The 71,436-nt window shown below is 47.3% G+C and overlaps 2 protein-coding genes across 2 annotated transcripts; one reads left to right on the forward strand and one right to left on the reverse strand.

Moving 5' to 3' along the window:
* Positions 1-15,419: 15,419 nt before the first annotated feature.
* Positions 15,420-36,488, reverse strand: LOC144098875 (tRNA-uridine aminocarboxypropyltransferase 1). Its single transcript, XM_077631795.1, has 6 exons — positions 36,017-36,488; positions 35,258-35,395; positions 32,758-32,909; positions 23,167-23,213; positions 19,230-19,435; positions 15,420-15,627 (listed from the first exon to the last, which is right to left on the reverse strand). The coding sequence occupies exons 1-6, from the start codon at positions 36,275-36,277 to the stop codon at positions 15,607-15,609; spliced, it is 825 nt and encodes a 274-aa protein (XP_077487921.1). The 5' UTR covers positions 36,278-36,488; the 3' UTR covers positions 15,420-15,606.
* Positions 36,489-36,735: 247 nt separating this feature from the next.
* CCT1 (chaperonin containing TCP1 subunit 1) lies at positions 36,736-57,456 on the forward strand. Its single transcript, XM_077631796.1, has 12 exons — positions 36,736-36,903; positions 37,593-37,678; positions 37,860-37,988; positions 43,055-43,152; positions 43,576-43,686; positions 48,280-48,461; positions 50,272-50,398; positions 53,451-53,626; positions 54,707-54,830; positions 55,517-55,709; positions 56,178-56,341; positions 57,072-57,456. Exons 1-12 carry the CDS (start codon positions 36,834-36,836, stop codon positions 57,259-57,261), a joined length of 1,650 nt encoding a protein of 549 aa, XP_077487922.1. The 5' UTR covers positions 36,736-36,833; the 3' UTR covers positions 57,262-57,456.
* Positions 57,457-71,436: the final 13,980 nt, after the last annotated feature.

The raw sequence follows: 71,436 nt of genomic DNA on the forward strand, positions 1-71,436 counted from the left end.
ATATAGGTATATGTAGAGCACTTCTATATGCCAAAAGGCACGCTCTTGTAATGAAATAAAAGTACGAGCTCGCCGTAACGCAACCCGGTTACGCAAACTCGGCTCGTGTACCATTCGCTGTAAGTACAGGGGGCGGCCGTGGTCGCAACGAATGCTGACGTCGCGCAGTACGAGCGCGGGCCAGTAACGAATGCAGCTCACGGCGGCTCCAGCGGTCGACGAATGCGGACGCGAGAGGGCGCTGGCGGGAGCGTGTGCTGCAACGGCGACGTCAGGAGGGGACAAATTGCCGCGTAACAAGAGAGAAGCGACCGGTGGAACTGCAGCAAGGAACTTCGAAGGGCGGGCTTGCGAGCGGAGGCTAAAGGCGAGGAATGGGCTTAGTCCAGTGAAGGCCTATTGCCGCTAAAGGTGCTGTATTGCGTGACGCGACGTGACAAAAATCCCCGCTCACGCGCACGTCCGGGTCCGCCACGTGATCGGTATTAAGCGAAACAGTAGCGACGGAACAGCTGGCAGTTACTTCTGGTTAGAGGGGTGCGCCTAGCTTTTCTGTTAGCAATTACGACTGGCCGTTCAATGGCGCGAGAAGTGTCGATTAATCTATTATAAGGTATATAAACCACCTCTCCTAAACTATATCGCTATAATGTTTGGTTGTTTGTTTACGGTGTTTAACGTCCCAAAGCTACCCAGGCTGTGAGGGGCGCCGTAGTGGAGGGCTCCGGATAATTCCTACCACCTGGAGTTCTTTCACGTGCACTAAGATCGCACAGCATGCAGGCCTCTAGAATTTCGCCTCCATCGAAATTCGACCGCCGCAGTCGGGACCGAACCCGCGTCTTTCGGGTCAGCAGCCGAGAACAATAACCACTCAGCCACCGTGGCAGCTATTCCGCAATAAAGTAATCCAATACACGCAACGAGCCTTTCCTTATCAAAGCAACACCGTGGGTTTCACGAAAGTGCCGTAGTGCTACACTTCCGGTAGTTCCGACTTCGAGTCCATTCACCGGATTTAACGTGCACCCGTGTGTTCTGTAGTCGCCCTGAATTCCGGACTTTGGGGATGAGGATGATGACTATTATTATGGTATATTGATTATGATAATGATGGTTATGATTATGATGGTCACCATAGTGACGACGGCGACTACTATAATAATCATAATGAAAAAAGACTCAATATAAGGCCGTTGTCTTTTCTTTTCAATTATTATTTCCCTTGCACTGAAATGCGGCTACAGCGGTCGGGATACAACACCACGGAAACCGAGTCACTGCGGCCGGCCATTTTGACTAAAAGGATTTGTTTAAGAGGCGCGGATCGAGACAAAGCATAGAAAAAATAAAAATGATGTCATTACGATGTGACTGAATCAGATGCCTAGCAAGAGTGTCTGCCAGGAGAACAGTTCGTCTAATAATGGAAATACTGTGGTGCAAAACACTTTTAACTATTCACAGTGGCTCTGGTAATGGTTTTAGCATCTCTACAGCGTTGAATGATTACCTGATGGAGCGCAGCCATTTTTTGGTGTCGGCGATTTTGACGCCGCCTAATATTCCACAAAACGATTCCGTCGTGAACTAGCAGTTGGTAGGCAGCCTCAAAATTCTTTATTCAGCGTAGATGTCTTTCAGCGCGGGTTTTGGCTTAAATTCTGAGTGTGCGTCTAGGTAACCGGTGGGTTGTGGGAGGTTGCAGCGCTCCAGATTTGTTGTTTCCGTTACCTTAACCGCCCAGTTACATTGTCTAGAAATGAATAACTGGTACCACACTATCGCCAAGCATTATAACCGTCAAATGCGTCTAATTAAAATGTCGAGAGTCAAAGTTCAGCTAGCTGAAATGACTTTGTTCGATGCGCGGCAGTTGCTTTACATGGTCGTGTTGAAACCTGGAATGTCATTGCCGTACGTTTTTTTTTTTTTTTGACAGTCGATTTCCTCCTCGCTAGGAAATAAAGTGCCCAAATATAGGGACACTGAAAACAGCGCAAGTGCTGACTCTTTAACCTATTTACTTCTCTTTTTGTTCTGGAATATTTTTTTTCTGCTAATGGAGCGAACGACGCAATTTTTCATGAACGTACAAGATTTAAAGATTTCAGCAGGCGTGAAAGGTAAACTAAAGAGAGCACATTGGGAGAAGGTAGTGCAGACTCAAAGTCAACCACAAAAGCACTTCAGCAACCTACTATCTGTAGGTGAAAAGACAGAAGAAAATTAAGTGCATGATAGTGAACACGAACTTATTTTCAGTTTCAGGTTCTAAGATGTGCCGATTAGCCACCATTACGTAACAGAAAATACATAGACGAGGGTCCTAGCCTCAACGACTGCAAGGAGACATTCGATTAGGTATCACAAAAAGGAAACTGCAGGCGAAGAAAGGGCAGCAAACCTGCAACATGAAACGTAAGCGACAAAGAGCAAACGCCCATTATATATATACTTACTAAAAATTAGAGTGCGACAGGAAGAGACGCATTACACGTGTTAAACATAAGATTACGTAAAAAAATAGCACACAATATAGAATGAATAAGCAGCTTTGGGAGCTACATATAAAATACCGCAGTAATATAACAAAACAATCACCGATAAAGGTAATCTCCCGTGTCTGTGTTTTCTCCCAACATTCTTCCCCTTAAAGGGAAACTAAATACAAATTGAAATGGACCTTTATCGATAGGGTACCATATTCTTGAAACAATGCGCTCACTCTCACCGAAAACTGATAATTTATAAGCTAGAAAATAGTAGAAAAACGAAATACAGGTGCTGCCACCACCGGCTGATCCCGCAAGTAAAATCCATGCGTCAACAAGTTTTTCGCCGCGAATCCCAGAGGCTACGCAAAACCGCCATTCTCTTCAGAACGTCGGCAAACTGTCCTTTTCGGTAAGGACGTCGTGAGTTTGAATCGACTGGCGGGAAAAGTTTTGAACCCAATTTTCTCACCGATAAATTCGTCTTTTGTTTCCGGACAAATGTCAACATAGCGAGGAAGAGCCAGAGGATCACTTTTTACTAATAACAATATTTGGATGGACATGGCCTCAATGCCTCTTTAATAACAAACGAACTTTACAAGCGGCAGCGAGTCTTTAAAAATAATGGCAGTGGCCTAACTTGACTAGCCCTGGAATTCAGCGAAAAGCAAGCACGCTTGCTAAGCGTCTGAGGCTCGTCTATGTCAGCTCCGCTGAATTCTCGCGAGAGCCGTTTTAGATATACCCACACAACCACGTGGCTATGACGTGGTATCACATGGTCTTACGACACCCCCATCGGATGTCATCACTTGGTTTCACATCAACCCATCGGATGTTCCTAAAGTCAAAGGCCACCCAAAGGTCACTCAATGTCAAAGGTCAACTAAAGGTCATGGGTCAAGGTCAGGGGTCAAGGGTTCCACACCATAACTGCACCACATATGATCATACACGGCTATTCTTGGTTGGGCTGAAGGTCGTTCAAGGTCATTGTGCTGCCTACTCGAAGACTGCTTTACCTAGCGTAGTGAAGCTTTTCGCTTCAAAAGCAGGTGGAACGAAAGAATGGTAAGGTGGCATTAGAGTACGGAAAACCGATGACTCAGGTCATTATATTCTGGTCGCCCACTGCGTTGGTGGCACGGGACGCTGCCGTGAGGCGATGAGTTACTAGGCGTCGTGGGCTGGCTGGCAGCGACAACACACATGCATGTTTTTGTTTTGCTTTTTCTCTTCACCACCTATGTGGGTCACCCACGCATTCCACAGAGTGCGAGCGCAATAAACCTATCGTGTTGGCCATGAACACGGAGCTATACACACAACAGTGTCTTCTTCCGTTTACGACAATCTTCTTCCCTCGCATGTTACACCTGTTCTCTTAGCGAATCTTCGCGTAAGATCTAACCTATGTTCTAACGTAAGTCTTCCTTCTTCAGGGCCGTCCAAACAACAACACTGCTAACGAATGTGGCATGCATGTCCTTTGGAAATGCCACCTGCGCACTGCTCTGTGACGCCGGGCGACGGTCTGTCAATGCATCTCTTCCGATACCGAGTAGGCCGGAAGTGGCAGGGTACGTATCTGCGGGGGACAGATTATTAATACTCTTGACGTTGATATGTGCCAGGCTCCTCTCTGTAGACCCGAATAGGCTCCTGCCGCCTGCAAAACCCAGAAAACTGGGAGAGTTGGTTTAAGATTCGTCGTTCGCAGCAGACGTCGGTAGATTATTTGCGGCACCCGCTGCCAAAGTCCGAACTCTAAGACCACCATGACGCCTTCTGCGAGTTTCCCGCGGTCTTCGCAGTCATGTATTAGTCCTTCCGAGTTATTTCGGGTTTCTCAGCTCTGAAGAGAATGATGGCGGACTTCTTGCACACATGCGCCAAAAGAGACTTTCGTCTGCATTCTTTGTTGCCGAACCGAAGACCTGAGCCAGCCTCTGCAGTCTTAAAGCTAGCCATGCAACCTCCCTTCTGTGCAGCTGCGGAAACTCTTCCATGTTCGAGGAGACACAGAAGAAAGCTTAAGCACAAATGAGGGTACGGGGGACTGTCGTCGTCTTCCGTAAGTCAATCTTGGCCCCGTGCCCGTTCTAAGAGCACTTTGACAACTAGTAATACGATGGTGGCAACAATAAAAATAGACTAACTAATAAAGTACTGTTAGAAGTTGCTTGAATATCGAATTCGCTTTCGTGCAGCCCTGAATAACCTGCTCCAGAGTTGGGACTCACCCCGGGTGCTTCGCCGAGCAAAATATACTGATAGCTTCGCAATGAATAATGCATGCACTTTCTAGTACTGGAATGATAAACACCCTGCGATGAGCTTGATTTCCGCGTAAATGGGATCAGGCGAAGTGAACACTTGTCCATTGAACAGTCAGCGTTTGTTGTATAGCCTTTCCGGGGAATCTGCTAAAATGAACAAGCCAGTCGGCAGGTAGAACTAGTGAATAAATCACCCGCGTGTACGTCATGGACGGAACGTTCTCTGCGTTCTGCGTTCGCTCCAAGTGCTCGAAGAGAAAAGCCAAAAAGGGGACTTCAACCCCTTTTCGTAACACACTGATGTCGATGACAATGCCGTTATCCTGTTTTGTATCGCGTCGCCACCATTTCAGTTACGCGGAGGGCCTTAGTCAGAGTCCACAGGAAGGGCGCCAGGATTACCAATACAGCAGAAAGACAGGTGGCTGAACAACCCTGCCTAAACTCGAATATTCCAGGGCTGGAACGCGTGAGCCGCCAGTTCACCCACTTCTGTACCTGGCGAGGGTCAGGATTTAGCCCTAAAGTCTGCAGAGGCCTATATAGTATTTAGGTCTGCTGACAGAGCCATTGGGAAAGCTCGCTTGGTCTTCATCTTAGCCGACAATTCGGCAACTGGATCCAAAGAAAAACGAGTAAGTTGCGCAGGATTTAGCACACTACAGGAAGCTGTCGGAAGTGCGTCGATGGACCGGGAAGACGTGAAGTTTTCTAAAGTTTTCGTCATCGTTTCGGTGCACCACCTGTAATCTTCTGCTTATTTACTGGAGCAATCATCAAGCAAAAAAAGAAACAGCCTTAACAAGAAAGGCTCGAGCATAAAATTATTTGCTTGTTCCAATAGTTCTTTCAGGAGGTCTCTCGTACGCAGTATGTGCATTTTCTCTGCTTGCAAAGAAAGGTAAAGCGCGCGTATATGTAGGCCACAGTGCCGCGTCAATTCTTCGTCGCGTGCGCTGCTTAAAGAAGCAAGAAGACGGTAGCGAACAACACAAGAAAGTTGAAGGACTTTCTCCATGGTGACAAAGAGTCGGCTCTTTAATATTAGCTAGGAAATAAAAATACATTCACGTTCCAGAACAAACGAACTGGGGCGGGAAGCAGAGGCACGAAAGAAGCAAAAATGATGGGGAAAAAATCGACTGGGTCCTGAAGCTTATTTCTATAGTTGCCTCTTTATTCTTCTCCTTATTTCTCGCTCGAAACCCGAGCTCGGTTCCATACGAGTTCCTTTGAAGCACCGCCGCACGCTGAAGTCAAACTCTGCTCTCCCGGGATTCGGATCCGACTCCAGGGAGCCGTGCGGCGCGTCCATACATATCTACGTGACAGGACTCGGAGAGCCGCGACGACCCTGGTGTAGCGCGCTCTTAATTATTCATTACGTAGAGATATGCGCCATAGAGCGACGCAGCCACCGGAGCGGCCGGGTGGGCATGCGTTGTTCCCTCGGGAAGCGTTATCAATATACACGTATATGCGATCGCAGCTCCGTCGTTCGCTCACAAATACTCGAATGCGCGCGACAAAGAGTGGAAGCTGTTGGAGCGTCTCCGACAAAGAGCCGTTGGCATGGAAACCCTCGACCCGTAGGGAGAATGAGCCAAGAACGTGCGCTGGCCAGGGCAGCGGTGTTCGCGGAGCGAGAGACCGGCGTGCGCTGCGAAGCCGCCTTTCCTGGAGTCTCCTATACGCTGCGCGCCATAGCTACTGGCGAGATTCATTCATATGCGAAAGACAAATTTCTGTCGCCGTCTTTAGTTCGTGATGTCTGTCCATTTGCGTGGGCACTGCGCTGCGCTTGAGTTGGTGAGGAAATAAAAAAAAATATGAATCGTGTACTTCCCTACTCACTCGCCGCGGTGCGTGAGAAGCTCGATTAAACTTTCCCCTTCGGCGCGGGCTGTTGTCATTTGCATGTTCAAGTGGAGCGCGGAAGTGGAGCATTTCTTGTGTCCCCTGCAAAGAGGTATCCGCTTGCGACACTTGCGGATAGGGAACTCTGAAGACGAGCTTTTACATCCGGGGTCTTCTTATCTTCGTTTTTTGTTTCCCTACTCAGACATATTTCCTCCGTTCGTTTAGGGGAAAACTTGCGCGATTAGGGCGAGCTAGGTGCAGTTCCAAGATTACCCTTTTTAAGAACTCATTTTTTCTTCATCTCCTCCAGTCTTTTTTGTTTTCTTTCTCTTACTTTCCTTGTTTTTTCTTCTTCTATCTTTCTTTGTTTCTTTTCTCTTTCTTTCCTTTTTTTTCTTCTTTTCTATCTTTCTTCGTTTCTTTTCTATTTCTTTCCTTCTTTTTCTTCCTTTCTATCTTTCGTTATTCCGTTCTTCTTAATTTTCTTCTTTCTTCCTCTCTTTCTTTCCTTTTTCTCTCGTCCTTACTCCTTTATTTTCTTCTTTTTTAGTTCCTTCTTTCCTTTCTTCGTCTTCCAAGCGTGTTTTCTGCCTTCATTCACAACTTTTCTTGTTCCTTCTTGGTTGAAACGTACGCTGTACGACGTTGATGGAAGTTTCTGTGAGAAAACCTAAAGTGAAAAGAGTCCGCAGCATATCTGTAAACTTTGTTATTTCGTTCGTCTTCTCTTCGACCTTGTAGACAGATCTCTTTGACCAAAAAGAAATGCCCATAAGGGACGTACGAAGAGCGAGACCTGAGCGCTCAACTTATGCCCCTTCCTTCCTTCCTTCCTTCCTTCCTTCCTTCCTTCCTTCCTTCCTTCCTTCCTTCCTTCCTTCCTTCCTTCCTTCCTTCCTTCCTTCCTTCCTTCCTTCCTTCCTTCCTTCCTTTGTTTTCCTTTGTTTTGTTGTCTAACGTGATCTCGCACCCAACTAGGCCAACTGCTACTTGCCACGAAGAGCCAGTTCTTGTTCAGACTTGCAGTGTTCCACATTAACTGACTCCCACTGAGGCGCGCAGACGACTGTGTGCCAGTCACTACTTTGAGTACGTGCCACGCACCGTGAACTCAAGCGGTCACAACGCCAAAGAATCTAAACAAACGGTTTTAGTTTCCGCGGCCGCCACCAGGTGTCGCATGGCGCTACGACTTTTAAGCAGGAAATTTCCAAAGAAAACATCTATGATAATTGTGGGGGAGCTTTATGTTGTTTGAGGCCCGGACGGGAGCTTTGCGGACTAAGACATACAGAGTCAGGTACCTTGAGATAGACACCTTGTGCGTTGCGTGCAGAGAGGAGGACGAAACGGCTGAACACTTGATACTTTTCTGTAAAGGGCTTCACCCTACAGTGGAAAGCAGCGGGGCTGATTTATCCAAAGCATTGGGGTTTAAGGACAGTGAAGGAAAAGTAGATTTTAGGCGGGTAGAAGTAACCAAGCGAAGGTTATCTGATGGGTGGCTAAAATCAAGACAAGAGTAAAATTTCACAAGTCATGGCTTGGTGGCTTGAACCACCGCCCGATTTAGAGGGTTCAGCCTTATCCATCCATACATCCTTACTGCGGGAATTTCGAATGTTCGTCAACCGAAACAAGTCACTGTGAGAACAGGAACCATTTTACAAGTCATACTTTGCAGGGCGTCTAAAGAGTAGGTCATGGTTAAGAACATGTTCGCAGGGATCTCGCTGCACTCTGTACTTTTCTAACAACAATAACAAGGGAAAATATCCCCACTTACTCGCGCGGCGTTCACCACTGGCGATCAACAGATGGCGCAGATGGTGTTCCCGTGCGCGATCCTTCGTGCAGCGTCCAGTTCAGCCTATGTAAGATTTCCCAACAGGGGCCAAATTCTCGCGGGGCTGACCGTCCCAATCAGTTGGCTCCTGCTCTCGCGATTGTTCATCGCGCCGGCTCGATGACGACAGCCGGCGCCAGCCCTTCGCGCGAACCGATGTTAACATGTTGGGTAAACCAACCACGCGATAATCCGGCCTTTGTTGGTGGCTTTTAGTAGACGTCCACTCCCGCGTATTCCGCAAAGTCCCTGGCGCGCTTATTGCAGCAAGCACTCTTCGTTATTTTTTTTTTCCATTCGTAATGCGAGGGCACAGCTTAGCAAGCATGGACGGCGCTGAAAACACCATAGGTTTCCAGTGCCTGTACGCCATTTTAATCTGGTGCGATGCCTAATGCACATACGGCATCACACCCGGTTTCACTCTATTCTCAGTCCTTTAGTCGCGCTTTGCCTACCGCAAATGAAATGAAAATTGGTTTTGGGGGAAAGGAAATGGCGCCGTATCTGTCTCACATATCGTTGGACACCTGAACCGCGCCCTAAAGGAAGGGATAAAGGAAGGAGTGAAAGAAGAAAGGAAAAGACTCGCCGTAATGGAGGGCTAATTTGATTTTAATGGCGAAGGGCAGCTTGGCGGAAGACAACCATGGTGCTGCGTGTTTCTGACCAACACTAGGCGGGCTCAAAGATCTATGTCCCAAGTATTTCCCCGCAAGGAAGGTGAGTGCCAGGTAAGGCGAGCGTTAGTACTTACTGGGAAACCGGTGGGTACCTGGCGCAAGCGGCGCATCCAACCCTTTCTTCCGCATACGAGGTTGCAGTAGTTTGAGTTATTTTTTATCTCGTGCAGTGTGCTTTCATCAGCTGCCTTCCCGACAGGGGAAACTGGCAGAACAAGAATGCCCATCTGGTTAGTAGCGTTTTTCTGCACTCTGTGTGGACGTGACTTCATGAAAGCAAACCGTAGACTAGAGCGACAACCCTTCGTTAACAGTTCGAACTGTGCTGAATTGTAAAATAGCCGATATTCCTCGACTCTAAGGTAGTGGAGGACTGCCCATCTACACCAGGCACTTACGGATCGGGAAAATACAAGCAGAAATTTAAGGCTTGATTATGGGTTTATGCCGGACGTTATGTAAGACTGATGTGGTGGCAAGAAACACTCGAAAGCGAGAAACTGTGTAAGGGGCACTTGTATCACATTCCTCCATGTCGACCAACGTGAACAGATTTCCATTTTGAGGAGATGGTTCGCGACTGATGACCTGACGACACTCGAAAGAAAGCAGATGATAGCAGGTGGTTCAAAGTTTTGTTCATTGATTCATTCCGTGCCTTGTCTCGAAAGCTCTTCGTCATCTTTAAATCGAGCACAACCGAGAGCGGACGTGATTATTTTCTTCGACAACCGCCGAGCACGCTTTTGCTATCGCCGCCGCCGAGCTGTTGAGTTCTTTGTAGGCGCAAGTAAGCCTAATAGTTTCTTTTTGAAACTATTAACTGTCTCTCTGAGTGCTGGACTGTTGTTATCACTGCGTCACAACACAGTTATTGCCCTCGACGCAACGCGAAACAAGGTCATTGGCTTCCTGACAGGGTCCTGATCTAAAAATATCGCATGGCTTCCTGACTGCGTCTAGATCTACAAATATATCTCCTGACTGACAATCTCCTGATATTCTTACTGAAGCTTAGTCTACAGACATTGATCTACAAAGAAAAGAAAAAGTTTTGCAAAACGTTCAAGTGTGTGCCACAATGGCCCCAAGCAAGAAGTGCGGGCGACTTCGGTGCCCCTGTGAGAACTTCAGTGAACACACACGGGGGCGGAGACTGCGGGAAGAATACTAACGAGCCAAACTTTTACCGGATCAAGGGTTAAGTAACGCGTCGACAGTGTTTGACACACTTGAGGGCCGAAGAACAAGACGGTATAGGACTTGGAGAAACTCGTGAGGCGACGTTTTGGACGGGCAGTCTGTCTTGCTCGAAGAGGAAGGAGGAGTAGTTTGACAACAGAAGAACGACGAAGTTTTCAGCATTCCACTCGCGGCGAACAAACGCTCCAAACTGCGTCACCGGGACAGCAGCGTCCGACTACGTATAGGGCAAACAAATCGATGCCGCCCCTCGCATCGGACTCGCCGGGATGAGATCTTTCACTCCGTGTTACTCAAAGTGGGTGAACGAAAAAAAAAATCAGGAAAATACATCTACGAAGCGCGAGCCTGCTGAGATCACTCGTTGTACGTGAGGAGAAGACGGGAGGTTGCAGATTGGTGAAAAGAAAAATCAGTTCGCGATCCACCTTGTCCGAAAAGCGGCTGGTTTTGAGAAGATGCGGTGTGTGAGAAAAAGGTTGTCAGAAGGAGCGATGTATCGAAGACAAGATAAATGAGAAAGAAGTCCTCCCACGCGCGCATCACATACAACGCCCCCACGCGGTGGGGGCTGTCACTTATCTCCAAATGGTATTTCCTGCTTCGCAGAAGAAAAGCCTGCATGATGTGCGCCGGAGAACTTGTCGTGAATCCCGTACACACCAACACTGGAAGAGATGAGGCTGCGCTCATCCGGCCTCGGGCGTAACTCGGATGCTGCAACGCGGGAAATTTGATTTCCGTCCGCGGAATTCTGACCGTGTACGCCCGCCTGTCTGCTCTGCTGAATCTTCCGAGATCTTGGGTGTGCCCACAGCGGACTTGTCTCGTAAGCACATTCGATGGCTGGGGTAAGGGCAGTTACTCTTTAGAGCCAGTCGGGTGGGACCACCGTTGAGCATGACGGTAACAAACAAAAAATCGCTCATCGAACTTTTAAACACTCCGGTTTTCAAAATGCTTGAGGGTAAGCGCTAAGCTCATTAAGGCCCCCTCTGATTTGATTCTTGAGAACTCAAGTAGGAAGTCACGAGGTAAGCTTCTGTCATCTTTGTTCTCACGTGATTACTGAATATATCTGTCTTTTGTCTCTATATCTCCCTTCCTCTCTTCATCAATCCCTTCTCTCTCTCTCTCTCTCGCTCTCTCTCTCTCTCTCTCTAACTTTGGCCGTAGTTGCGTACGGTTCCAAAATGCAGTGCGCATCCACTCCTCTTTTAATTCGCATTTAACCCGCTCATTTAAATTAAATTTAACCCACGTTTTACCAACCCTGACGTAACAGCCTAAACCAGAAAGCAGCGAAGCTTAGCACTGCCTTATTTGGAATTTGTATCGAATATCCGAGTCCGTTCGAATAGTCAAAGTATATAGGAGATGTAACTTTCAAATCGAATACGAGTTATGAATGTATAAGACGATTCTTATTCGAAAGGTTCGATTTTTCGCATACCCCTACTAATTCAGGTTGTTCTAAATGCTTTCACAAGGCAAACAATTCGTTTATTTTCTTACAGTACATAGCAAATAATTGATGTTCACTGTCCACGTCAAAACTTCGTGGTTGGCGTGTTAAGTACATTTTTCGTCTTTATTTCAAACTGTCCCCTTTTCTACATGGCTCCAGAGGAGACCTACGCCGTACGCGAACATAAATTTAAAAAAAAATTAAAACCATTTCCATCACGATCTTGATTACACAATGGATTTATCATGATAGAATGCCATTGCTATTAACCCTAAAATCCGTTATTGTAATTTATTCACATGGGTGAAACCTTCGAGACTCGAAAATAAACCCTGTCACCGCTGACCAGCGCTCAATGAAGTCGTCGCTTTCAAATATATAGCGTCCTTTATCAGAGTCCGTCTTATTTGCGCAACTCCTAGGGTTGACCAGCTGTCCACGGTAGTCTTGAATGAAAACCACAGGGCCCCGCTAATTTCCATGCATACGAGGTCAGTTCCACCACAGTTCGTTCTCATTCGCTTTCCTGCGCTTCAGATGTGTGCTTTTTTTCGTTCCTGGACACAGAATAACGGGAAGAGGCGACTGAGGAAGACGTTAAGATACCTCCTCCTTTGCAGATCAAAGCGGTCGCGCTTACGTTTTTAAGGACGGTTGCATTTGAAACAAGAAAGCTACGGCAGCCAGTATATGAAATACAGCGCCACAAAGCGGAGAGGCGGGGAAACAAGAAAACCAAAGGTCGCGCTGGAATTCACGGCGGATTGATTGTCAGTTCGTCCAGCTTTCTATTCTTTTGTTGCGCGGGTTGCGAGAAAGTAAGAAATGAATGGGAGTGCGAACAGCGTAGTACGGGTACAAATATTCGACTCACTTTTCCCGACTTCAGGGAATATGTATCAGTGAAGTATCAAGTTTCTTTGCACATGCTCTCGTTGTTTTGTTTTTATTTTTTATAAGGCTGCAATGAATGCCACAACACATCAAAAACTGACCAGCAGTCGTTCACATCACCTGCTCACTTTGGAGATACACGCCACCGTCGAAGCTCTCAAATACGATAGGAGAATATGAGGTGTGGTTCAAAAATTTTATAGTGCTAGCCTTTCCAAAGCTAGTTGGTCGTCCCGTTGGTGCGACACCAGCCATACACGCCTGGATGGAGCAGGAGGGTTTTGGGAAGGGCCGCAGATCAGAGCAGCCTCCCCGGTCCCGATGGTTTAAAATAGTGCGATTTTCCATTTTCATCTATTTCCACCTTCAGGCGTCCTAAATTTTGTTATCGCCCTCCCATGTGCCTTTTCAGTTATGATTACCTTAAAGCGTGCGGTACGTCTGTGGTACACACTGAAGGTTTGTCACTTGGTTATTTTTACTTAACCTCACCCACAATGTCTTCCTGTCCCCCACATATGCTCGACTACGTACGAGCAATGAGGTATGTCCTGCCGAGCCCGCATCTATTGAAAAGTAGTGCATATAAACTGAAGTACACAGATGCAACGTCTTTACCTTCAAGATCGCCGAGACCCACACCATGCCACTTAATGAGCGGGTAAGCTACAGTGCGGCCACTACACCGTTATGCGACTTCATTGTCGCAGGAGCGCGATCGTGCTGTACAAAGTTTACTTTGTGTGTTCTCCGTCGTGCGCACGTGTAGAGAGCTTCCTACACGAGAGGAAAGCACAAAGCGGCGGCGGAGCCTCAGGCCGAGACCGTTCAGTCTTGCAGTCGCGACGGGGTGAAAGTTCGAGCTCACCAACCTCCGGCCTGTGTTTCCGCAGCAAAGCATGATGTGCACGAAAGGCTCGCGCCGCTCAAGTTTGCTTATGTAAAGGAGGTGTAACTGGGGCAGCGTTGCCTGGAGCAATATTATCTTTCCCCTTCGGACGCCTCCTTTGAAGCGATGCTCATTCAGGCGAGCGGCTCTCCGGAGCAGTGGCAAAGTGGTCGAAAGCGGTGACGGTGATGGCGTAGCGATATTACCGTGTACCCTTTGAAGCGGCAGACTATGATATACTGGATCTGTCCCCAAAATAGCACCACCCCAAGCTAGCTGCCAGAGTTCACCGGCCCAAGGTCGCTAGTGTGTCGATATTTGATTGATTGATTGATTGATTGATTGATTGATTGATTGATTGATTGATTGATTGATTGATTGATTGATTGATTGATTGTTGTAATATCGTGCGGCTGATAACATAGAAAAAAGGTCAACTGCGTAAGAGTCGAGCACTCAGTCTGTCCTCGGCACAAAACCTGTTTTATACGCGAGGGCACCGATATACAAAGTGGAATCTGACTAGACTAAATTTGTATGGCGTGCGCGCTGCCCCATCAACGCCGGTGGTGGCGCTGCAGTCGCTGGCCAAGCTTGCCCTGCTTTGAGTATCATGAATCGCAAACACTCGCCGCAGGAGGAGTCCCGTCAAAGAAGGTTCGGTTTCTGTGGCCGTGGTAACCATAAAAGTATGCAGCTTCTCGACTTCGTCATGTGTAACGGACATACATGCGTATATGCACTTTCTTTCGGTTATTTTTATTTCTTTAATCAAGGTAACCCCTGAATCCCTTGCGGGAAGGCATTAAGTGGGTCCAAGGACGAGAAGTAAGTGGGGGGGGGGGGGGGGGAGACAAGAACGGAATAAAATGCACGTTTTCTGAAATGATGAGCCCTTATGAAATGACAGCAAAAGGTGTGCACAGAGGTTTTTTTCTTCGTAACGCAGAAGCCATGCAAAAGCCTAACGCTGCCTGGAGGCGTCGCTTAACATTGAGGAGCGCACTGTACGAAAAATGCACAGGCATGTGCAGTCACACCCTTCAATTCCTGGCTGCATACCCGGACAACTAATAGCGTATTTATAGTGGCTTTCGTGTTCCGGAAACTTTTGGCGCCATCTGTGCGTGATGAAAAGTAGTTCGAAAGAGGAACAGGGGGAAAAAATAAACGAAGAGCCACATCATAAAAATTCTGACAGTAGTATCTCTGCTACATATTACTCATTATTTATTTATTTATTTACACATCCTGCTGCACTGTGAAGGCATAATTGCAGGGGGGATACACATATACAAAACTCGAACATATATTATTAAGCTGCGTTGAACAAACGACAGGCCTTACGAAATATGCAAGGACACTTTTGCAGCTGTGACTACGAAGCCGTTTCGCATGCAACGTTTCGCAAGAGCCCGTCACACGTGACTCTGCAACGCGAGCAATCGCAGCAGCTCCCCTCAGAGGGCGATATTTTTTACAATATAAGCTCCTCCAACGGGTTGCGTAACCTTCTGGGAACTCAATAACCAGTAAGTTCATACTTCTCCTAATCTGATCATAACTTCAGTGGTGGCGTCGGGTCAAGCCAGCTACGTTGCCTATCGTACGCTAGAGCCCTTTTGATTTAATCAAGTCACGTCACAGTTTTTCGCATACAGACAATATCTCAGCTTTTCTTCCCGCTTTTAATCTGCCATGCTCCTTGCGACAATGGACTTCGCTGTCAATAAAAAAAAATGTCCGAAGCAGCAGGCACACTCAAACACTCAACAATGAGGAAACAAGAAACACGAGACTGCAGACCAAGAGCACGAAGCTCGGTTTATTGCCTCGCTACCAAGTGGTTCTTTCTTTCACCCACTTTTCCGACCCCGTAGTGTCATCAACTGTGGCTGCTTTCCCACTCTGCTAGCGCCAGCAAAGACGCCTTCAACCAATTTCATCGCATGTCTTCGCCCCACCGGAGATCACCTGTACTCGTCTTCACTCCGACACTGCCAAGTCCTGGAAAGATAGCAGAGAGGCATAAAAATTCAAAACAATGCACAAACAAGCAAAGCAAGTTTGCAGCCATTTTCGTTACTATAACACCGACACCGTTAGAACGCAGTGAGCTGCTCCGTTCAGTTCTGTCTGCCCTTCGCTAGGCTCAAGCAAAAGGTCTTTAATCGTACCAGTTTCGACACAACCCGTAGTCTCGAGGTTTCAAGACATGGTGCAAAACGTGGACACCTGCAAGCTGTCGCGCCACCTGCAGGCGATCGATAAAGTTAAACGGTGCACATCTGACTAAGATAAAGCGACGATTCCTGTATTGTTTCTATCTCGTAAGGGGGCGCAGGCATCAGACAACGCCCCCAGACAGCGGCCACATGACAAGGCGAGATCTTCGAGCGGGAATTTTGCAACTGGTATGAGTGAAGGACTTTCGGTACTCGACATTTCTTTTCTCTTTCCCGCTGTTCTTTTGAATTTTTGTTTCTACTTCCACTCTAGCCCCGCCCACCCCCCGCTTTGTGTCCATCGAATGAGTTGATCGCAGGCAAGTGCAGCGCCACCGTCGGCTTCTTGACGCGGCAACCAATCATCGCAGCGAAGCCCCGACATCTCGCCCCTCGTCGTCGTCACGGCGGGCCGCTCATCTTCCTACACCGCGTACACACACCGAGGGGGTTGCTATCTCTTCATACACCTTCCCTGGTTTTCCCAACGGCCGACAGTTTTCGCGGAAAAAGGCCTCTTCACAGGGTGCGCCGAGCGGACACTGCCCGCTTCATTATACGCGGCTTTTCAGCGTCTGGGAAAATTCCGCCCGCCGTCGTCGTTATCGCTATCGTCGCTTCGCTGTCACTCCTTTGTTGTTTTTTCTTTCTTTTTCGTCCTCTCTCTCTCTCTCTCTCTCTTTCCAATTCCCTCTGTTCTCGCTCTGCCCAAGAGTGAAATGCTCAAAGCACGAGGGATAACATCTCTTTAATTCGTTTGTTCACTATTTCATTCATCTGGTTGTTTGTTCGTCGATTTTTGTTCATTAATCGAAATGGATGTTTGCTCGTTTATTTGCTTGCTTGTTTGTATGTATGTATGTATGTATGTATGTATGTATGTATGTATGTATGTATGTATGTATGTATGTATGTATGTATGTATGTATGTATGTATGTATGTATGTATGTATGTATGTATGTATGTATGTATGCATGCATGCATGCATGCATGCATGTATGTATGTATGTTTGTTTCTTTGTGTGTGCACTGACACCGTGCACAGACACCCATGGTACATGGGCAGGGCCCCGGAATCGAACCGCGTCTTTCGAAGGGTCAGCAGCATAGCACCACAACAACTGAGCCACCGCGGTGGCCCTAAATGAATGAATTACACTTCTTGCACCCTTAAATATGAAGGTTATAAAAACTGAGCTGAAGGCTACATGCTACGTCATTCATTCATTCATTCATTCATTCATTCATTCATTCATTCATTCACCTGATTATTTTTAACTGTAAACTGTATTATTTTAACTGTAAAGCTCTTCCTCTTGCTTACTGCCACAGGACATATAATGTCTTGCCTCTTGGAACGGAATGAAAGGAGACGCGAAAAGAAAAAGAATAGGTTTATCGGGTTTAACGTCCCAAACCGACTCAAGCTATGGGAACGTCGGAGTGGAGGGCTCCAGATAATTTCGACCACCTGGGGTTCTTTAACGTGCACTGACATCGCGCGGTACACAGGCCTCCAGCATTTCGCCTCCATCGAAATGTGACCGCCGTGCCCGGTATCGAACCCGCGTCTTTCCGGTGAGCAGCCGAGCGCCATAACCGCTGAGCCACCGCGGCGGATAGGTCAAGGAACAAGCAAGAACACATTTCAAACGTACTGCTATTGTGCATGTGGTATGGGTTCTCCTACCTCATTGCTGTCCATTTTGCGAAGTAGAAACGAAGCACGACAATGAACCAACTAGCAGGACCAGGTTTACCGTCCATCTTGTTTTTCTCATCCTTGCCCAACACACCGTTCCTCCTTCATATTTTGCCCTTTCTCTGCTGTTTGGCAGTTCACTGTATAAGGCAAAGATGGAGGCTAGGTGGTTATTCTTTGCGCAGGGAATCGCGCTAAATTGGTTGCAAGACGGAAAAAAAAACGTGAGAAGGGAAGAGCGCACTTCGTCTTCGTAATCGTTCCTTCGTATGTTTTTTTTTTTTCGTCTTGTAACCCGCTTAGCGCGATTCCCTCCACTATATTGTAGTTGGCTGTAAACAGAAGCTGCGCGGGAACTGATATGACGGTTCTTCGCATTGCGTTCTGGCCAATTTTTCCTGGCCTGAGACTGATGAGAGCCTGTGGTTCGGCGACAGCGGCTGACTGATTGGTCCGCCTCCGACAGTTGTCGTCGGTTACAGGAAATTCTAAATTCGTTTCTTTTTGTGTGTGTGTGAACAAACTTACTAGTACTTTCTCGGTAGTAGAAGTAGATTTCTCGGTGAATGTCGAAAAATGTCTAAATATACAACGAAATAAACAAAGTTCTCTTCTAGACAAACTGACTTTTTTTCGTCGCTCGCTCGCTCACTAACTACCTCTACCTCTTGCTAACTCCATCACTTATATCTCGCTCGCCCGCAGCCAGCTAGGAGCTGAGTGAGTGGGCAACGGATAGAGGAAGCTGGTGGGTGAGCGAGGCAAAAAGTTTGTTCCTTGTGAAGAAAAGGTGAGTGAGTGTGTGGGCGAGTGAATGAGAGTTACTGAGTTAGAGGGAGGGAGGGAGGGAGGGAGGGAGGGAGGGAGGGAGGGAGGGAGGGAGGGAGGGCGAGTAAGCGAGTCTGTTGTTGGGGTGGTAACCAGCCGCGGTGGCTCAGTGGCTAGGGCGCTCGACTACTGATCCGGAGTTCCAGGGTTCGAACCCGACCGCGGCGGCTGCGTTTTTATGGAGGAAAAACGCTAAGGCGCCCGTGTGCTGTGCGATGTCAGTGCACGTTAAAGATCCCCAGGTGGTCGAAATTATTCCGAAGGAACCCTCCACTACGGCACCTCTTTCTTCTTTCAGTCCCTCCTTTATCCATTCCCTTACGGCGCGGTTCAGGTGTCCGCCGATATATGAGACCGATACTGCGCCATTTCCTTTCCCCAAAAACAAAGTATTATTATTATTATTATTATTATTATTATTATTATTATTATTATTATTATTATTATTATTATTAGTTAGTGTAGGAAGGAAGTGAGCGTGAGTGAGGGAGCGAGTGTGAGTGAGTCAGTGAGTGAGTGAGTAGTGAGAGTGAGTGACAGTGACTGAGTGTGAGTGAATGAGGGAGAGAGGAAAGGAGTGAGTGAATGAGCGTGAGTGTAAGGGAGGAAAGGACGGTGTGAGTGAGTGAGTGAGTGAGTGAGTGAGTGAGTGAGTGAGTGAGTGAGTGAGTGAGTGAGTGAGTGAGTGAGTGAGAGGCAGTTAGCGAGCAAATTAATGATTTAGTGAACGAGCAAGTGCGTGACTTAGTGAGCGAAGGATTGATTGAGCGAGCGAGCAAGAGTATGAGAAAGAGCAAGATCCTCCCGCTCCCAAATCCCGCCGCAGTACCAGGCCACCCAAAAGGACACGCACCCGTCTGTAGCGCGACCTGATCTTGGCGTGGAAGAAGCGGAAGAAGAAGAGCAGGTCGTCCACGTGTCCCGCGCAGCCCTGCAGCTCGAGCAGCCTGGTGACGGCCATGTGGACGGCCTCGGCGGTGGCCAACCAGCTGGACGGCTTGCCCCGCTGGGGACGCCAGAAGGACGACCGGCCGCCCTCCAGCACGGCGCACGGCAGCCCTGTTTCAAATTTGACAACAGTGTACGCCGGTAACGTTTGCATCCATACTGGCATTGAATGCTGCAGTAGTATACTGACATCACTAGTAAATGCCGATCGGAAATCATTGCTAAAAGCTTCATATACGACGGAGAGACGACTGATACGTAAGAGTTATAGGCTCCATGAAGCACTGACTTACAAAATTTACCCCGTACCATGACCCAGAAGTAAATCCCTTGGGCACCGAAGCCGCACTGTGAGGGAAAGAGTGAACCTTTGTGAAAGAGGGGAGAGGGAAGTCCAGGTACAGCCTTTGGAAAAGTACGCAACACATGACGCTTTCTTCTAAGCCATGTAGTGGGGACTCCCTGACACCTGAGGAGGTCCAAATATCCGGAGTGATGAGGACTAGAGTCCCTCATACCTTAAGGAGTTTTCGAATGTAGACTATTTGAAGCGAGCAACACTGCATGCAAGGTGTCATATCAGATCCGCTACAGGGTATATTTTTGAAAAAAAAAAGCTATGGCACGCGTGGTCGGATCCCACAAAACTGAGTTCAGTTGCTGGTGGGGTTATCCTTTCAATTATTCGCTGAAACATTGATTGCAAGAATTTTGGCACAGATATGTGGCCTAGCACAGTTAGATCGCAAAGCCCGCAAACACCCACAATATCATAAATTAACCGACGCGGTGGCTGAGTGGTTATGGCGCTCGGCTGCTGACCCGAAAGACGCGGGTTCGATCCCGGCGGCGGCGGTCGAATTTCGATGGAGGCAAAACCCTAGAGGCCCGTGTACAGTGCGATGTCAGTGTATGTTAAAGAACCCCAGGTGGTCGAAATTTCCGGAGCCCTCCGCTACGGCGTCCCTCATAGCCTGAGTCGCTTTGGGACCTTAAACCCCCATAAACCAAACGAAACAATATCATCAAGTTGCTACAGTCACTATTCTGAGTCCAGATCAGTGTCTTGAAGGGCAATTAGGAAGGAGGCTTCCCACGAACTCGCGGTCACCGTAGTTATGTCTCAACTCACCGCACGCTGCACATGTAGTGCAGAGGTCCCTGCATGCCAACGACCAGCAAAGCGTACCAGTCACACTTCATACCGACCTTCCGCGATGCCACAAACACGGCATACCGTGCTAAAATGGGACGCAGACTACACTTTCGTGCGATTCTGCAACCTTCCGTCGCGCCAGCAGTTACTGAATCTGGGCGCCTGTACACTCTAAACACGAATACGCCCATACTGGAGTAAAAAGGCAATCAGCTGATCTCTAACGCCCTCTAGCGCTAGAGGGCAGCTTACTCCTTTTCACTCCTTTCTGTTTAGTGTGTACTTCAATGTACACTTGCACGCTGCCTGGGCAGCTGCGCCTTCCCTGAAGCTCAAGGGCAAACAAACCCTGGTATAAGATACATGCTCCCAAAGTGCCACGCGCACGAGGTGTCGGAGACACACGCCGCAAGCCTCCTTATTTCCATTCTTTTCTCATTGCAGTTCGCGGGGCGCAGCACGCCGTCACATGCAGAGTGCATGCAGCCGCAACGTCGAGGCTATACTTGAACTCGGTCGAGGAGCGCTGTAACGCTGCGACTGTCGTTCCCGCGTCCCCCGAAAGACAGGCAGAGCCGCTCTCGTCCCCATCGCGCCCCACCACCGCGGCATTCACCGTCACCGCGGAAATCTCGGCACGACCGGGAAGACACAATGGGGCGTGCCGTAACCGATCGGACCGCGCGCTCCTATAAGGAGAGCACACGTGCGCTCATAATGATTGCCTCGCCAGACGATTACGCGGCGACACGCGCCACCGCCGACGAAAAACGGACCCGCGATTTGATGAAGGGAAAGAATGGTGGAGGGAAGCGCGTGTGGCTCCGGCCGAAAGCAGCGACGACCCCAGCAAGAGACGTCATTAGGAACATTTAGCATACCGTGTACCGTGGCTACCGTTACCGTGACCGGAGTACCGGGAGCCCTCGCGCCGTCACTGCGCATGCGCAGATCGCCTAGAGGCCGCCAGATGGCGCCAGATAATAATATAATAATTGGTTTTGGGGGAAAGGAAATGGCGCAGTATCTGTCTCATATATCGTTGGACACCTGAACCGCGCCGTAAGGGAAGGGATAAGGGAGGGAGTGAAAGAAGAAAGGAAGAAAGGGGCGCCGTAGTGGAGGGCTCCGGAATAATTTCGACCACCTGGGGATCTTTAACGTGCACTGACATCGCACAGCACACGGGCGCCTTAGCGTTTTTCCTCCATAAAAACGCAGCCGCCGCGGTCGGGTTCGAACCCGCGAACTCCGGCCAGGTATACTCGGCATCGGTACCAATCAGCGCATGCTTGTTGCCGGTGGGCGGGATTCCGGTACTCCGGTCACGGTAACACGGTACACGGTAATCTAAAGGTGTCTATTACCTCTAGGTGTCCACCGATAGCTTTCTTATGGCGTACTATACAATCGGCGATCCGGAGCAAGTTTCCTCGCTGCTCGAAACCGAAGAGCGTGTTTCAGTGGGCGATTCGGATTCAGATCTCGAGTTTTGATTGGACAGCGACGGTGTGCTCCCTAGACTCCCTAGACGTCTTACTCTCTTCGCGGATTACGAGAGCTGCTCCGGATCGCGGTGGTGCACGGTTGTTCGTTCGGCTGCTATGGGCGCGGGGTCGCGGGATCGAATCCCGGCAGCAGCGCGCTCGCATTTCTATGGAGGCGAATGCAATATATTGCTAGACGTCCACGAGCTGTTACGATACGTCAGTACACGTGAAAGAAGCCCCTGGAGGTGGAAATTAATCCAGAACGTCTCTCCACTACCGCGAGTCTCTGCCTCTTTTCACTCACTCTCTCTCATTCACCCTTTTCCTCGCGGCGCGGTTCGGGTGTCTGTCGAGAGTGCGACAGTTTCTGCATGTTCCATCCTCTTGCAGGAAGCCTTTCCCAATGCTCAGTCCAGCCACAGAGACGGCCAGAAGCAATAGCGTCGGCGAGGAGGCCGAAGACAGCCAACCTGCCAGCTGACCCAATGGCAGGGCACTTTGCACGTGAAGAGGTATTGCTGCGCTAACGGTGTCACAAAGGAAGAGTTGTGTTAAAGAAGTTAAGCCAATTGTGGGGTGCAGTTCAAGTTGGATAATACAGCCTATGCATGTTTTTTTACACACCAACAAAAGCCAGTAGTAGTGGTAACACTGGTGATTTATTTAAAACAATAAGAAAGAAAGAATGAAAGAAGGAAAGAAAGAGAAAGAAAGAAAGAAAGAAAGAGAAAGAAAGAAAGAAAGGAAGAAAGAAGTAGGTGCTCGGACACGTGCTCTATAGCCGGTGAAAAATAAAAGAGAGTGTAGAAAATAAGGTAGTGAAAAGATGATAGGAGGGATAGTATAGAAAGGATATAGAAGAGAGAGTTTGTGTTTACACAGAAAAGAAGTAATTTCGACACGTGCTCTGCGCTTTAGCGGTGTTTTTGCCCGTGATCTAAGCGACAGCATAGAAATCGACGACCTCTGAGGCCCGAGTGTGTTTTATAGTGCCGATCGCTCTTCAAACAGAAGGCTGCAGTGCCCTCGGATCGGCGGCGCACAAAGCTTTCTCCCAAATGGCTATATGCAGAAGCTTCACGAACGGCAGAGCTTAAAGTAAGGGGGGTCTCGGGGGTCTCAGGCCCTCCACTAGTCTGGTTTATCGGAGCCAGCACGGACGAACAATCAGAAAGCATATGAAAAGCCCATGTTACCTTGCATCTTGGCGTCCAGGTATATCCTCCTGGTCTGCTTCCACGTGCTTCGGGCAGCGACGAGGGAGACGATACAGAGCAGAGGTTTGGGGAAGGCGGTGATCGTGGAAGAGAAAAACAAGCAAACAAAAGATAACTTGGGGGACGCTGCCCACAGAGCCGCGATGGAGCAAGCAAATGACGACAAGATAATGCGGCCCGCCTGAATAAGCTTTTCAACTTCCCGGAAAGGCGTAGCGAGTGACATAACTCGAGCGATTAAAAAGGCGGACGTAACCAAAATCGCGTGACGCTCCCGATGACGCAACTGAACGACCTGTAATGCACATCCTCCGCAAACACTTGACCAGCAAAGCCCTGCTGTTTTGCGGTTTTTTTTTTCGCCTCATTCTTTCGGTGTGTATACAGGGCGATCTTTTTTTTTAATCAGGGCAGATTTATTTTAAATAAAAAGAAACGAGGCTGACAGTTAGGGTGGGCGCAGCCTTCGTTCGATGTCTTTGGGCCCGGCGGACGAAAGATAAGTCACGGTTAAACAATTAATTAACCAGGGTTTGTTAAAGTTTTTAGTCATTCATTTCGTGCCCCTCCAAGTTGTAATCGCAGTCTCGAAGTCTTTTTATTTTTATTTATTTTTTAGAACATACTGCAGTCTCGGAAGACCAAGCAGGTTACAAGTCGGTTAGAAATATGAATAGCGCAACTCGCGATAGTGCAACCCATCCTCAGTATGTTCACTGATCAGCATGCCTTCTGTCACACAATCCCGATACTGGACGCCCGAAGAGCACCAAAGATACAACCTTGGTCGAAACTACACATACCGCCGGGTTTGTCTCTGTGATATCACAGACAGTAAGCATTAAAAACCCGCCAACTGCAAAGCTGCTGCCACAACGTAGCGCCAGTGCAGCTGTGCCCACAAGGATGGCTTCGGACAGGTGTAGAGTGTTGTGCACCCACCACCGGCGTTCCGAATCTGCGGCACTAAAGGCCTCGTTTCCAGTGGCTCTTCGGCGTGCCCAGCACTGCGACGAGATGGCGGTACGTTTAGGATAGGGCCACCCTGTTCTAAAGGTCTCTATCATCCCCAACCGTCGCGAACATGTCTAAGGACAAATGACCAGTTTCCGCCGGTATTCCCGACCCCGCGTGCCTGCCCTACGCGTCGGGTGTTATGAAGAGCAGGTGTCGGCAACACGTGCGGACCACCAGCTGGCCAGAGAACATCACATGCTGACCTACCGCAGCCTTCACTACTTCGACGGACATCCTTCTCTCCCTCAGGCTCAGCACGTGACAGGCAACTCCGTTCTCGACGAGGCCTAGGGACTTTAGGGAATGAGAGCCCTAAAAAAACTCGGCAACGAGTGTGGCCGGGAGACTCTACCCATTTGTTCTTGACGTTGTACAAAATGTAGTAAATAAATCCTCTTTCGTCCATCACCCAGCTCCTTCACCCGACGGCACCCCTGTCCTGGTCGGAGCGGGCGTCGACTTGACCGAGCTTCCGCCAAGCCGCGACCCCTAACCGCACCTCTAAACAGCGTCTACCGTTACCGCTTACCGCGGCCGCCACATGCCCGCACCTGACTAAACATACCATCTGCGCACGAGCATTGGCAGCTGGCGGCCTCGAGGTTATGCTAAAGCTCTTGAATATTGCCACACTACTAACCACTCTAGTGGCGCCGTCACGCGGTCGAAATGAATTATCTGGCACTTGGCTAGCCTTGGGCATGCTATAGGGGCTAGCGGTTTCGTCTTCCTCCTCCCGGACTCCCTGCTGCTTTGCTCGTCCCAGCGCGTCTCATAAAACCTTCCCTGTGTACGTCCACATAAAACGTTTCAAGAGCTCGAGTCGCACGGCCGCTGGTAACGCACGCGCTTGTGATTTTTTTTACCACCTCGCGGAGCTTGCAGTCTGTCGGCCGCCTATTTTTAACAAAGACAAAGCAGGCAGCGACGCGTAATGGAGTTCCGTGTTATGAGCCGGCTTCTTGTAATCATTCCTTTCGTCGACATGAGTTAGATAACGCCGCTTTGTTGGCTTTAGCTGCCGTTCGATGCAGTTCCAGAAAAGAACACCCGTGACGACGCGGCCTAACTATAGGCCTGCCCAGCGGCAACCGGTCGGTCGCAGAGGTGCGCTGAAATGGGGTGCGACCGTCGCGCGGAGATGGTCGGCCACTTGCGGCGGGCATGCGATCTAAATTCACGGGATTTTTAAGTCGCCGAAGAAGGACACTGAGGACGACATCAATATCAGTGTTCTTGCCTGCTTGCGAGCGCAAACCGACGCCGGCAGCAGTTCAGGAGAAGGAGGAGCAACTTCTGCACTCTCGGAATTACATCTTAGTCTTCAGAAATACACGTTTGTGCCCAATTGATTCTTTTCTTTTTCATCCGAAGTTGTTTCCGCAACGAAAACTCATTTACAATGTCCCTTAGTAAAACATGCCACCGCGTGAGTGCAGAGAAAATTTGCAGCTCCAGGCAGCACTTCATATAAGCCGCACCTGGAACTTCAGGACTTTAATCCTTATTTTTCGTTTTTGAAAAGTGATCTTTCTTTTGTTTTCCAGGCACGAGGTGGCCCTACCATTCTGTCCAGCATGGCTTTCAAATGAAGCCGCCATCCTAACTTCGTGACACGTAAAAAAAAAAGTGAAAAATCGCGTCCACAAAGTGGACACAGTGCAGCAAGGGGATATACGGAACGGAACCCGTGAACGTCGCGAACTTCAACATACGAATCCCCTCACGTGCATAAATATTTTACTGCATATCGTGAAGCGAATGATTCAGTAAGTGAAGTAGAGATTAAACGTACATGTTGCACTGGAAGGCACTTCGAGCACTAGTTTTATAAATACTATTGCAAGATCAAGCAGCCAATCACGATGTGCGGGGTGGTGCACTGCTCTGGCGAAAGCTAAAGATTGGTAAGGCGCTTACATAAAAGAGCGCGCGCTGCCCAATTTTTTTCTCTCAACATTCCGGCTATTGACCCAAGCGTCACCGCCCGCTATAAAGGGTTATGCCGCAAAATCATCGTCACCCCCATCAGTGACAGTGCACCTTGTGAAAGCTAGCTTACCCTCCTGTGATTACAAGCTCGACACTGGGATTGAAGCATGGAACACCAACTGAATAATCAAAAAGATAAGTTTTTGTTAATTATGCGATAACCGTGATTGTTATCTTTCTGTCCACACCGTTATACGGGTTAAAAAGCAGCAGTACAACCGCATTGCCGGAAGTGCACTGACTTGTGCAATCTTTGTTTTAAAGAGCATTCTTATACTATGCCCTTTGATACTCACTGTTTAGGATACACACTAAACAAATTCTCACCCTTAAGAGTGCAAATCAGCTGTCCCCAGACGAACACCCTTTTGGGTGCTAAAAAGGGTGCAGAGATCAGCACCCTTCAGGAAGGCTGCAAAGCATGAAAGTTTCGATGGCGCGCATCAGTCCAAGGCTTTTGCTTCATGGGTGAATCAATGTGGAGCACCCTTCCAACATGCATTCGTAGAGGTGTTATGGAAAAATAGTACCCTTTAATGAGGGTGCAACCATTACATCCTCTAAAGTATCACTAAGTGCACCCTTCATTAAGGGTGCTGATCTCTGCACCCTTTTTAGCACCGAACAATTGGAAAAGGGTGTTCGTCTGGGGACAGCTGATGTACACCCTAAAGGGTGAGAAATTGTTTAGTGTGTACATTAGCGGCTTTAGGAGTCATTCAGTACACAATGTACTAAAACGCGCGCAAGATTATAGATGACTGTACACGGGAACAAATTCAGTTAACAGTGCCAAGAAAGATGTAGGACACGCTCAAATTATTGCTCCTGGGGTAGAAAAAAAGTCCGGGCTACAATGTACGTTCATCGTGGCACAGGTTATATCCGATATACTGCAGCACGACTGCCCAGTAGAGATACTCGCGAAACGTGCGGGAAGCAAGACTTTCGTTTGAGCTAGTTGGTCGTAGCATATGCTTTAATTTGCGCAAGAGCGTACTGGTGCGCAAAGACGGAGACAAAGATAGGCAGAGAGACAAGTCCTGTCTTGTGTGTGTTTGTCTCCGTCTTTCCCAGCCAGTACACTTCCTGGGGAAGTATTCTTAAAAAAAAAGAAAATAGCAAGAGTGCGCTTCGAATACCGAATCGAATGCTTCCCTGCTCACTCTACGTATTTACAAAATTTCCGCTACTTGCTCCGGACAGTGGCAAAAACAAAATAAGAGTGCTGGGGTCACATTCGCTTTTCCCGCCAAGAAATTTACACGGGAGGGAGGAGGCACTCATCAAAACACACGGGAAGTGAACAATACTTTGATTGGGCAACCACTGAACCGATATATAGTTCAAACTCACTGCACTGAAATCGCAACTTCAAATCTAGTGAATAATAATAATAATAATAATAATAATAATAATAATAATAATAATAATAATAATAATAATAATAATAATAATTGGTTTTGGGGGAAAGAAAATGGCGCAGTATGTCTGTCTCATATATCGGCGGGCACTTGAACCGCGCCTTAAGGGAAAGGATAAAGGAGGGAGTGAACGAAGAAAGTGAGAAAGAGGTGGCTAAATGGAGGGCTCCGGAATGATTTCGACCATTTGGGGATCTTTAACGTGCACAGACACCGCACAGCACACGGGCGCCTTAGCGTTTCTGATCTGGAGTTCCCAGGTTCGAATCCGACCGCGGCGGTTGCGTTTCGATGGAGGAGAAACGCTAAGGCGCCCGTGTGCTGTGCTATGTCAGTGCACGTTAAAGATCCCCTGGTAGTAGACATTATTCCGGAGCCCTCCACTACGGCACCTCTTTCTTCCTTTCTTCTTTCACTCCCTCCTTTATCCTTTCCCTTACGGCGCGGTTCAGGTGTCCGCCGATATGTGAGACAGATACTGCGCCATTTCCTTTCATAAAAAACCAAACCAAACCAAACCAGATCAGTAGCCGAGCGCCTAACCACTGAGCCACCGCGGCGGGTCTAGTGAATGTTAGAAATAGATTCTTTAGCTCTTCACCCTCTCAAAAAAAATTTGATTTGGGTCTCATTGTCTCATAGAGCATTGCTGAATATCCTTGTCGCCTCCTGACCCCTGAGGAAACTGATAAGTGTGGAATATTTTTATTGCTATTATTAATATTTCGACACCTTTCAAAACCACTGTCACCTCTGAGACCGGCAGTATAGTGAACTACCGGCAAAAGTTATGTGAAGCGAGTTCAACCACGCATGTGGACTGGTGTCGCCATCTGCTAGGAAACTACGGGAACCGCATAGACCAGCTGCAGTCCCGTTCGTCCTGTTATCCGGTAGACGACGGAAGCTAACTGCCATACCCACTGACGTACTATTAGCAGTATCACAAGCGTCGTGGAGAAAATCCAAACGTCGGATGTTCCGGAAAACGTTTTCAAAAAATCCTAAATATACTGGAGCCTGAAACAGCAACAAAACCTTTCAGTGACGAAGTTTCAGCCGCAGGCGACGTCAGTTATGCAAAAATAATCAGAATTAGATAGCTAAGGAACGAAAGTTCAATAATCGAGTTTTTAATAAACCCGGCCTGGTGCGTAGCGCCCGTGGGAAGTTCGAAGCCATGGACACGGCGATGCCATATAAGCCACGAAGGAAAATAGCTCTACAGCGCATGGAAATCCGGTGCTCACATCATCATCATCATCAGCCTGACTGCGCCCACTGCAGGGCAAAGGTCTCTCCCATGTCTCTCCAATTAACCCTTTCCTGTGCCAACTGTGGCCACCGCCTCCCCGCGAGCTTGTTAATCTCATCCACACGCCTAACTTTCTGCCGCCCACCCTGCTACACTTGCCTTCTTTTGGAATCCACTCCGTTACCCTTGAGGACCAAAGGTTATCATGCCTTCGCATTGTATGCCCAGCCCAAGCCCATTTCTTCCTCTTGATGTCTATTAGCCGGTTTTGTGCCATTTCCCACACAAACCGAAACTGAGCGCGTGCGCAGGAAGCGTCCGCTGACGGCATGGCTGACGACGTGTTGCAATGAATACGGCGCCAAATTCGAACTGCCTGTTTCATTGCACCACTGCCACCACTTTCGTTGGCTTTGTCCCTCTCAAAAATAACGACCATGGAATCAAACTAATGAGCACGACGTAGTACAATAGCTCAGACAGTTCGTATTGGGCGCAGTAAGCGCTACAACCCGCCACCAACGGACGGCGCGTTTGCAGCGAACTTCCTCAGTTTCGGCAAATTTCCCTTTTGTCCTTAAAAAAGCGAAAGATTTCCTCGCGCTGCAGAGCTCTTTTTTCGTTTCAAAAGCTGATATGGAAGATGATGATAATTAATTTTAATGGCGCAAGGGCATCTGTGGTCAAATAGCGCCATGACACAAGGTTGTTTTGTTCTACTCAAGGTGGGGCCAAAGACCCATTTCCCAAGCATTTCACCTTGCATAAGCCGAGCACCAGGGCAGGGGAAAGCTTGTACCCATTGTGTCACCGGTGGGTACCCGGCGGTACCGGGGATCGAGCCCCGCACCTCGCGCGTGCGAGGCGGATGCTCAAGCGACTAGGCCACCGCTGCGGTGATAATGATATGGAACCACCTTGTCCACAGCCGCGTTTACGTGAATACGACAGTGGGGCATCGTACCTCCAAGCGTATCTCGCGGAGCGGACATGCCACCATTTACATGTATACCACATCAAGTCTGGTCGAACAGTGCCCCGTCACCCAGTGCATGCGGCGGTGGGTCCAGCCCCCTACGTTGACTGAGGATTGTACAGAGACACCGTAGGAAGAAGGAGGGGTGCCTCTAAGCCTGTCTTCATTCACCTCATTAGGGCTGCGAACTCGGAAGTCGACTTGCCTCTCTCAATCTACCCTTGCCTGGCAGATGAGCACGACGCGCTCTCCTGGCGCATTTTCCCTGCTTACATGAGTGCGATGCGCCAGAAAGTTGATATGATGCGCTACTGTCGCATTCGCGTAAACGCGACTCATTGCTTCGAACTTCTCCTTGGCACTAACCCTTCAGACTGCGGTAATTCAAAAGTTAAATAGTGATGTTAGTTAATCAGGGACCAAATTACTGAACGATCACAACCTCAAAACAGTTGGAAAACGATCACAAAGCCCCGCTCCTATTGGTCGGCGCTGACCGGCGGACATATCGAACAGGAGCGGGCCGCCGGCCGCGGTGGCTCAGTGGTTATGGCGCTGGGCAGCTGACCCGAAGGACGCGGGTTCGATCCCGGCCGGGGCGGTCGAATTTAGATAGAGGCGAAAATCTGGAGGCCCATGTACTGTGCAATGCCAGTGCACGTAAAGACCACCAGGTGGTGGAAATTTCCGGAGCCCTTCACCACGGCGTCCCTCATAGCCTTAGCCGCTTTGGGGCGTTAAACCCCCATAAATTATAAACCAAACCAACAGCAGCGGGGCTAATGGATCCGCCTGTGACAGGTTTGTGACCTGATCGTTCCGTGATTCGGCCCCAGCTCTCTAATTATGGGGCTGACAATTTGCCCCTGAAAAGATATTCTTTCCATTCCGAACTCCACATTTTAAGGATTTTTATGGTTTGGTTTAGGTTTACGGGCGTTTAACGTCCCAATGCGACTCAGGCTATGAGGGACGCCGTAGTGAAGGACTCCAGGAATTTCGACCACCTGGGGTTCTTTAACGTGCACTGACGTCGCATAGTACACGGGCCTCTAGAATTTCGCCTCCATCGAAATTCGACTGTCGCGGCCGGGATCGAACCCGCTTAAGCAATTTTTTAGCGTTAAATATCGGGCGATATATTTAGGGCTCAAATTTGGGAAAAAATTTGGTTCTTCAAAAAACATTTCCAAACTTCAGGTTTTCTTTCAGATCCTTTTTTTTTTAACAGCAAAAGACAATTTACAGTAAGCACTATTTTCGTGCGGGACACAAAATGGCTTATTTTTTTTGCTCAATATTTCACAACAAGGAAATGACAGGTTGTGCAGAAAATATAATGTTCGCCAAATCACTTTTTTTTCTCATCGTTTAGAATTTCTAAGCAGCGTGAGCTGTCAATTTCCTATGCAGCAATGCACGTGCAAGCAAGAATTGCCTGCCTTGTGCACTGCGAAAACAGTCAATATACATCACACAGGCTATTTTAAATGTGCAAGAGCCCTGGAGCAGGACACTGTTAGCATGAACAGTGCTTGATACATGATGCCGAACAAATGCCTGGTCAGTATCCGTGTTCCAGCCTCTCACTTCTAAAAGTTACTTTTTGAAGATATCCTCAAATTAAATCCTATCAGAAATAACAAGTGTTAAAGAGGTTCAAGATCGCTAGTTGAACAAACACCCTTCCGGTATGAGCACAGGACATCAGCTAATTTTTGCGCAGTGTCTTGAGCTTTATCCAGGAAAACTCACGTTCTCTATGCCATTTCATATATATGTATATCTAACTGAGCCCCTCATTCCCTTGCCCTTCTGTGTTCTCTAGAAAGAGCATTTCTGGGGAGAAGTCAGGTTTAACCTGATTTTCAATAAATGGGTGCAGGTGCAAGAATTGGGTAAAATCGGGTTTTACTTGAAAACAAAGGGCTCTGTATACATGTAATAGACAGCAAGACCAAAATTGTTGAATTGGACACTTTCTTGGTTTCTTTGCAACTTACTAACTGCAGTTATGGCTTAAGTTCAGTTCTAATTGAGATGTTAATTAAGTGATTGATTAGTTAATTAACAGACCACATTGAGAACCTGGCTTGCTCTATGGCATGGCAAATTACACGCTTGTAGTTGTGCCATTCTGATAATGGTGACGCATTCGTAACATGAGAGATCTGGTACACATGAGTTTCAGCTCATTTTTTCACAGTGAAAGGTGTATGTCGGGCTTTCTCTAGAGTTCATAATGTACTTGTCTACTGGTGCAGAAAGTTGTAACTAAAAACTCCGCATTCACCTACTGTTAAATAAAACTATGATCTAATTGCACCTGCACCGTCTTGACAGGGAAGTGGGTGCACTCAAGAATGACGTCTGTGACGATGCAGTTCCATTTAGTATGTTTCATATGGACCTGGAAGCAAGGGCTTGCATGGGTTTGGGTATGGCACACCTACTGCAGTCACTTCTTCACACCATGGAAGAGAGTGAATTAAGCCTGGAGGTCTTTTGTGTATCACCAAGAGCTGACGCTTGGAAGCTAAATGTACGTCACTATAGATTCTGAAACACAAGTGAAGTGCTCAAACAGGTTAGCATCAGTATGGTAGTTCCTAGGCATAAACCAGAGCAGCACCCCATTGTACAAAAGCTATGAGAAGTAATACAGAATATTACATCTGTCATAGTAAAAACTACAGCCCTGGTGCTGGAAACTACTGCCACCACACAAGTGACCGCCGCATAAACAACACACACCGATAACTCTAGTGGCCTCAATCAATTTCCATCAAGTGAAAACAAGGATGCTACATATCATGCATGTCAATCTGCTTCATGAAACATTTTTCTTCTCCCGACGAAAAGAAAGTGACACATTAGAGCAAAAAGCACATGGTTCACAAAAATACCTGTCTATAAATATTAATGTCTTCCATGGTATCCTGATGTGTTCCTTGCCACAAATAACGCAAGGTGACACAGCACTGGCCAGGGTATTTTGGTTTTCCTCCCAAAGTCTCTCAAGGGGTTGGGCATTTTCTCCAGGAAACAGCAGTAAAACCTAGTAAAAGAACAATTACATGAAAAAGTAGCATTTGCACAAGTACAAGCAAGGATAACATAAATTCTACCCTTTGCAAAAAAAAAACGCCTTTAGTCGGCAATTGTTTTTAAACATTAGGATTCGCTTTGAAGTTGCCCTTTTTGTTCAGAATAAATTGAAAAAGTAGGACTGCACACAAACAGCAAGCACAATGTAGCACTTTCTTTCTTAAACCTAACGTATCAATACATCATTACGAGCTTAGCAAAGTTTACTCAAAGAGATGCAGCTTGAACAGCACTTCACTTGCAGGTTTGGCTCTTAACTAAAACCACACATGGTGCTGTTGGGATTGAGCATTTCTCTGGTCCGCATATGACCAGGCAGAGAGAAAGCAGCGTTCTGCTAACGAAATAATTCCAATTAGCATCTATTTGAGTGCAGCTCTTGAGAAGAAAAGCTGCCAGTTATCCCCAAACATCAGTAATGTGTAGAGGCAGGAAGGCCTTATACAGGAAGGATTTCTCAACAAAGATATAAAAAAGACGTGCATCCATTTTTAACACATGAGGCTGGGTGAATTAGCCATTTTACTTCTGTCACATTTTACCAGTGCTAAAGATAAAAAATAGAAACGCAAACTAAACAGAACAAATTCTGGGTTTTACTACCTAAATACAGAGAAGCACTAGGAGGGAAAAACGAGTTTTAGCCAGCATAACTTTTGTTTTGAAAGCTATATTTGCTAAACTAGGCGACGTCTTTATCAAACCTCAAGACAGCACTAAAAAGAGATACAGGCACTGGTAGTTCAAGGAACTTTATAAAACCATTGCAGAAAATACCAGCATACATTGCCCTTTGACATCACATGTGTAGTAGAGAGATACAGATTAATATTTGAAGTGTGCTGCATTTAAGAAAAAGGCAATAACTATGTAAGCACGTATTCTATTACATATTCCTTAACATTTAATTGTTTCATTTGGAAGCCGTCTGGCATGCCCGTGCAATGAATGGTAAATACAGGGTTTGTCCTGAAAGTAATGAGACAAGTTGCAGCATAGCGTGCGCATGCGCTACATTGGCAAACTGGTTTTGGAGGAAGGAGGGGGAACCTCCATATTGCGATGAGCTCAGTTGACTTCGAGCAAGCAAAGAAAGTGGGCATGCTTGAGCGTGTACCCCTGTTTCGTCGCTGCGCCAAGGAAGCCATGGAGCGAACGTTGGAACAGCGCAATGCGGTGAAGCTTTGCATTAAACTGAGTAAACCACCTACCGAGACATTCGACATGATCGAGACAACATGTGGGAATGATGCAATGCCCAGATCGGAAATGTTCCAAAGGCACAAAGCATTTACAAACGGCTGTGAAGACATTCAGGACGACATAATCAACATTACCGTAAGTAACCGTCGTCGACGGGCGCCCGGCCCCTTGCTCATCAAGAACTTCATCAGGGCCGTTTGTAAATGCTTTGTGCCATTGGAACACTTGCGATCTGGACATTGCATAATTCCCACATGCTGGCTTGATCATGTCGAATGTCTCGGTAGGTGACTTACTCAGTTTAATGCAAAGCTTCACCACGTAGCACTGTTCCAACAATCGCTCCATGGCTTCCTTGGCGTAGCGACGAAACAGGGGTACATGCTCAAACACGTCCATTTGCTTTGCCTGCTCAAAGCAACTGAGCTCGTCGCATTGTCAAGCTGAACGTTCCCCCTCCTTCCCCCAAAACTTGTTTCCCAATCATTACTCAGATGAGATCATTAATCAGGACAGACCCTGTATTTCTTTCATTATCAGGTTTTCTATCAGTCAGTAATTTTGTAGTAAAATGATGATGTCCAGCATTCATCCTGTCTACGCTGCATTTCCAGGTCCCATCTCTAGCATTGGTAAAATACCTTAACACTCTGTACACCTTTCTTGTGTGGCAGTTTCATGGCAGTTTTCTAATGGATTTTTACTGAATTGCTCAACAGAGTCGACTCTCGATAGCTCAAACTCATAGAGCACCAAAAATTTTTTTCACACTGTGTGACAGTCCTAATTAATGCAAATTAATGCAAGCTTCTGATACACTTCACACTGATAAGGCCAAAGCATCAGTCCAAACAGGCAGGCAGTTCAAATTAAATGGGTTTTAATTAAACAGAGTCCACTGTAGTAATCCGTAACCTTGGGAGACTCCCCAAAATACATGAGAAAGCAAGACCTCCAGCATACCATCACTTGTTGCATTACTTCAAAGCTGTCAAGCAAAACAGAGAGTTCCACCTGGCAGTGCCAACACAACATGTCTAGAAATTACCTACTGAGCAGGCACAAGATATAAACAATAAAAGGAGGAATGCTCACATCAGCAGGGTTGAATGCTGGGATGTCTGGAAATGTGTAAATCCTCACATGTTCAGGGGCAAGGACAGGCAAGTGAGCTGCAGTGCTCTTGCCATCAACTTCACCGGCATGCTTCACAATGGCAATCTGTACAGGTAACTGAAATAAAAAATAAGACACATATGTTAGTAGTTTGGAGTTCAAGCTGATGAACTCCAATCACATAAGAAAGGTAGAAGGAGGCAATAAGTCATTACAATTCGAGTCAAGTACAGTGAACATGTGTAAAAGCATGATTAATGAACGTAAAGATCTACAGATCAGGAAATACAGTTTGAAAGCTGCTGTGAAATATAGCACAGGATACAGAATTTACAGTTGCCATTCCAGTATATTGGCTCTTGTTCATATTTCCACTGCTTGTAATAGGGCTGTCTGTGGTTTTGACATGTCTGCTATTCTTACCGTATAATTCTGAGACTTTTCTTTTTATTTCGACTAAGAGCAAATACAGCAGGTTTCCTTAGTCATAGAATACACAATGGTTCCATAGACATAAAAGGAAAGTGATTTGAAGAATATATAAGTTACCACTCCAAAATTGCTTCCGTTTTATTTATATTGGGTTCTGTTGTCCATTCATAAGTTAAAACCTTTGCTAATTATTCTGCATTTGCAATAACGTATTGGGTGACAAAATCCAGCTATATTAACGTTTATTCTGCATTTTCAATCTCGTATTTGTTGAGAAAATCCAGTTATCTCAACGTTTATTTTTACCTTCAATTGTGGAAGTTTGTCGCGAATGCTGTCAACTGCGGTAAGGCACGTGTAGCAAAAGTACATGCGCGACCTGTGACACTCGGGGCAGACGCCGCGCTCGTTTATTTCTTCAAGAAACTCTGCCGACGATATCTTGAGATGGATGAACGGGTCTTCATCCCCGCGCTCGAAAAGACAGCTTCGTGATATGAGCGGTCGCCACTCTTTAGTCGTGCTTTTTCTTTGAGGGAACTTTGCTGAAAAGTTCGGGTTATCCATTCGACAAACGACAGAAAAAGCTATATCTTCGCAACCTGTTTCTTAGAGATATTTTTGTCCAATGCGCTGCTAATTCGTGGGCTCTTTCGATTGCTTTCGCGAAGTGTCAGAATGTCGCTCCCAGACACGACCATCACCGCAACAAACTGTCCATGCTCTTCTTCCGTTACCACAGTCACCGTGACCACCATGGGGATTTGGATTTAAAAGCGGTTACTGACGGCTGCAACGTTTGCTATCGGCCGCTTGCTAATGTCAGGTACATTACTTTATACTTTACGTTTTATTTCAACTACAACATATAACTATTATGAAAATTTGATCAAAAAAGATTTTGGGGGCATTTTAAGGTTTTTTTGCACTAAAATTTGTTAGTCAGCGCTACGGTACTACTGTACTGTCATCTAGCGTCAAAATTGAAAGTTCCAGAAAAGCCCAAATGAACTAAAGTTTGCTGAAGTCAAGCCTAACGTTGGGTGTGCTGTGGTGTGAGGCGTCTTTGTACTGAGAATCTGCCGGTAGTTGGGATTCCTCCTAACTAAACTGTTAGTTAGAAATGTCTATTGGCACAGGGCTTGCGGTGTCCGGGAAACGATCGTCCGGTGCATCGGTGCGAACTCAAAATGGTAAGCTTTCAGTTTTCTTCGCCAGTCAAACTCGTGCGTGTGCGCTAGTCATCACGTGTGTGTGGCCGAGAAATGTGTGTGAAAACATTTCTGAATACCTAGTAAACGACGTTTGTGAGAAACTTCTGCGAAGTCTATGGTGTTTTACATGTTGTGCATTCTATTTTAAACTTCAAAATCCTTCCCCACTGTGCCGAACTTGCCGGTGCTCCCAAACTGCCATATATGGCCGCTTCGTGCCCTACCCTAGCACCCATCGACAGCACATGTGTCATGAACCGAGGTTTTTGCTTTCCAGCGTCTGATTTGGAGCCGCTTGCGTAGCGTATGCATTGAAATGGTGCAAATAAACTTGGTTCTCTTGATCGCGGTTCGTTTGCGGACGTTTTTCTTGTTGGGCCGTTTCAGAACGCTTTGGGAAGAATCGCACCATGCCGCCAGTCAGAATCACTTCTGCTTCACTTGGAGAGAGCTTGGGGCTTAACATTGGGGCATATACGGATAAAACACGTGTTCTGTAAGCGAAACTCGTGAGCAGCCTGCGCCGCTTGTTAAACTGAAAGCGTATCGTAGTCCTAAATGTTATGAACGCCTGATGGCAATGTGCTTGTTTACTATTGGCTCCATCATAAGTTCTGGGTTTCTGTTTTTCTACCGTTACCTTCTGCCTTTTTTTTTTCTTACAACAGTGATGGCAGCATGTTCCATTGCGAACATCGTGAAAAGCTCATTGGGACCTGTAGGCCTCGATAAGATGCTGGTTGATGACATCGGGGTAAGTCACTCACTGAAGGCTCCATTGGTTCAGTACAAATGCCTGGAATCCTTCCCCTAGTCTACATTTCTGAATCGTGTTAGTTGCAGTTGATCTGAACTCATTTGTTACATTGGTTCATTTGGACTCTCATAGCATGCGTTGGTGCACCGTCATCTTTCCCTCTTTTTATTTAATTCAGGATGTGACCATCACCAATGATGGAGCAACTATACTGAAGCTTCTAGAAGTTGAGCATCCTGCTGCCAAGGTTCTGGTCGAGCTTGCGGACTTGCAGGACCAGGAAGTTGGTGACGGAACTACATCTGTGGTATTGTCTACGTCTATGATCTTCGGAAAAGCTAATCACTTAAGTTATGAGATGACTCGTACTTGTGTTCTGCAGGCTAGACTAATTAGTGAAAAATTTTGATCATTGCATTCCAAAGCTAAACTCCTGTAATCAGGCAAACACTATAGGACTATAGACCTAATTTTAGTTGCATGTTTTCTTCTTTCAAATGATGCATTAGTCATTCGAGTACATGGATCACTGCATGGTATTCGACAGCAACCACTAAATTTATAAATAGTTCTTGACGCTCTTTTGGTTTCAGTTTTATGAACCGAAAATGGTTGTAATGTGTAGTTGCAGTTTAGGTCACGTACGACAATAAAAAACTGCAATATAATTGCTGCTACTTATTTCACTAAAACAATTAAGCCTGCTTGCTTCAAGAGCTGTAGTGACAAGAAACGACATGTCAGCAATTATATTGCAGTTTTTTTTTTTTTTCATGCCTCATGTGGCCTATACATCTGCACGTCACAGCCATCGTTTGGTTATTCGAACTGAGACAGCATGAAGAAGAAATTCAGTTATAAATTACTTAGCGGATGCAGGCGAATACCATGGACGGATCTATGTATACTAGTGTCTAACACATAATGTTAAAGAACATGCAAGCAAAAATTTGATGTCTATATTCCCCTGAGTGCAGATTTTTCATGTTAAATTCAACCACTTCCAGTGGTAGCATGGAGGCTAACGAAAAGCTTGGAAATGAACTGGGGACAGCACAGTGTGCTGTGGAAAGGAGAATGACTTAGGAAAGCTTATGATACAGGCAAAAAGATGGAGAATAAATTCAAGTTGTTGGTAGCCTTGCAGAAACCAAGAGGAACCAAGAGGTAAACCTAGCCATAGGCAGCTGAAAGCTGAGCGGGGAGATTGGGTTACACAACTAGCTCCAGGTGGGAATAAAAAGAGGACAGTGGAAGAGTGCTTTCCCTGCACTGGATGCAACCCTGCTGCTGCTTATGCTTATGACTACTTGGAGTCACTAATGTGCTCTGGCATTTAAGTAGGTGAACTTTTTCATATTTGTGTTCACTGAAATGCAGCAACTATAAGAATTGAACCCTCAGTCTTAAAGGGACTATGCAAAGAATTCAGAGTCGCTTGTAAATGTATTCTATGTTTAGAAATGATGCTAATGAGCATTCACACCAAGTATAAGTCTTCGGAACTGAGCCGGCAATTTATTATAAATTTAAAAAAAACATTTTTCAAAATTCACGGGCCTATTGGTGTGCCCATAGTGACCGATTTTGGAACTAAAATTGTGGAAGAAAGACGTCACACTACCCATGGCGTCGCCAGGCCACACCACACGCTGTCATTCGCTGGAGCCACAGCAGCCACGACGTCACGGGCACACTTCCGGTAGCCGTGAAAATCGTCTGCTCGTGCCGCCATGCGACCCTCTCGGGCAAACACGGGCCAGGGCGTTGCCTTCGCGCATATGGTTTCAATTCCTCTGCCGCCTCCTTCTGTCGGGAGTTCCGGAGCCACTCGCACGGCTCTTCGTGGGCACGCATAGGGCTCGATGCCCATTGCGGCTGTAAGAGCGAGCAGTCGCGCCTCGAGGTCCGGGTTTATTACTGCTAACTACAACAGACAAGCAAAGAAACCCGACGCGCGCCGCAATCCAGGAAGGCGAAGAGAGACCGGAGAGATGCCGCCACGCCGTCGACGCTGCTGCTGGGGTGCTAGGAGCGACAACCGGAAGTTGCAAAGCGAACGTCATCTGATGACGTATTCAAAGGGGGGCCCAGTCCCAGACCTGTTTTCTTTATTTTTGTCTGGTGTCCCGCGTGTACGAGTTGAGGGGGGAGAGGAGGAGCTTAATTTTTAATCGTCTATAGACAGTTTTAGCTGTACGTACGCAACGGCTTAGCGTACGGAAGGAGTTTGCGGGGACGGTAGTGCGCATGCGCAGAACGCAAGCGCAAGCCCTGCGTCTTGCGTGCGTACGCTAGCCAGCGGACTTTGCGTTGCGGCGCTTGCGTGGCTTGCGTACGCTGACTTCGACAAGATGGCGGCGCCCTGCTCGCCCGCTTCGGAATAAATACATGTCGCCGCTGGATTCTCCGACGCAATAGCTCGCTCAAATGGTAGCGGTATAAGCGATAACTAGCCCCTGTTTTTCAGATAATTTGGTGATTTTCAATCTCCTAGGCCTAACTATATGCAGTGTGTTTTCCTCGTAGCAACGACACCTGGTGAAGCAGTTTTCTGGCTTTTAGCCAGTTCTTACATTTTCTTCGGTTTGCATAGTTTTTCTTCTTGGAACAAAAAAAAAGCTCACAATGCACTCACACTAGTTATCAGTAATCACGGATGAAATTTTCTTCAACCGAGCGTTGATGTGCTTTGACGTCTTATCACTAGATGGCGCTACGTGCGCCTGAAGGACACTACGGCTCGGCCAGCTAAAACTATACTTCGGAGCGGGCAGTGTACCGCACGCAGCGCAGTAGCGCTTTGCGTACGCAAGCACTTACTTACGCACAGCTAAAACTGTCTTATATGTTCGTTGTTATTGATGCTAGCTTAAAAATTCTTGCGTTGGGGTGACGAGTGATGAAATGCCTATCTCTCGTCTGCTTTACGTAGTCTCAATTAATTTATTGCATAGTCCCTTTAAGAACATCAGCAGAATACCATAGCTCCGGAACCTCCGCTAGTATCTTCATGTTGCCAAAAGTGCAGTGTGATGACCCTCAAAATGGGAGTGAAATTTTGTTCAAATAACTTGAGTCCATTTTGCAATATACAGATGGAAGAGAGCCTTTTATATTATGAATACAAGTTGATTCCAGGTAGGCATTGCAGAATTCTGAGTCATGGTAAAAACTAAGATTTTTGCCATCACAGAACGAAGAAGTGATTTAACACATGCCGCCCGCTTCCCGCCCTATGGGTGCGCCAACTGCACATTGTGAAAACCACCAACTTTTAATCTTACATATAAGGTTGAAAAGTGCCACTCTTTACTACTGCTTTTAGAGTGTTACTTGGATCATTGTAACTGTTTGTTTCTGAACTGATGCATACAGCATGCTCATCTGATGCAGGAGGGGTTGAAAACTTGTTTCCATGCACTGCCACACATATCTAACGAGTAGGCAGCCATTATTTAGCCTACCTCTCTTGCAGTGGACCGCAAAATGCAACATAAATGCAAGCAAAAAAAAACACGGAATGAAATACCGGCTGCCGTTAAGTGTCACAATCTTTAAATAGGAACAAAATGAGGCACCTGTATTAAGAGACAACTTTCTGTGTCTGTACAGTAAAAATTACAGGCATGAAATGAAGGGTTTTCTACTTGTACACTTGATTTATGAGCGCATAAGAATTGCACACCAAAAAGCCAACGTGCTGTATACAGTGGACTCTCGTTAAACGGAACCTCAAGAGACCGGGAAAATATGTTCCGTTTATCAGGAGTTTCTTTTAGAGAAGGTTCAGGATTTCGCAATCCTTTCTGCGCTACTTGGTCCCGACGAGGCAGGTGTGCGCGCAGTTGGCAGTCTTCGCTGAAGCGGATCTCAAATGCAAAATCTAGATAATAAAAACAACGGTACACTATGGGCACAAACTTTATTGCACAAAAGCAGTAGGCAGTGAACTTTTTTTTTTTTTTTCAAAGCACTACTGAAATTTTAGAAAAAAATGTCAATAGTCCACTTATTCCGTGGAAATCAGTGGGAACTGCAATTTAATGGCCTCTGAAAAAGGACTTTATGTTTGCTTGTTTTAGCTCTCGCAACCCTTTTCTTTGGATGGCGCCACCCATACTAGACAGGCTGCTCACTTCTGCAGAATTTTGGGGAGCCGTCTTGCTCGCCAGTCCCCGCATGCTGTCGTGTCTGCAGCGGCAGCCTCCCCTGAAATGGCACGACACACTATGCCATTCCGATCTTTAAATCTCATCAACCACCCTTCGCTGCACGAGAAACCTTCGATGCCGAGCTGCAGAACAAATTCTTGTGCCCACTGATCGGAATGTTTTCAGTGCGGGCTCTCCGCAGCCAAACCACCAGGTACTTCTCCAGATCTTCGTGGTTCGCCACCCGCAGTCATTTTCTTTGAGGGCCAAAGCGTGACGTCTAGAAAGCCTGCCGCAGCTTATCCTTGTCCTGAAGTATCCTTGTAAGGCTGCTCTTGGGGACAGCGTAGTTCGTCGCAAGCGCTGTTTTTGTGAAGCGACCACTCGAAGTCGTTGATTATCTCCACCTTCCTTTCTAACGTAAGGGCATTGTGAGGTCGCTTCTGCGCTGCCATCGTATGCTGACTTCACGACGAAATGTCGCAGATGATGCTCAACAGCAGATGTAAGGCTTAAGCCTAGCTGAACACAACTGTAAGCACACAGTGACAGAAAGCAAGCGATGCGGTTGCAGTGTGCAAAAAATCCGCAAACGTCCAAAGACAGAAATCGGGGGGGGGGCAGTGATGCATACCACGATGGGGATGTGCATTCACGTCAAGTTGCAGCCAACTGTGAGACGTTTGTTCCATTTAAGCGTTGGTTCCGTTTAACCGACTTCCGTTTATCGGGATTCTACTGTACATAGTTTCGACTGCCCAGTTGCTTACAGTTGTTTTCTAGGATATCTCGTGGCGCTTTTTATTGGTACAACTCACCCTGACAAGCAGGATTCTTAAGTGATGATGAGCATTGACAATGAACAGAATAGCCTGAACTGCAAAGAGGAATGTTAGACAAAGGGGAGAGAATTCTTGCTTACTTGAGTTCCAGCACTATAGGAGGTATTCACGTGACGTCGCAGGCACCATTTTGGTGTTCAACGCCTAGCTTCAGCTGTGTAAGCCGGAGGAGGGTGGGATAAGCCCGATTAGACACTCACCGTAGCCTTTCGCCGTGCTGCATCGATGCCAAAATGGCGACCTCTGTGGCTTGAGTGAATACCACCTATTGCGAACACCTTCTCTCTGCTTTCATGAATAGTCGGGGCACACAAATGTTCTAGTTGGCTGGATGCTAAATTGTTGCGAATTGTTTCTGCCATGTCTTGCTCTGCCAGGTTTTGATTGCTGCAGAGTTGCTGAAGAATGCAGATGAACTTGTCAAGTGCAAAATCCACCCGACGTCCATCATTAGTGGCTACCGTCTGGCTTGCAAGTGAGTAGCTTGGTTGGGCACATGAGATTTTTGGAAAATTCAAAGATAACCATTGATTCTTGTCTCATTTTGTGGCTTACCAGCAATGCCTGCAACGGTATAGTATTTCGGGCACCCCTGTGAAACTAACTTCTGATAAGCTGCACATTTATACGAGATCCTGTCAGGTTTGATGTGAAGGGAGTGTGTTTTATAGGTTAATAGCACTGTATGTATCACAAGCTACCAACAGCTCCATGCATGAAAAAGTACATAAACCATGTATACTTCTAAATGACTTATTTGGTGTGATACTTTGCGTTTGGTGTAAATGGTTAGCCAAGATGAGCTGCAGCTTTGATGGGCTGGCTGCTAACTGGGTGTGATTTTCTGAAATGGCATATGCTGTTTGACACAAGCGCTGTGCCCTGTTTGCTCTACCAGGGAGGCATGCCGGTACATCCAGGAGCACCTCACTACCTCAGTTGAAGAATTGGGCCACGAGAGCGTCGTGAATGCAGCCAAGACTGCCATGTCTTCTAAGCTGATCGGACCGTATCCTTGGCTTCCGTATGCATTGCAGCTGCATGGAGTCAGAAGTAGATGGCTTCTTATGGGCACTTGCTCTACATTTTTTAATGCTTTTTGTGAGGAAGGTTATTGGTGGCTTCACACATGCTTGCAGCTGTCCCCAGTGATTACAAGAGTAGTGGTACGGTGGCTAGATGATTAGGCGTGCCAGCCGGCATGGGGTACAGCGTAGTTCCGCACACCTCCGCTTCATAACAAATCTGGCGCTGCTGTTCTCCGCCCAGCGCTCGGATGCGGATCGTCTGCTACTCACCGCAGTTGCATTTTGCTTTTCGCTGACCTGAATTTTGGCGCACAACATTCCTTTGTTGTGAAAAAAGGGCCTGCGCTTCCCCCGCCTGTCGGCACATCTAGTAAGCTAGGCACCATTGTAGTGGCCTGAACCTCAGCCATGAGGAAAAAAAACTTCATGCTACACCAATGACGGGACTGTCTACAGGCACGGCATAGGAAAAATGCCTATATTTTGTGGGTTTTCCTTCAATTGTTTTGGTCCGAGAACTATCTGGTTTCAAATTTAATGCAGTGCATCAAAATGAAGCCAATCAAACACACTTTTCAATAATATAATATTGGTTTGTTATTCTGTGCATTGACAGTATGAACTTTATTGAAGTATTTCATGTCATATTGCAAAATTTTATCTGTTACGTCAAGTTTTTTAGATAAAATTTGAACAGAAGTTGTAATGATATGCTTCTATCCTAAAAGAAAAGAATTTTAAAGAAGTTCTGGAATATATAAAATGTCTGCCTATCCAGTACCAGGTACTTCTGAAAGAATCAAAGTTCTAGCTCATACAGTTTTCAGACTAGAAGACAATCACTTTAGACCCTTTGGTTGGGCGTGCCATTGGGGAAAACAGTTGGGCGATGCAGCGCAAGAGGTATGGTCAAATCTTGCCTCAGTGACGTGAAATCTTTACACAAGTGAAACAAATACCATTGGTAATGTTAAGGTGGGACGCGGGTCATTGGAACCAAAACATCTAGAAAAAAATCGACTTTTCAATTTTGTTATAGTTGGATATGTCTGATCATTATCCATCTTATTGCCAAGTTTCATGGCTGAATACCACGACGTTTACACCGGCATGCAAAGATGCAATCTTTGCATGCATCTTGACAAGAGAGATAGCGAAAATCTGCTAGACAATGCCAGTTTTGCGTCGCGTGTCGCGTCAAAAAGTAGCCAGCGCAGCGAGGCGACTTTGGTCTCGTTTGAAAGAGTGATGCCTGAGTTTTCTTTCCCACCAGTACGAAAGGTATGCTGCGATTTGTAGCCGAGAAAACACAGAAAACAAAATATAAAATGCAGCAATGCTATCAGCTGTTGGATGTCAAGTGGCGAAATTCAAGCACCTCATTGGCCGGCATCTTTTTTTTTTTTTTTTTTTGACACTCCGTGCTTGTCTTGCGACGCCATTTTGAAAAAGACCACCGTGGCGCGAAACCGTATCAGAAGTTCGCAGTGCACATAAGTTCGGGAAAAAACGTAAAGCGGAAGACACAAGTTCGTCGGCAGTGATGTCAACCAGCAGCAGCGGAGTGCCCGAGCATGAACAGGCGGACGATGCAGCCTTGGCAGCCGTTCCGGTGTTCGTTCTGAGCGCAATGCGCATCGCGGCTGCAGCAGATGACGGAGGGCCGGAGTATGGTTTTAGTTCACAAGCAGTGATAAGAAGAGGCAACAATGAGGCACAGGAGGTCAATTCAGTGGCCGTGATAAGTTCTTCTTTACCAGCTTCAGCGTCCGCCTTCGACGCGAAGCAAATCGCGGGCTCTGGTGAGATTGGCAGCAGCGGGTCATAGTAGACACGTTTCTGCCCAGCACTGATCATGAGGAATCGCGAAGCACGCCAATCCAGTTTGGCTGCAATTTCTGCATCCTAGCGCAAGATGTGGAAGCTAGCGAACAAGCATGTAGACGCCGGCCTGCCATTGCCTGCAGAGCTACCGACGTGGTTGTAGATTTGGTGGCGATCGCCAGACTGCTTCAGAATACAGTGTGCACCCTCGGCCTCATTTTTGCAGCTTGCTAAACGGTGGCAACGGCAAAAATGTGATTCGGACTATTCACCAGAGGCCTTCTAAGCTGTTTGTTTTGGAAAATGAAGCACTGTAACGTACTTACACAACATCGTGTTTCGTTTTTTGCGTTTTTTTTTGTTTTTTTTTTTCAGTTTCATTTTCTGCACCACCCTGCATACTGCTAACAAGTTTTTCCCGGATTCAGTTCGCACGATTTTCACCATTCTTGATTTATTTGAAAGGTGAATGATTGGAGCTTGCAATAAAATCATTAACAGCACTCTTAATAAATTGTGAAAATATTAAGCAGCATAAAGAAGTCGCCGTTTTCCTTGCGAGTTTTAGGTGAACTTCAAAACATTGTAATTTTGGTTGCAGAAGGGCTAGAATAACGAAAGTACCCTTATTGCAAGCCTTAATAAATGTAGAATCCACTGGGTTAAAATTTATTTGAATCTGAGAAACCAATTTTTACAAAAGGTTGTCAGAATAATTTTATTGAAATTCTTAAGATCACTAAGAAACGACATAATATACTCAAAAATTCACACTGTATTTGAAATCAGCACACTAAAATACTTGATAGCTGACGTTTTCATTTTGCTAAGTCTAATATTCAAATTTTTTCTCTAAGGCCCTCTTCGCGGGTCGAAAAATTGGCATTATTTTAAAAAATTTTCAGTTATCTGTTTTCGCTTGTTTTGTCATCTTTGAGCATCCTACTTTTATGCAGCAAAATATGAAAGCAAGGTTTGTACGAGAGGTTAGTTAAAGACTCGTCTAAATGACGTGCGGTGACCGAAAAAGTCACGAGTGCTGCCCAATTTTGCCGCCGCTCAGTGCAGCAGCGCCGGCCGCCATTGCGGCCACTTGCAAAAAGTAGTCTAAGCCTTCCGCGACTGGCACATCAGTCAGTTTCTTAATTTCAAAGGAAAATATAAAGAAACGCTTTTTTCGCCTCCGCAAGAGCCGGACTGTGTGCCTGTACGGGGGTAAATGCAAGCAGAAGCGAAGGAGAGCCACGAACGTGGCGGACGCTGCAAGCCCTCTATGCCAGCACATCAGCTGCCTTCCAGCTTGCAAAGTCAAGCACGTCTGATTTTATCAGTGAGGCTTTTCGTCATATTAGAAGCTGGCAGCATTCGAGGATGACGAGATAGCCAAGAGCAGAACCGGTGCAAACGTCGTTATCTGCGAAGGTGAAGCGCTGTCCAGCAGACTCGTTAGCGGTGCCATGTGCGCGAACAACGAACGTGCGGTGGATGAGGTCGAAAACAAGCGGAAAGGCCTCACTTCTCTCCTGGAGCTCAGGAGTGCAAATGGAGCATGCCCGGCGGCAGCAATTTCTGCTGTAAATATGTTGCGACACACGGATACCGACAGCCATGAAGGCAGCGATGCGGTGGAAGCCCCTGTGATAGTTTTACTATCAATGTGAAAGCAGTGCTCAGTGCACGTTCGATAGGTGTCAGGCACAATCGGCTGACAAGGTTCTAGTCTTGTGGGCTGGTGGCCAACATGTTGAACTGCATTACCACCAAGTGTTCATGTGATCTGAGGGAGAGCTTTGGTATCCAACGTACAAATAAGCTTTCAGTTCAGTTTTTCTCAAATTGGTGTTTTTGCCCATTTTTAAAGTTTGTGCACACATTTTTTTCCTCTTGTACTTCTTGGATCAAAATGAAATTTTACACAGATGTTCCTCGGGGTGCATAGAGTGTGGAAATCTTTTTTATATAATTAGTCTCCCTATATTTTTATAACACTATCATACCGAGTTTTTTTGACAAGCGTCTCTGCTTAATACCCTTTTGAAAACTGATGCCGAGTCAGGAAGAACGGGCACAAGTAGTAAATAACCGAGGTGCTGTGCCATTGATGTGCTTGGCTGCTTCCCAAGGTCTTTGCTCTCTGACTAAAGTCAAATGATAAGGCAGCATCGTCAGAGTCACTGCTATCTAGGTCGTTCACAAAATTAACCGTGGATGCTGCTGATTCACGAGATTGGCCACATTTCAGGGCGGTCATGCTGGTGGAGGCGGCCATTCTCAGCTTCTATGCTGCACTAGTTTCACAAGTGGTTCAAAAGTCGCCACTACACTGAGAAAAAAGTAACTAAAAAGAAAATTAAACTAGTATTCTAGCTTCAAGACAGCTGGCGCATAATTTTAAAGAACGACATGAAAGTGTTTGAAATTGCCGTTTGCATCCATCGTTGGCAGGCTAATGTCAATCAGTGGGCCCCGTAGGGATAGAGTTGTAGGCTTGTGTCGTCATTAAGGGCTTGCACTCGGAAAAGCAATATTATGAGATGGGGACATCACCATAACTTGTACAGAGATAAACATTTTTGGTGCTCATTTTTTCTTGTGGGTTCTGTTGTCACAGGGACGTTTGGAAGTCTCCTACACATGGAGGTAAACAAAAGCGTTTGAAGGAACATGGAGGGCCAAGCCTAGAAGGGTACTCATTAAGATGTTGCAACGATGCGACCTGGTCCTTGTGCATCCTTGACGACAAGACCTAGAGATTCTGACTTCTTTGCAAGCATGGTTGTAGATGCAGCCAATGCCATCAAGGTGTCTGATGGCAAGGGTGGGTTCCGCTACCCGATCAGGGCAGTCAACGTTCTCAAGGCGCACGGACGTAGTGCTCGGGAGAGCGTGCTTGTCCACGGGTATGCCCTCAACTGCACCGTCGCATCCCAAGGTAAGCACATCAGCATGCCAGTCTTGGTTGTTTGCAGCATTCAGGGCAGTCTTGTAGTTGTGCAGTTATTTGTGGTAAAGAAGCAGCCACAGCCTAGCCATGTTGATGACCAGTTTTATGGCTTTTTGTGCTATATAGCTACAAGCAAGATTCTTGAGCAGGCAAAAAGAAAAAGGCGTACGCAGGAAACACCTGTGATTAGCGAGTGCCACAAATGTTTTAGCTGGTGTAAAACATCATATTGCTAAAACGACATATTGCTACTACTACCATTACTACTACTACTACTACTGCTAGCCGCCTCGGTGGCTGAGTGGTTATGGCGCTCGGCTACCGGCCCGAAAGACGCGGGCTCGATCCCGGCAGCAGCGGTCGAATTTCGATGGAGGCGAAATTCTAGAGGGCCGTGTACTGTGCGATGTCAGTGCATGTAAAAGAACCCTAGGTGGTCGAAATTTCCGGAGCCCTTCACTACGGCGTCCCTCATAGCCTGAGTCGCTTTGGGACGTTAAACCCTCATAAACAAAACCAATCCTAAAATTATTACATGGGGTAAGGCACTTAAGTTTTGCACCTTAAATATTCGTTGCTTTTTTTTTTTTAACCTTTCAGCGTTCTTGTGTTGTCGAAACGGGTACGGCTCACGTCTGGTTGGTCCCACAGAAACTGTGAGGAAAACAAAAGCAAGGCAGAGGAGACAGTGTCATTAGTGGCTACGTGCTTATCTTATTGTGATGTCCAGATGAGCTCCTTACTTTGAAAAATTCTAAGGTCATATTACAGATGTTGTCTTGCAACTAAAAATTGCATTATTTACTAGCATAACTCATTCACTTGTCATGAAGCCTTTCTGAAAATATCACGTATTTCCATTTTTAAGTTGGCCCGGTTGGGGAGTTGACCTACTGGCTGGGAATGGGCACCCATTCTTTCCGCGTCTAGCACTAATTGCCAAGTGGTATGTACATCAGTTCTGTGCATACCACACTGCCAATCACTTTTCCGGACAAAGAATAGGCAGCACAAGGGTAAGCTTCCAGCTGACGTCCTGTAACCTGTAGTGTGCATGCATTAAGCGCTGCGTCGCAGTGGAATCCAAAGCTATGGGACAGTTGGTAGTTTGCATTGAAACTTGCTAGCTGCTGCACGCAAGTGTTGAAGGGCATTGAAGGTTTGCTGTTTGATTGCCTTTGATCTCCATTAGCCTCCGGCAGCTGGCTTTGCAATTGCATCATCCATATCTGTTGCTTTGAACTGCGCTTACCGTGGTGCCACCCAGTGGGAAATGCATTGGCAAAGCACTGATGAAAAAAAGTTGCGGCTGTGCAGGAAGTCATGAACAAGGATGGAACTGTGAAGTTGCAAAGAGCTACAAATCAAAGACCACACTCATATACACCCTTCATTTTTGTTAGCTATAGCTGCCAGAAAAGGGGGCGTCAACTTCCTTTGGCCACTGAGGCTTATGAGTTGGGGAGTTGGGGGCTCAGTCTGTATGCGGCAGTGTAGGGTATCTCACTTTGAAAAGTAGGACCAACACAGGGCTTAGTTTTGACCATGTCACCGTAGGTTGCACCATGAAAAAATGCAGACAAGCAAGAAAAGAATGCCAAGAGGAATCAGTTTTCAGCGCCTTTAACAATGAAGTCGGACCAACTTGCCCTACTCTTCTGTCTTGTTGACCTTGTCAGTGGAGTTAATTTAACAGTGGGGTACGAGAATAAACGTATAGCAGACTAGCTGGGTGCCTTCACTGTCCTCAAGTGAGGATCATCACGGTGTCGGTATGCCACTGTTCGCTGGTGTGCAGCCATGACCAAGAAGGTGACCGGTGCCAAGATTGCCTGCTTGGACTTCAACCTGCAGAAGGCCAAAATGCACATGGGGGTCCAGGTGCTGGTCACAGACCCTGAGAAGCTCGAAGCCATCCGCCAAAGGTGGTGCAGTATTTCCTGTGCATGCTTATTTGAAACTTATATAGCACTCAAAAGGCCTGCATTAGTTTGAAAATGCGGATAATTCAAATGCCAGAGTGATCCCACCCAATGCCCATGTAAGTCAGTGGTGTCATAAGCACACTTATAACCCTGTCACACGGGCATTTCGAGGGCCCTCGAACCGATAGTCTATCGACTCAAAGGCGATCGAGCGCTGTCACACGGGCAGTTTCAATGGCGATCGAGTCAATAGCCTATCGAGTCAACGGAGTAGCGCAGAACTCCATCGAGATTTCGAGGGCCTTCGAGCGCTGCCCAAGGTTGCTAGCGTTGCTCCGAGCGGCGCCAAGCGCACTTTCGTACACGACACATTCACGGTGAAAAAACATGAACAAACATTATTCGCATAAAATTTAATGTAAGCAGCCTGTAAAATTATTTTAAAATTATATTAGACTGGTTTTAAGCGCATTAAGCGCATTCATTTTGCGTTGCAGTATTTGCGTTGCTTGCGTACTTAACGTTGACAACATGGCGGCACCCTGCCCGCCCGCTTCACAGCGATAACAGCTTCGTTGCTAATCCCTCAAAGCAATATCGTGTTCTAAGCTGTTGTATTCGCCTTCGATTTGCCCATTCTTACTCTCGCATAAAGTTTCAAGAGAAAAATAGCTCTTGTTTTTCAGATATGATGGCGATTTCCCCGGTCTTAAGCCTGACGAAGCAGCGCTCCGACGCAGTTGGACTGGCTTGGTTTTGGCTCGTCTTGTATTAAAGTGGCTACAGCAGTGTATGCATATGTACGTCGCGTACGTGCAATTAAAAGGGTTTTTAACGACTTTCGCGTATGCCTGTATTTCAGCATTTAGTATACATTTATCAAATATTTTTGCAAAATCCAAAGTAGCGATTGTGGCGCCACTCATCTGTGGCGTAAGACACGAGAACCATTTCAATGGCCATTGAGATTTGCCGTGTAGCAGCGGCGAGTTCGATGGCGATTGAGAATCTCGAAGACCCTCGACTCGAGGGTGATTGAAACTGGCCGTGTGACAGGGGTATAATTCGGACGCTATGAGTCTCACATCAGTTAATTCAAATGGGCTTCCGAAGGGAGGCCTTGTTCAGGTATGGCTGATGCCGCAAGCGATAGTCTAAATAGCCCCACTTAAACCTGAACTCCATGCTGCGATTGCTTACACCTCTTATGTGCATGTAGAGGCAGGCGTGACGGTGCTGTCTCTAAGAACAGTCACACCGCACAGCCTCAGTATGGTTTTTTTTTTTTTTTTAGCTTCCTGCCAGCCTGCATCAGCCATCCAACCGAGCCCACTTGCATGCAGTTTGGGCGCTGATTGGCGCATCGCACTAATATTTTTTATTCCCATTTTTTCTCGCCGTTTCGGTGCTGCTGAGTGTTTCAAGTCATTCGATAATTCGAATTTGAAAAATTTCGCTCCCTTGAAGTTCGAAATTATAAGCTTTAATTGTACCGCAAGTTGCGCAAATCAGGCACGCTAACCAAGACGCTTGTTGGCCAGACTGCCTTTGTGCCTTTGTCATCGCTGTCTTGTTTATTATAATGGGGACCAGAATCCACTTGAAATTCCAAAATTTTGTCCAATTTTCTCTTCCCTACTCAAAGGCAGACCCTAATTACTAAGCAGGTTTATTGCTTTTTTTTTACGGTTTACGATTACGGACCACTCGCTTATTAGTGTTTCTTGAGAACCAAAGTGTCCATATTAATGAGGCCCAACTTTTGGCCAGTTTATATATGTTAGGTTTATTTGGGAAGATTGCTTGGATATTTTCCTTTTTTTTTTCCTTCCTGTAAAGCCATGCCTGTCGTGCGCATTTCAGAGGTGCGCAGGTTTTATTGAACCATACAATAGGCGGGATTTTTATGCAGTCATTTGTCGTGCTTGTGGGTGACACCTCAGCTGAGCCTCCCTTTGGGAGCCTCATGCAAAATTCCACAAGGAGGCTTTCCCGCATATCATAGCCAGAACGAGGCAGGAAAGCTTTCGCTAGAGTAGTTGTGAAGGGGACAGAACGAGTGCTGTGGGTGTGGGCGCCAAGTATGGAGCACATTAAGGAAGGATCAAACAAAAAGGCCACGCACTTTCACTGTGTAGTTGCTCAAAGCAGGTGGTCAGCCATCTTGGTCACATCACTGAGATATGTGGAAAAGCCCACTTGTAAAACTTGGCCCAGTGTCCAAGCCTATCAGCGCCTGAGTGTAACCAGCCCACGCTGTAAGCTACGGAAAAGAAAGTGAAGAGTACGTCTTAGTACTGTTTTGCTACTAATTTAAACTGGACCTTTGGATAATTTGCGCAGAAATTCTAATTTTGCCCTGGTCGGATTTGTGAAAGTTGACGCGGCATTCGATCGCCGCCATTTATTTGGAGGAGGAGGAACAACTTTATTTACGTCATGGCCTAATGGCATCATGACCTAATGGCGCCGTGACGGGGGCCCAGGCGGCAACTCAGCGGAGGATCTGAGGCCTTTGTCGCTCAAGAGCCGCCGAGACCTGCTGGACGGCCCAGGTTTGCACGTCACGGTCAGAGCATTCCGCCGCAGCCGCGAGTCGCGGCGGAATCGTTATTTTCTAATACGAGAAAATTCTTGAGTATTAATACCTCAGATCTGATATGAACTGAATAATAAAACACATTTGATTTGTATTTGAAATTCCAAATATTCGCTCACTTCCGTTTTTTCTTTTGCTCACCTGGTGAGCAAATTCAACTGTCATGTTACGAATGTGGTCTCGTAACATTTGGGTAACTGTGGTATATGCAGATGTACTTCAGTGTTGCTGCTTTGCATGGCCATGTTGTGCCTGCTTCTAATTTCCACTAGGTCAAGCACAGATGCAATTAAAAAGGGGTGCCATGCTCAGTTTTCTTTCCATGATTTGCACAAGCTTCTAGCAACCTCCTCTTTATCTGGACTTCTTGTGAATGTATGCTAATGGGGAGTGAGTGCTACATGTCTGGTGAATGATATTTTGACGGGGCACTACCATGACCATTTTTTGCAGAGAAATGGACATCACCAAGGAGCGCATCTCCAAGATCTTGGCTGCTGGCGCCAACGTGATCCTGGTCACTGGGGGCATTGATGATCTGTGCCTCAAGTACTTTGTGGAGGCTGGTGCCATGGCTGTGCGTCGTTGCAAGAAGCAGGATCTTCGTCGTATCGCAAAAGCCACCGGAGGTAGTACCATGTTTGGACACTTTTGCTAGTCACAAGCTGACATTGTCGATGGTGTGGTGGTAACGGAAGCAAGTTTGCAACTCTTGCCTGGCTAGTTATATTTTGGCTGCTGTCACTGGCCTAACCCATTTGAGGGGTGTTACTACAGTCAAACATCAATATATCGAATGTGGATGTTATGAATTATTGACTTGCTGTATACCTGAGCAGCGGTTGGTTAGGGGAGGCAGCAGTGAAAGGGGAGTGCACGCAAGGAGGTTACAAGTGCTGCTGCAACTCAATGCTCTGTGCCGCCCTAAGTTGCGCTTACCTTCTCTTCGAATCGACTCCGTTACATTACAGGGGTTCTCAAACTGGATTTGCACAACCCCGGGTTCCTTGTAATGTTCTTTAGAGTTCCCTGAGCATGTAAACCCATGCTTGCCTCAACCCCCTGCCGTTCCTTTATCCACTTTATTTTGTGATTTATGACACTGTAATTGTTCAGTGCAGCCAGTCATTGTTAACGTCCCAGGAATACTGCACCTTTATTGGGAGACCCTTTAAACAGTCAGACATCCATGTTTCATCGCGCCTGCAACAGAGGCGCACGGAACTGTGCAGCATGCAATTCAGGTTTAGTAGGGCTGTTTTGACGATAGCCTGTTGTGCCGGGGAGTCATTCGAATTAACCAGTGCTAGACCCAAAGGGTCTGATTCAAGTGTGCATCTCGCCCTGTGCTGGTGGCTCATTCTCTTTTCGTTGCTTCGCATCTCTGGTAAATTTGCAACACATTGGTTCTTTCTATGAGCCGACTTCTGTCTGTGAGAAGCAATGTGAGCCAAGGGCTGAGAGTTCGAATTAACCGTTGTGGATACCAACATGTTACAATTATCGGGAGTTTCCCCCATTGAAATGCACCGAGTTGTGCCGGTACCCGGGCGTCAGTTCGAATTAACAAGCTTTTCTTGTATATATTCGCTTCAGTGTTCGTTCAAACCTCTCTCCTGGAGGTTCTGAGTGATGGCTGTTCAACGCTTTTTTTTCTTTGTTGTCTGGCCACATCTGTCCTCTGAGATTTTGGGTGTCTTGCTTTGCAGCTCAGCTGCTGGTCAGCTTGGCCAACATGGAAGGTGAGGAGTCCTTTGATGCCACCATGCTGGGAGAAGCTGAGGAAGTGGCCCAAGAGAGGATTTGTGATGACGAGCTGATTCTGATCAAGAAGTGAGTGTTGGGTCACTGGCCTTGATTGTGCTTGGGGGCAACTTTTTGTGGCAATGCAGCAGAGGCTAGGCAGGAAAGGGAGAGAGGCAGGCTTTTGGCAGTCGATGCCACCCACCCCACGGCACATGGACAAAAGCCCGTCTCTCTCCTTTCCCTGCCTAGCCTGTACTGCATCGCCAAGAAAAGTTGTCCCCAAGCATAGTGGCACTGTTTGTAGCGGGTGCAGGGATTCGCACCTGCCACAGGTCGTTGACGTTTTCATTGTCGACTTCTGTATTCAATTTGATTGTGCCTGTTTGTTTCACTTTCTGCACTCTGTGCTTTCTTTTATTTGCAAAAGCTTTGTGTATCTTGGACAGCGTCGGAGCGTGAATAGCCTTGGACTAATGGGTAATGCCCTTGGCAGCTATGAATGTGTGGTACTCATTGTCTCTCGGCAACTCTGCCACGTGAAAATTGGTTTGTCTGGATGTTTCACCAGTTTACGGCATGTGTGCTGGGGTGTTCCAGTGTAGAAACATGCAGGGGTAAATAATGCATGCTTACTGCACTGTTCTTTTTTTTTTTTTGCTTTTTTATGAGCTTACAGCAATGGTTGTGTCACTTGTAGGTAATACATTAGCCTGGTGGTGCAAGTATGAGAGAACCTTCACCGTTTAATGGTTGTGCTTCCCATCTGTGGCCAGGCCAAAGGCGCAGACTGCAGCAGCCATCATCTTGCGTGGTGCCAACGACTTCTTTGTGGACGAAGTGGAGCGCTCCATCCATGATGCTCTGTGTGTTGTCCGTCGGGTGCTGGAGTCCAAGACAATGGTGCCAGGAGGAGGCGCCGTCGAAGCTGCGCTGTCCATCTATCTTGAGAATTTCGCCACTTCCCTGGTAAGCTGTTGCATTCTGCTCCATGTGTTCTTTCAAGCGTGAGATCCTTATGGCGTCAGTCAACTAGGCTTGAGGGGTCAAACCTGCTAAGCCCAGACTTCTGCATTTGCACCTGTTCCCAGTGATTACAAGAGTAGTGGCCTGAACCTCACTTTGAAGAAAACTATTCATGCTACACCAATGAGGGAGCAAGTCGCAGGTGCAGTCTCTTGAGCTAGAAGTTATCTGTATATGAGGCAGTCACCCTGTGGTAACCAGTGCACTCTTGTACGTCGCAGCAAAAAAAAAAAAAAAACTCTCATATGAGAATGATGCAGGTGAGCATAGGTCATGGATGCCAAATCTTGTGTGAAGACAGCAAGTTAGCCCTGGGGATGGCGGGCGTGGCATCGCTCGGGAGCACTGTGAGCCCTGTGTGGTGTGCCGTGTTGGTTAATCCCAATGCTATTGTGGTCTGTCCTCTGGCAGAGTTCTCGTGAACAGCTGGCCATAGCGGAGTATGCCCGCTCGCTGCTGGTCATCCCCAAGACCCTGGCTGTGAATGCCGCCAAGGATGCCACCGACCTGGTCTCCAAACTCCGGGCGTACCACAACAGCTCTCAGACCAAGCAGGACCACGCACAGCTCAAGTGGTGAGCGGGCTTATTGTGCTGTCGTTCTTGCATTTGTGCCATTTTATTTTTAGAGGAATGGAGGCTAAAGGGTATTCTGTGTCGTAGGCACAACTTAGTCCTGAAGCTGTGCTATGTAGAGTACTACTCCACGATCCTGCTCAGCGCTCTTATAAGCTTTAAAAATGAACTGAAATTGACGCGTGATGTTGGCCCTGGTCATGTGTTCTCTAAAGAGTGTGTGTTGTAAACACTCCCCCCGCCCCGTCCCACTTTAACAGTTATGAAAGGGATGAGGGGGCGACGCACTAATGCTCTCACTGCGAGCGGACACCTCTGGCATAGCTGTGAGGAAATAAATGAGGCAGTGGAAAGACTGGATAGAGAAGTACCTTATTTACTCTCATAACGAACTTTTTTTCTACCCCCAAAAAATGGTGCCGTTTTGTGAGGTTCATCTATTGAGCAATTGAAATTTTCTCAAATTTTAATGTCTTATTATAGCAGCATTTATTATAGTATGAATGCGTACATTATGTGAATAAATAAGGTACAGTAAGTGTAGAAAAAGCAAGCAATAGCTGATGCTTTTAACTTTCGTGTCTGTCACCAGATGTTTGCAGTGCCAGATGCAGGGTTGTACTGAAATAGAGACAGCAGCAGCTTAATTCTTTTCTTTTTGTGTGGGATTTTGGTGCCAGGTGTGAAATGTCGAGATGTGAAGCCAACAAAAAGCATTCATCTCTTACAGGGTTGGCTTGGACTTGTATGAGGGAACCGTGCGTGACAACCAGAAGGCTGGTGTCCTTGAGCCAACGGTGTCCAAAATCAAGTCTCTCAAGTTTGCCACTGAGGCAGCCATCACCATTCTTCGAATCGATGACCTCATCAAGCTTGAGCCTGCCCCTGCGAGCCATGACGACAGAGATGAATGCATGTAAAGCTGCGGGTCCTTCACCCAGTACACTTCCAGCGTACACCATCAGTGGCAAGCTGTAGATACTACCACACGAAAACTCGAAACATCTTGCAGGGATTGCTTGCTTGGCTTGTGATCCAAATAAGTTAAGACACCCTCACTGGCCAGTGCTGAACAAGCAGCGTGGCCAAAGCGAATAAAAGCTTTTTTTTCTTTACGCAGTCTCAGATGTGCATTTCTTCTGCAGGACAGTGCAGTTCGATCTGTTTAAAGGGGGACGCGGGCGGGGCCTAAAATGTTAATTTTCGGGAAAAAAATGCGGTTTTTAAGTCTGAGTTGTTTTGGATTGCTGGTTTAATGAAAAATATTCTCACCGAGTTTGGTTGTTATGTAAACAGTAGAAAAGAAGAAAATTAATTCTTTTCACAAGGCAGTGGCAGGCCGTCGAAGGCGTCTATGGACGCTCTTCTCAAGACGCGGCTGCAGTGCTGGCAAAAAACCGAACGAGAAGTGAATGCCCATGTTAAAAACTTTGCTTTCCGCGTTTTTTAGTCACGGAAGACTTTCTATCGAGAATAAGCTAGGCTACTAACGAAAAACTAGAAAGGAAAAGCATATTTCTGGCCACAACAACTGCAGAGTGGCAAGCAAACTGAAACAGGAGCTCGGATTGGCGGAAATGTACCCCGTGACCGCCCAACGCTGTTTTTATGCCATTTGGAGTCGCTCCCGCTTTGGTTGTGTTTGGCGCTTGCCATCTGTTAACTTTTCTTCTGTGAGTTTATTGCGAACAGCTGGTGTTCGGTGTTGTGACCGGAAGATGCCCGCACCAAAGGCTTCAACGCGGAGAAGCTTCAGGAAGCGAAAACGCACTACGAAATCGAGAGGCCTTCACGGCACTGGGCAACCGCCAGCAAGTGAGCGTATGTTTGTGCATTCGCCAGGCCCAAGCCTGCCGCCGCCGACCGAAGCGAACCCTTCAAGCTGTGATGATGGTTCATCACCCGAAGACCGAATTTGCATCACTAAGAAGTGTGTTGGCTACAGCAGCCTTGGCTGTACTAGAATTTAATGAGGGTGCACATAGCATCGAGAAAGTGTTTGACAAGCTGGAACTAGATCATGACGTCCAGCGAGAAACTTGTCAAAGTATTTCACAAGCGAAGGCAAGAACGATGGACAGCTCTAAAGCTGAAAAAAAAAAAGGGTTAAAGCATTTGCCACAGAGCAGCATCGTGTTAAAGAGGAGGGCCCAACCTATGCAGCAGGGCACTTTGATCAGTTTTTGTTTACCCCAAAATAAAATAGCGTGTTCTGAAATCTTTGAACTCAGTTTGCACTTTTTCGGGAAAAAAAATCATTAGAAAACTATCATTTCTAAACTGCATCTCCAAAAGCTGCTCTCAAGGTGGTTTCTCGACTGAAATTTTCTCACGAACAAAATAATGTACTTTTTCGGTCGCTAAATTTTTTTTAAGGAAGTTTGAGATGTCTGATATATAATGATAACAACAAAATTGAACTTTGTTTTTAGAGTGATGACATTTTTACAGATATGGTAGAAAAAGCGTGAGAATGACTTCATCCTTATAAACTGTCTAGAAGATATCTAATCACAAACTTAATATTAGTATATATCTTGTTTTAGAAATGATAGTTTTTCTAAGCTGACGCACCTGATTGCTCAATATGACAGCTATTAACTTTTTTCTGTTTGAGCTAGGAAGCTGATATTTTGAATATAGCCTAATGAGAAGAAGATACACCATCCCTGAAAATTTTATCACAATTGGAGCAGTAGTTCCTTGGTGTGCTTTTTGGGTTTCCTGGGCACCTAAGTATGCATACTGTAACATCCACCTTTCCCTTACCCACTTTCGGGACTACATTAAAACTGGATATAATGAAATTGATGAAAATACACAACTGAAATTTCATTATATGCAGGCTTTTGTTACATCTAGTTTATGGCATTTGCCACTGAGAGCCGCCGATCGCGCTGGAGCATGGCTCATTATGTAAACATACTCGTGGCGGTTCGTGTTTTGTCATCAAACTCGTATAGTTAGGCCAGTTTTCAAGTAACGCAGCTCTAATGGAGAGTCAGTGTGGCAAGTTATATCAAGGTCAACCACTGCAATGGCGTCGTTACAAGGAGTTCGCAAATATACACACTTCAATGGGGATGGCTTAATTTGGCTTTTTTGACTAGTTACGTGCACTGGAAAGGTTGCTTTGCCTGCATGCTTTTCTAAAGCGCATGTAATTTGGGACGATGTAGCCGAATTTTGGAATTCTAAAGACTGATATGGTATTACTAATTACTGGCTACAAATCTCTAATTGCAACGAGGTGTCTAACACTTCTAGTTAAAAAGTTAATTATTAAAAATTGGTTAACCTGCTTTAGACAATTCATCGGCTTTCCGGTGTCCGCCATCATTGGTAATACTATGCCGCAAAAGCCTATTTTTGAAAGTCTTCCCTGAAACACCTGGTATATTGCTTGAACTTGAAATGGCAGAAGAGAAATCTGTATTTTCTACAAACAGTTTACGTTCTGTAATAGCTATAGCAGTCACTTGGAGAGCACTTCATTTTTTCTTCAGGTGGTTGACAACATGCACCCTCGTCCCCTGTGACCACTAGGAAAGCAAAGCTCTAAACAGGCCCACATAACTTGAGAGAGAGGTCAGAGGCATAACAGTTTTCGTGGCTTCTTCACATGAGAAATTTACAGGCAAAGTCCTTGTACAGTTACAGATGCAGCCGCGCGGCTTTTTAAGCCACAGCGGTGTTAAGTGCCCAGCATTCAGCACTTTGAGGCCTTCAGTGAGGCACCTGATGCGTTTTTCGCGCCTTCCAGCGTGTCCTGATATATCCCCTAACGTTGGTACTTGTCTGAACAGCAAAGGCAGGTACAGGCATCTTGCCTTGAAATACATAACTGCGAAAAAGCATGCACTCATCCGATCATGACCACTTCACAACCACTAAGGAAGCTATATTGAATTGCCCGCTGCGCCACCTATAGCGCCCAGTATGCGTCGGGGAACTTGCGAAAAGCACGCTTTTTCACTGTACAGCCAGTCATTATTGATTGTATTTGAGCCATTTTGTGCATATGCATGTTTTGTTTTGTTTTTTCTTTCCACCTGTTTTGTGGAGAAAGGGAGAAGCCACAACACACAGGGTCCGTCAGCACCTTTTGAGAGTTTTAACTCGCCATGGTGGCTCAGTGGTTATGGTGCTCGCGGCTGCTGACCCGAAAGACGTGGGTTTGGTCCCGGCCACGGCGGTCGAATTTCGATGAAGGCGAAATTCTAGAGGCCCGTGTGCTGTGCGATGGCAGTGCACGTTAAAGAACCCCAGGTGGTCGAAATTTCCGGAGCCCTTCACTACGGCATCCCTTATAGCCTGAATCGCTTTGGCACGTTAAACCCCCATAATACGCAATTTTTTTAGATTCTTTTTTTTTTCTGGGAAGGGGGGGGGGGGTTCTCTAGGGCTAAAAAGGTAACCTATGGTTTATTGTACACCATCTGACAGTTTACCCCAAAGAGCAAAGTGAAACTGTGATTGTGTGTCTTTCGTCAGCGTGATGGAAATATTGTGTGCAAACTTCACTTACTAGAATGAACCGCTTTGTTTGCAGCCTTTGTTTGTTTCTGCATTAGGGATATGTTTTGTTTTTTTTTGCTCTAAACTGTGATGCCAGTATTCATCATTGAGGAATAAAAAGAGATTGCAGTGTGTGTTTCAGAGACATACTTTCTCAGTTATGCCATTTGTTTCGTGTTCTTCAAAGTTGACAAAAAGAAACTATCTTTAAAGACATTGATGGGGCAATATGGGATTTAAAGCAATGGCTTGCCCCCCGTGTGCATGCAGCATAGCACAGAATTAACTCTTGTGGTATTTGCTCTTGTCCTTGGGATTTTAGTCAGGCTGCTTGCTAATGTAGAAATGTACAGCAAGCAGTATTTAAAATAAAAACTAGAGAGATTAGAATTGCTGAAAAGAAAGGCATTGAATGCTTCAGTCCACTGGGACTACGCTTTCTTCCTTTCCTGTAGATGCCGTGCCTGCTGGAGCAGCCTGTATGTCCCTGAAATGCTTCAGGCACTTCTCATATTTCTATCAATGTGGGCCACTCTGCAAATTCTTTATTGGAATGACTTCTTTTTTTTTTCATTTCAGAATCAAATGCCACCACTGCTGAGCTCTGCAGTGCGAGGGAAAGGGTTCAGAACAGTCCAGTTCGTCAGAAAAGGAAATAATGGCTAAGCATGTTGGTATTATGATCAGGCTCGCATTATAACCATCTGCATGCTGTACTAGGTCATCTCTCAGGCTCTTAACCACCTTGTATAGATGGATACCATTTGGGGAAAGCCTCAGTAGGCCAGGAAATGGTAACCTTGACGAAAGGTGTTGAAGGGCACCTTTGAACCTTGAACGTTGCTTGTATTGAGGGCCTGAACCCATAAGCTCACTATAATGATTGCTGCTATTAAGATTTTTAATGGAGCAAGTGAGCACGCGTCATAAATCTACGCGCCTGTCACGTGCTCTCTACCCCCTCGCCGCTCCAAGTCGGGCGCTGCGAAAGGAGCACGTGGCATTTTCGAAAAACTAAAAACTGATAGACATCACTTACGGTGGCTGCAAGTCTCAGTAAGTAAGGAGCGTAACATATAATAGCTAAAAACTTAATTATTCATTATTATAGGTAAACATCAGTCTGCATGCTAGTTAAGCACATCTTAGCTGCATCAACAGGACTTCTAAGAAAGCATCGAGACCGCTGTATTTCTTCCGTTTTGATTACTTAAATGACTCACATTTTTTTAACCCCTCTGTCCGACTGAATCCTGCCTGCGCCTTCAGCATATTCGGAATGCTTTGGTCCCGTCGGTTACAGACAATGTAAAGATTGCACTGTTGCCTTACAAAGCTAGAAATTCGACCGCCGCGGCCGGGATCGAACCCGTAACCCGAAGGACGCGGGTTCGATCCCGGCCGCGGCGGTCGAATTTCGATGGAGGCGAAATTCCAGAGGCCCGTGTACCGTCAGTGCTCGTTAAAGAACCCCAGGTGGTCGAAATTTCCGGAGCCCTTCACTACTGCGTCCCTCATAGCCTGAGTTGCTTTGGGACGTTAAACAACCATAAACTATTTATTGCTTGCTTGCCAGAAATGTATAACAGCTGCACTGACTTCAGAATTCCGTTCTTTGAAGGGCCTAAGAGAATGAGTGGCAGCGTGATTTAATACTACCTTTTCCATTTATCGTTTCTTTAGTGTTCGACAGTTTAAAAAAGATCCTTTTTGTTTCCCCTAAAGGCAAAGAAGTAACGGCGAAAGCTGTACCGCCGTCAGCACGCTAAACGCTCGATTGCGCGTCCTGCGCTCATATTACAGCTCCTGAGCGCCGAGTGCATGACCATGCTGCACGGTGTGTTTGCGGCGGTTGGAGACAGTTAGTGCCCTGCTTCCACCCTAGTACTGTCTCAGACCCAGCGGCGCTAGTCAGTGGAAGACGCGCTCGAGCGTTCGCGTTTAGCATGCTGACGGTGGTATACTGTCCCCCACACCCCGACTCCAGACTGGGTGGAGGCCCGCACCCTCATCCCACATTTCATCACCATCATCATTTATTGATCCCTTAAGGACCCTTCACAGGGTATTACATAAGGGGGGGGGGGGGGGGGGCGACGTACATAGGACAATACAAGAACAAAGCTAAAGAGGTTGAAAAAAAATTTAGTAAAACATATATATAAACATACAATGAGAGAAATTAGGACAACAAATACAATCAGTAACATCAAATGAGAACACAATTAAACAGTTACAAAAAAAAATCAATCGAGTATAGAAGGGGAATTACAAAAGAGTTGCTCAAGCACATCAAACTAAGGGTGAGAAAAGAAATATATACTAGTTTAATGTTAAACACCCGTTCTAAATTTCTGTACACACGTTGGTCACATGACCACAGGTGGAACGCTGAGTGGCCAGCATTCTCGCTGGATAGATCGCGTATACCCTGACATCCAGCGATCAGGAGTGGCGTCGCAGAGGTTCGCGACAGAAACTGCGACGACGCGATGGAGAACTGTACGCTGTCAAATCTGCAAAGCCTTTCTGGGGCAGCCATCGTTCTGTGAATTGCTCAGTTGCATGGACCGCTAAAAATGTCGCTGCTGAGAAACGCCAACTGGTCCGAGCCTCACGGGCAGGGTCAGCGCAATCGCTGTGCAAGGGACAAAGACGAAGAAGAGGCTTCTTCGGGTCGGAGCCTGGTGCGAGTGGCGAGCCGATGGCTGTGAGTGGCCGGCCTACGGCCGCGCCCTGACGTTATGGGGCTTGACTGCACCTAGGGCCCATCGCGTCTTCTGCTAAGGGGCTGGGCCGTGGTGCGGCGGCGACCGGATCTAAGCGGCCGCGCGCACACCACCCGGCCCCACCATGGGCCCCAAGAAGGGCAAGAAGGGAAGCAAGGACAAGGAGGACAAGCCCAAGGGAAAGGGCGGCAAGAAAGGCAAGAAGGACAAAGCGCCCCCCGAGCCCAAAGGCAAGAGCTCGAACAAGAAAGGCCAAGATGAGCTGCCACCCGAGGCTATGCCTCCGGAGGCAATGCTACTACCACCGCCGCCGCCACCACCGCCACCGCCGCCGCCCGAAACACCCGGAAATGCGGAACAGAAGAAGCAGACGGAGGCGCTTAAGAGCCTCATGGAACGCAAGTTGGACGTGTGGAACAAAATCCTCGTCGCGCCCAGGGACGAAGACCGCAAGGAAGGCCTCAAGAATTACAAGTCCATGGCCGAAGAAGAGCTGCGCATCATCGCCCGCAACATCTCGAAGACCAAGCTGCAAGAGCTAATCGACCAGAAGGTGAATTACTTTGTGCAGATCGGCGTGTCCGACGCGGAAGACGCAAAGTTGGCCGGCCTGCAGGGATTCAAGCAGGTCTCGGAAGAAGAGCGCATTCTGGCCGCTATGGAGGCGCCGGACCTTGCTCGGCGGGTCTTCGCCGACGTCAAAATGGGAGAGCTGCCTCCGGTATCTCTTCAGGGAGCGCCGTCTGCGATGTCCCCGGGATCCTTAACGCCGGAGTCGCCCGGTGCGCTTTCCCCAGTTGGACAATCCCCTGGTGCCCAGCAATATGCAATGCAGGCCGCCTTCATGCGCGCCATGCAAGGCCAACCCGGAATGCAAGGTCAGCCTGGAGCGTTCCCTAGGGAAGGCATGCGGCGTCCGTCGGGATCTGTCACCACCATCACACGGGACATGAGTGTGCTGAACAAAATGGCGGACGAACTTAACAGGGCTAGCATGATGGCAAAAGCCGGGCAACCTCAAGGAGGCCTGCGGTCTCCTGGCATGCAGCCTCAGCAGTCCTTCCCACGTCCAGGCCAGCAACCGCCTCCACTGCCTTTGCCACCTCAGGGTCTGCGGCAACAGCTTGCACGAGACCAAAGTCAGTTGATGGATGACGCTTGGGATATGCAGCGCCGCCTGCCCAAGCGCAGACTGCCACCCGCCGGAACGGCAGAGGTGCACAACAAGAGCAGGCTTGTGAGCGAATTTGTCGAAAAGTTGGCCGCGGAGATCGCTTCCAAGCGGATATCGAAGAATGAAGCCCGGAGCCAGCTGAAGGACGTCGTAGAACTCGAGAACGAGCTGGCTGAAACTCTCGTGTCGGCAACGAGTGTCAAGCCGGACATGACCGAGGAAAAACTGGCTGCCATTGCGCAGATGTACCAGGATATCTCCCAGACGGTTGTCGCTAACCCGGACATGAATCGCGACGAAGCTCTGAACAAATTGAAAACGGTAGCTGCTATGGAGCACGAGTTGACTCAGGCGCTTGTGTCTGATGAAGAAATTGCAAACAGACCGTTCCGAACCACCACGGCAGAGCAAAGCGCTTTCAAGCTCCAGCAGTTGAAGCTGAATCTCGCTGATGAGCTTCAGCAAAATCTGGCTGTGTCTCAGCCAGATGCTGACAAAATCCAGCAAAGTATCAAGAAGCTCTATGAACTCGAGGTCATGCTCATGGACAAACTTTTCAATGCCAGTAGTGGCAAAGGTCGCGATCGTGGCCGCGACAGGGAACGAGAGTTCGACCGCGCCGACATCGACGAGCCTAAACGTGTCTACCTGAAGAAGTCTAAGAAACCGTCCACGGTGGTCGAAATATCTTTTTCCGACACTGACGACGAGACTGGCGTGACTCCTGTGATACGCCTCGTGGGCAGCTCGCCAGCCGTCGGAGGTAGTGGCGAACAGAAGGGCCACTCCTGCCCCGTCCATGGTGATCGTGCGAAGCCTTGTCCCGCGCATGGGCGGAAGGACAAGGACGACAAAGCTGACAGGGGCGACAGAGGCAAGGTGTGTCCCGTCCACTCGGACCCGCGTGGGAAACCCAAGATAACCTGGAGCATGCATCCGCTTGCGCCCGAAAGTGTCGACCTTTCTGACCAAGACATGCAGCTCTTGACTGGCAACGAAAGGCCTCCCCGCGGCAGGCTTGCAAGCAAAGACGAGGGCAAGGGTTTCGGTGACAAGTTCCGCGACTTCCGTCCTAAAGCCCAGGACAGGGACTTCAGCGTCTTGGCTAGGACCCGGCCGCCCCCACCCTTCATGGCTCGTCCCCCGCTACGTCCGGGGGCCTATCCTCCACCGCCGCCTCCTGCATATCCTCCGTATCCCGGCTCACAGATGGACCCTCAGTCTATGGCTGCGGCCATGTATCCACAGTACCCGCAGTACCCGCCTTTCACGCACCCTCCTCATCCGCCACACCAACCGCCGCCAATGCCACCGTACATGTACCCGCCGCCGCCTCAGGAGGACGCGCAGATAGAAGCCGACCTAGATCGACCCCCTGCAGAGCCACGGATTATTGTCCCTACCAGGTACAAGAATGCGCTTCCCGAAGAACCTGGCGACATTCCGGACGAAGAGATGATGACTGTGCTGGGGGACAATGCATTCTACAGCAAGGAAACGTGGGAAACAAAGCCGTGCATGCCGCCGAATTACATGAGCCAGTACCAGGCGTACCCGGCGATGGACGCCCCCGACAGAGAGTACGCTCTTCCGAAGTACAGACCACAGCCCAACGTTGACGTGGGCGTTGACGCCTCCTCAATGTACCCCACAGCCGTCACTGATACCGAGTTCGATCAAGAAAACGGCCGCGTCCTCGGCTTGGAGACAGGAATTCAAATCACAATCCCATCAAAGCAAGCTAACGTTGCGACCGCAGTGATTCCCGCTCCTGTGGCCGTAGAAGCGCAGCAGGCAGTTGCAACCGTTACTGTGCCTGTTGTAGCCGCTCCTGTTACCGCCGCGCAGATGGTCACTGCGCCCGTTGCCGCAGCACAACAAATTCAGGCTACAACGACGACAATTTCTGCAACGGAAACCCCGTCTGTGGCGCCGCCCCCGCGCCGCCGCAGGTCACAGAGACCTCGAAGGTCGTCATCAAGGGAGAGATTTCGAAGGCGTCGTCGCTTCAGTGACTTGGATGAAGGCGACGATGACTCGGACTTCGTGCGGCCAAGGCGGCGCACACGGTCTCGGGTGCGTTCTCGCTCCCGAACTCGAAGCAGGCCTCCTCCGCGTGGTCGTCGGTTGCGTGATGATTTCAATGATGACTCTGACAGACCTGCCCCCAGAAGACGAAGGCAGAGGAGCAGGGTGACTCGCCGGAATAGACCTTCACGCACTGAAACCACGCCCGAAGAAGTGCCCGGCATTCCTTTCTGGGACTGGATCTGCAAAAGCATCTGCAATCTGCTACCGTTTTCGAGGGACGGTAAAGGCAACAAAGTCAAGCGAGGCGCTAACATACAGCGGCTTGTGGATGACGTGATGGCGACATCTCAAGAAGTGGTCCAAGCCAAGAGGAAGCTGCAGAGCAACAATGGCAGTGCGGAGGCGTCAGTTAGAAGCATGGGCGACTTAGAAAGCAAGTTGTGGAAGCTCATTGACCTGGAAGTGGATCTTGTGAATGAGCTTGCCCGCTACCGTTGGTCCGGCGACGTCCAAGATCCGAAAGCAGAGATGAAGCTTAACAGCGCAGAAGAAAAAATTTGGAGGGTCATCGGAGTACAAACCAGGCTTGCACAAGACTTGGGAGACTGGAGAAAGACGTCTACAAGGTCCTTTCACAACTCTGGTATGGACGCTCAGCAATGGCGCATGCCTTACGGAGGAGGTCCAGGGCAGTACGGAAATTTCGGTCCTCAAGGAAATTATGGTCCACCTGACAACATGAACCGCCCCGGAAGCTTCGGAAACCCTAGTATGTATCCCGGCCCTAGTAGCAGTATGGGCAATCAAGAAGGTTTCGCTAATCCCGACACCCAGATGCCTGACAAAGGAGACAGTGAGGAGGGGTCCGAGTCTCCATTGCCATCGCCGTCACCTCAGGCAAAACCAAAGCGAAAAACTTCCAAGAAATCCAAACGTTCTGGGCGCTCGTCTCGGCGTAAGAAAGGTAAACGCCAGTCGCCCGGATTGCCAAGTCGCAGGTCCTCTAAGAACCGTAGCAAGTCACGCGGTCCATCTTCAAGCACTTCAAATACCAACACTTCGAACTACACTACGGAGCCAACCTCGACTGAGAACTCGTCATCCAGCAACGCATCGACCAGCGCTGGGAGCGACCAGGACTCCATGACCATCACGAATACCATAATCATCTCGAGCGAAGTCGACGAGGAAGGTGACCCGGGGGCTAAGCCGTCGGCCGTCTCCTGGAAGTCTCCGAGCAAGGAATTCCTCTCAAGCATCGAGCGCTCGCACACTACGCCGGTCGAGTGGGAGACGAAGAAGAAGGGAAAGTACATTTACGTGAGGGCCAAGCCTTCAGGTGGCTCGCCGGTACGAGAGACCAGGCGCAGCGCCTCGTATGGGGGCCAGCGTTCAAGGAGGCCGTCCGCCGGGCGCAGGGACAGCCTGGAGAGGTACGACCGGGGAGGTGGCAGAGACTACGCGGAGGACTCCAGGGGTCGCCGCTACTGTGACAAAGGCAGGACGTCACGTGGAAGGCGCGCTTCGCGCTCGCCTGATCGTTACGTGAGAGGCGAGCGCGGGCCGGGATACGACATCACGGTGCACAGAGGACGTCGACGCCCCGACGATGACCCCTTGCTGTCTCTGTCGGTGAAGACGTCTGACGGCACGGACAACACGTACAACCGGTGGAACTCTCGCGGCGGTTACGGTGGTGAAGACCGAGGTGGTACGCCACGGCGACGCCGAAGGCGGTTCCGTTCCGTAGGGCCTGAACGCAGCCGCACAAGCTATCAGTCGAGAAGCCAGTGGTCTCTTTGAGGCCCTCACGGAGGCTATTTCCTGGAACTGCTACACTTGTGTGCAAGGCGGACCATTCGCTCCTGCTCCGCGTGCTACTTGCTTGTGTGAAGCATTTATTCTGAAAGCAGTTTCGAGTTAAAATTAAATATTTACGCCTAGATGATCTGCAATCATGCGCGTGCGTACTACGTGTTCATAGTGTCAGCTTACAACACTAGCACAGAATTCTGACCAACGTCATGGCAGTACAGACACTTGTCTAGAGTGCTCGAGCGGTGCTTTTCTCTGGGTAAGGCGCTGGTGCCTGTGCGGTTCACATGTCTGCTAGGCTGCTCTCGAGCCCAAGTGCCATGGGTGAAAGTCGATACCGACTTTAGAATTTCGCTTTATTTCCACCGGACGGCACCGCTGGAGCGCTCTAGACAAGTGTGATCGACTTGGTACGTAAACGTACAGCTGAAATCCTTTCTCAAACTGACTAGTAAAGCACAGCACTGTCTGTGACTTCATTATGTGCCGCATGCTTGCACATTCGGGGTGATCGCTTAGTATCGCCTGGCGAGGTAGACGTGCACATCAGCTGTGAAACGCATTTTTTAATGACCGCCTTTATTTTTTTCTTTGCTTTTTTTTAATGCAAATCCCTTACGCTTCTTGCATAGCATTGAGAGGAGCACATTCGCGTATCAAAACGCGTGAGCCTACCGACATACTGGTTACTGTACTACGCCGTGCAGGCTCCGCCCTACAGCTCTCAAGAAACTTTAAGGCTTCCGCTGGGCGAAAAACCCGGCATTGTCCCATCGATGGCCGCTATGAGGCAAAACTCCGTGTCCGGCGTTGTGTCGCGGAACTTCGCTACCGAAAGGGCCACAAAGGAATAGGCTGACCTTGCTGGATGGGGGGGGGGGGGGGGGGGGGGATTTCACGATAGATCAAACTGCCTAAATATTTGAAATTAATTTTTAATATTCATGATTATTCTGTATATTGTGCACACGTTATTCAGCAGGCCAACAGTAAATTTTGCTTCGTGAAAATGCTAATGTTTGAGGATATAAAAATTGTAAACGACGTCATGGCAGAGGCAGCGTTTTCACGCTGAGCTAAATTTCTCGAATTTGGATTGACGCAAGAATCACAATATGAAAGCCATTATGGATATATTTTGCGTGCTAAAAGTACAGGTAAAAAAGAATATGCCAGGAGTATTTCGGCCATTGCGAATAAGTTGTCGCTTACTAGAAAAAAAATTCGAAAACGAGACAAGTCTCAAACGAGGCTATTTTCAAGAATTTTTTTTGCGCAAATATTAAACACATCTCCTCCAAGCTTGCGCAATGGATACGCATTGCGGTGCTAAAATAGTGTACCAACCTTCATTATTATGTAATATAAGCAAACACAAGAAGCGTTACCCTAAATCTGGCACTTTTTTAATATGGTAGTGTTATTCAAAAATCTAAGGGAAAAAAACCACCTGCAGTTTTTCTTAAAACTCCTGAAACAAGTCTCTAGAAGGTGGGGAAAAAGAATACGAAAGAACATGTTCCATTATTTTGTTTACAACAATGTTATCCAAGCTCAAACTTGTAGCTTCTTGAGCATCGGCAGGAGCGCCTAAACGTGAGGGCGGAAGCAGCAAACACTCCCTCCGCTGTTCTAAATTTTCCCGAAATCCCAAGATTGAGGCCTTTCCATCAAGAGAGAGCTTGCCTAATTTCTTTTTGTGAGCAAACTCCGATCTTTGACGTAAGCAGGATTCGGTAGCGCCGCTGTCGCCGACTGCGGGTAACAATTGTGAGTGCGGCCATAGGAATGCATGTAAAGAAAAGTGTTGTGTGTAATTTTCTTACTGCACAGTGCATCTGTGAATCCGTGTGTTTCCCCAGGCCCTCACTTTGTCGTTCTACTACAGTCATATGGTGTCTAATTTGCTTTTTTAATTCGCGTTTGATTTAAAAATACATTTTGGTTTCTTTTTTTAGCCGCTGTTCATTTATTTTGATTGGTTAAGCTGGTATACGTGCTGGATTGGTTATAGCTATGCTGGAGTACGCATTCCCGCAACTTATGTAGAATTTTCTTTAAGCTTTTGCCTATCACATAGACTCCAAAATGAGTTCGTCCTTCATTAATAAAAAACGATAAGAGCCTGTATGTACAGAATGTGGATTTGTAAAATCTCTGGCAAGCAGATATTGTGACGTTTAAAAAAAAAACATTGACTTTGAAATGGCGAACGTAGTATACTTCGGCGTTCCTTTCTACGATGTAGTCGGCTTCTTTTTTTTAATGAAAGACCACCTTATAGGTGCACTGTGCAGCCAGAAAATTACATTGAGAGCTTTTGTTTACATGCATTCCTATGAGCCGCACTCCAGTTTTTACGCGCATTCGGGGATAGCGGTGCCACAGAATCCTGCTTATGTCACAGATCGGTGTTTGTCCACAAAAAGTAATTATAGGTAAGCTTTCTCTTGATGGAAAATGTCTCAGTCTTGGGATCCGAGAAAAATTTAGAGCAGCGGAGGGCGTGTTTGCTGTTTCCACCCCCTGAATTAGACGCTCCTGCCGATGCTCAAAAAGCTACAAGTTTGAGCTTGAATAACTTTGTTATAAACAAAATAATGCGACATGTTCTTTGCTATTCTTTTTCGCCTCCTTCTAGAGACTTGTTTAAGAAGTTCTAAAAAAAATTGGAGATGAGTTTTTTTTTTTTCCTTTGATTTTTTTTTAAAACACTATATTAAAAATGTCATATTTAAGGCAATACTTCTTTCCCTTCCCTATATTATATAAAAATGAAAGTCGATACACTCTTCTAACACATCGATGCTTATCTGTTGTGCAAATTT

This window comes from Amblyomma americanum, chromosome 7 (genome assembly GCF_052857255.1).
Source record: "Amblyomma americanum isolate KBUSLIRL-KWMA chromosome 7, ASM5285725v1, whole genome shotgun sequence".
NCBI lineage: Eukaryota > Metazoa > Arthropoda > Arachnida > Ixodida > Ixodidae > Amblyomma > Amblyomma americanum.

Bases quoted from the DNA above. Each gene is read 5' to 3' on its own strand.
- LOC144098875 (XM_077631795.1), bottom strand. From the start codon at position 36,277: ATGGATAACCCGAACTTTTCAGCAAAGTTCCCTCAAAGAAAAAGCACG. The intron at 32,910-35,257 runs GTGAGCATTCCT...TTCTTTTACTAG, and splicing joins CAGCATTCAACCCTGCTGAT to GTTTTACTGCTGTTTCCTGG. The intron at 23,214-32,757 runs GTATTTTTGTGA...CGCTGCCCGAAG, and splicing joins ACATTAATATTTATAGACAG to CACGTGGAAGCAGACCAGGA.
- CCT1 (XM_077631796.1), top strand. From the start codon at position 36,834: ATGTCTATTGGCACAGGGCTTGCGGTGTCCGGGAAACGATCGTCCGGT. The intron at 48,462-50,271 runs GTAAGCACATCA...GCTGGTGTGCAG, and splicing joins CTGCACCGTCGCATCCCAAG to CCATGACCAAGAAGGTGACC. The intron at 50,399-53,450 runs GTGGTGCAGTAT...CATTTTTTGCAG, and splicing joins CTCGAAGCCATCCGCCAAAG to AGAAATGGACATCACCAAGG.